Source organism: Pristiophorus japonicus, chromosome 17 (genome assembly GCF_044704955.1).
Source record: "Pristiophorus japonicus isolate sPriJap1 chromosome 17, sPriJap1.hap1, whole genome shotgun sequence".
Lineage (NCBI taxonomy): Eukaryota > Metazoa > Chordata > Chondrichthyes > Pristiophoridae > Pristiophorus > Pristiophorus japonicus.
This window is the reverse complement of record NC_091993.1, coordinates 125,680,038-125,745,609: the sequence shown is the minus strand read 5'-3', so window position 1 is coordinate 125,745,609 and position 65,572 is coordinate 125,680,038. Positions and strand designations below refer to the sequence as shown.

Below are 65,572 nucleotides of genomic sequence, written 5' to 3'. Positions count from 1 at the left end.
TCAGCTTCTACCCTGGCAAGCCCTCTAAGAATTGTGGAGGTGCACAGCATTTAACCATACTTGTCGAGACCAGTTTTGTCCAATAGAAATTGCTGACTATCCCCAGCTGTGACTACGACACCGTTTTAGACACATGCATTGCTAGCATGTGCTATACACTGTGGGAGTGCAAGCCCACATTTCTGAAACACTGCTTCGGCACAGTCTGGAGAAAGCAAAAGGCTTACAAGCTGAAGATTGAAGTTTGAATTAAAACAGAGGATGTTTGGATTGAAACAGGTTGCTAGACGATATGGAGCCATTTAGCCATTCAAATGTGTATCTGATCACCTGTGCATTTACAGTACTTCATGACGGGAGTCCGATTTATAGCAGTGAGACTTGTCATTAGGATAATGAGTAGCTGGTAATTTATCTGTATGTTAACTAGTTGTATACGAACCTAAGAAATAGGAGGAGTAGGCCGTACGGCCCCTCGAGCCTGCTCCGTCATTCAATACAATCATGACTGATCCGATCATGGACTCAGCTCCACTTCCCTGCCCGCTTCCCATAAGCCCTTATCGTTTAAGAAACTTTCTATTTCTGTCTTAAATTTTGTCATTGTCCACAGCTCTGAGGCAGTAAATTCCACAGATTTACAACCCTCAAGAAATTTCTCATCTCTGTTTTAAATGGGCGGCCCCTTATTCCAAGATCGTGCCCTCTAGTTCTAGTCTCCCCCATCAGTGGAAACATCCTCTCTGCATCCACCTTGTCAAGCCCCCTCAATCTTATACGTTTCGATAAGATCATCTCTCATCGATACACGAGACTCCCAAAGCAAACACTCTACTCGGAACTGCTTCACGGCAAACGAGCTAAAGGTGGGCAGCGGAAACGCTACAAGGATATCTTCAAAGCTTCCCTGATAAAGTGCGACATCCCCACCGACACCTAGGAGACCGTGGCCAAAGACCGCCCTAAGTGGAGGGCGTGCATCCGGGAGGGCGCTGAGCACCTCGAGTCTCATCGCCGAGCGCATGCAGAAACCAAGCGCAGGCAGCGGAAGGAGCGTGCAGCAAACCAGTCCCACCCACCCTTTCCTTCAACCACTGTCTGTCCCACCTGTGAGAGACTGTGGCTCTCCTTTTGGACTGTTCAGCCACCCTAAAAACTAATGGAAAGCAAGTCTTCCTTGATTCCGAGGGACTGCCTATGATGGTGTACTATGCAAGGAAACAAGAGTTCAAAGGCTTTTTAGGTATAAAAGATGGAACTAGTTTTTGCTAGACACACACACTAGACACTTGGAAGATGTGTGCCTCACAAGCAGCCACTGGAAATTGGAACAAGCAGAAAGCTGGCTCGTGAAGTGTTTGTGTCTCAGCAGCATTCAGACTGGGTTTGTGCAGTATGAATGTCTTAATAAAAGACCTAATTCTGCCATTACTACAACTGAGTGTGTGTATAATTCGACATTTAAAGCAACACGGAGAGAGCAAGAAAGCTGTACATCTACATATCAATTTAACATCCACACTATTCTGTAAAGCACACAATGATTAAATTGAGCAGCCTCTCTCCTGCAGGCCATCGGAGCAGGGTGGGGAGCGGAAGGAGCAGCATGGAGGAATACCACTCCAGGGAGCAGCACGTGCTGGAGCAGGAGAGCAACGGCAGCGAAAAGGGATGTCACCAAGATCCAGGTCGGTGATTGGAACGTGAGCAGGTACAGCAGGAGCGGCGAGGTCGGGGCAAAGGAGCGGAGAGAGATTGTAGAGGGACGTGATGGGGGTCCCAGGAGAGGCGCGAGTTCGGGGCCCAGGGGCAGGCCAGCCCACACCGATAGGTGTGCGCACGAGGTCGATGCAGCAGAGCTGGTCTCCAGTCGTCTTGGTTAACCCTTGCCACTGGACCAAGACCTAGCTGTCAAGCCCGTGGGGTGGCTGGTGTGTAACTGTCACTCCACATTAAAAAAAAAACACACACAGGCATCTTCCACCCTTCAGGATCTGGAATTTTAGGCCCTTCATTGAAACACCCGTGAACTTTTTGACGTGAAAGCAAGTCATCCTCGATTTGGGGGACCGCTTATGATGACGATGACAATGGTCAAAACACACACACACACACACACACTGCTTTTCATCTCACTTTTACCAACAGCGCACCCAAGGTTAAAGTTCACATGCACACGGTCTGTGAATGAGCAGCGAGATCACATGCTCTCGGCCGGTGTCTATTACTTTGTTTTTTTATTCACTAACTAGAAATGCAATTTGCCACATTGGGATTCCCAATTTGCCACATGTAGATAGTAGCTAATGAATTGGACATGGGCCCCAGTTGTGCAGCCTGGATAACCTGTAGCAGTGGGCCCACCTGGGATTTTTGATTCTAAAGGCTGAATATAGGGTAGAATTCCCTGGTGATTTGGGAACTACAGAATCCTTGGGAGTTAAAAATCTGTTCTTTCCTAGCGCAAGTGATACACTTCTCTCTGTCCTGATGTCAGACGAGATAGACAAAAGTAGTGACAACGCTGTTACCACTTCTGTAACTGGTCCAAGGCAGTCAGTGACTTGATGGAATCGACAAAAACCGCAAGGCCCACAATCAGCAGACCCCAGCTTTAGTGTCCCCGTTTGCCTCGTGTGAGTTGGACTTACCCAATCTGGGGAAGGAGCCGAGAAACTGACCGAGGGCACACTTGGACCAAAGCCCCAAATACACAAGCACATTGGCATTGGGCGACTTGCGGCCAATCTACTGGTTTCAGAACTCTGACCCTGCGTCCTCCAGATCGAATACAGATGACGTCTGGTAGTGTTGTGCAATTTCACACGGTCAGCCTTAAAACCTACCTCGGACCAATCTTTTGTTCACATGTGGCTCGGAGTCAAATTTTGTTTAACAAAACACGTGAAGAGTCGTGGAACCTTTTACTATGTTAAAAGGCGCTATATAAATGCAAATCGTTGTTTAGCCAGGAAAGGTAAACAAGTACAATGGTGGAGGAACAGGGATTGATAAGGAGGCCACATGTGGTACTATCTATGGTATAACACTTTTGTATCAATGGTTTCTCCATAAGTCATCAAGTTACAGCCAACGACTTTGAGTGGAAGATTCAAAGCAAAGAGAATAAACCAGAGCCAATGTTTTAGCCCGAGTGATAAACACAGTTATTCTCTTCTCTTCCCCATCTCTCGCTGCCAGTTCAAACATTTGGGCAAAGTTTCTTCCTCACCAAGTGTCGCCTTCTCCTGCTGTACAATAGGTGTGGGCCACGTTCACGTGGCCATTCCTCAAGGCAATAAGTTCCAGAGGCTACCCCTTGCCTCATGTTCATTCATGCAGCGTTGACAGCAGGTGCGATTTGGGAGCGGAGAGACACACTGGAGAGCACTCGAGGGGGAGGCCCGAGCTGTTCCTCCTCCCCCTCCACCCACCCACTCTCTGCAACCTAGACGGCTGAGAACAACTACCGGGCTTGAATTGTTGTCTCAGTGGAGGGCAATAGGCTTGGGGGTCCTTCCGATCAGCGTGGCTCAACAATAACTTGCATTTATGCAAGAACATAAGAAATAGGAACAGGAGTCGGCCATACAGCCCCTCGAGCCTGCTCCGCCATTCAATAAGATCATGGACTCAGCTCCACGTCCCTGCCCGCTCCCCATAACCCCATATCATTTAAGAAACTGTATCTCTGTCTTAAATTTATTCAATGTCCCAGCTTCCACAGCTCTCTGAGGCAGCAAATTCCAAAGATTTACAACTGTCTTAAGAAATTCCTCCTCATCGCAGTTTTAAATGGGCGGCCCCTAATTCTAAGATTATGCCCCTAGTTCTAGTCTCCCCTATCAGTGGAAACATCCTCTCTGCATCCACCTCGTCAAGCTCCCTCAATCTTGTACGTTTCGATAAGATTACCTCTTATTCTTCTGAATTCCAATGAGTAGAGGCTCAACCTACTCAACCTTTCCTCATAAGTCAACCCCCTCATCCCCAGAATCAACCTAGTGAACCTTCTCTGAACTGCATCCAAAGCAAGTATATCCTTTTGTAAATATGGAAACCAAAACTGCACGCAGTATTCCAGGTGTGGCCTCACCAATACCCTGTATAACTGTAGCAAGACTTCCCTGCTTTTATACTCCATCCCCTTTGCAATAAAGGCCAAGATTCCACTGGCCTTTGCTGTACCTGCATACTATCCTTTTGCATTTCAGGCACAAGTACCCCCAGGTCCCACTGTACTGCAGCACTTTGCAATCTTTCTCCATTTAAATAATAACTCGCTCTTTGATTTTTTTCTGCCAAAGTACATGACCTTACACTTTCCGACATTATACTCCATTAGCCTGTCTATGTCCTTTTGCAGATTTTGTGTCCCCTCCTCAGACATTGCTTCTCCTCCCATCTTTGTATCGTCAGCAAACTTGGCTACGTTACACTCAGTCCGTTCATCCAAGTCATTAATATAGATTGTAAATAGTTGGGGTCCCAGCACTGAGCCCTGCGGCACCCCACAAGTAATGGCGCCTTTAACGTAGCAAAACGTCCCAAGCAACATTCCCGCTAAGCTGCGTGGTCTGGAGGCCCCAGCGTTTACACGGATGAATCCGCACGTGTGAAAATGTGAATGGGCCTCTCGGCCAGTTAAAGGGATCGCGCACAGAAAAAAAAACGAGGGAACTTTGGCCCCAAGAGAATCATCAAAATTTGACACCGAGCCACAGGTGGTGATATCAGGACATTTGGTCAAAGAGGTAGGTTCTAAGGAGCTTCTCAAAGGAGGAGAGGTTGAGAGGTGGAGAGGTTTAGGGAGGGAATTCCAGAGCTTAGTGTCCCAGACAGCTGTAGGCACAGCCACTAATGGTGGAGTGATTAAAAATGGGGGATACTCAAGGTGCCACAATTGGAGGAGCACAGAGACCTTGAAGGTTTGTAGGGCTGGAGGTGGTTATGGAGATAGGGAGGGGACCTGTAGTCTTTTAAAACAATACTCAAACTCCATGCAAGCTTGCCCCCCCCACCCCCTCCGCTAGGGGTAAAGGGCTGCACACCAATCACACTTTAGATCACAGGTTATCATGGCATTAAGACAAGGAATAACATGCACAGGAACCGTCGCTGCGCAAAACGCTGGTGATGGAGAAATAAAATAGCTTGAGAATACGGCTAATGTAAGTCATTTTACTGGATTCAAAAATCAATTAAAAAATTGCTCCATTTTTTTTTTTTTTAACGACTGCAGTCACCCGCCAAGCAGGGAATCTGCTGATTACAGTTTAATTTCAGAGATCGATTATATAAATCGTCAAGCTCGCCCACCACCGTTTCATCTGAAGCGCGCTACACCCCTTGGAGCACGAAACAGCTAGCCTCGACTGGTTTTGGAATTTCACTGGCAGTGTACGACTAAAAAATAGCATTTCAAATTTAATAAAAGCAAAATACAGTACAAAACAATTCATTAAGAAAAAAAGCAAAGCTTTTGGAGATTTAGTTAGGGAGTTATATTACAACTTGTCTTTTTTTCCCCAAATGTTACCAGTACAGAGTTCTGTAAAAAATATTGGTATGGATAATACTAGCCTGCCACTTGTTTTGTCAACTTTGCTTTACATTTGTTCCTGTGCAAGTTAATACAGTAAAAAAACATCCATTAACCGCAATTTAACTTGCGGCGAGCTTTCTTCAGTTGTGTTCCGATATTACTGTTCCTCCCCATCCAGGGATTCAGACTGATCATAAAAAGGTTACAGCAACTGACCAGCGGACGTTGGATGCCAACAACTGAGCTACCCACCAGCCAGTCCAAGACGATAGGACGCAACTTCCCCAATCTCTTCCGGGCCCCCGGTACCAGTCAGCAGTGTACTGGTGGGTGTGTGTCTCTCGCTCGTCGGTAGTTTCAGGAGCGGAACAGAACTGGCTTCATCCGCACGGCACACATTGCTGCCAGGCCTGCGAGCACCCTGCGAATCGGGACCTTGGCGAGAAGGGTTGCGTGATGGAGCGAGACAAGTCGGTCTGCCGGGTTTGCTCAAGGTGATGGCCGCCTCGATACTCACTTCGACCGGGCTCTCGTCTCTCGATTTCTTTGCGTCTTCCTTCTTCAGCTGATCAGCGAGCGTCTGTGACCATCTCTGAACCGGCCCCAGCCTAAAACGAGCGAGTGGCCAAACCTGTCTGCTGGTGCACTATTTACGACATTGTTTAAAGGTCATTGTATATCAAAAAAAAATTGAGGTAAAACAAGTGTGGGGAGGAATAATATGTTGAATCGCCCAGATTTGCGTTTCCCACTCCAGCTCCACCCCAAACCCCCTCACCAGATGTAGTTCTCCAGTCTGACCCTCTAGTTCCTTGCTGTATACAACTGCAGTTAGCCAATACACAGAGTAAAAAAAAAAACAATGAGTTTGACACAACTCAGGTGTATTACCCAATGGAATGATTTACAAACAGGAACCCTTAACTGGACGGAAGAACGCACGACATTATCAATAAAGGTACAAATGATCGAGGTCATTCGGAGCCACTGGACGAGGGGAGGAGAGCAGAAGGGGAGGGGGAAAGAGACACACCAAATGCTGTTGCTTCAAGCTTTCTTCAGTCAAGCAGTACTTTAAAGCAGAGCCATCTCGCCTAGATTCTGGAATTTCTTTAAGGTGTTTAAACACCGTACCATCCTGCCTTGCCAACAGTGATGGGGACAAGGTGTGGCCTCACAAAAGGAGAAAAAAAAAAGGGAGCAAAAGAAGGGAAGGTGCGAGTTCAAGATAAAATTCTAAAGCTGAAACATCAAGGTTCATTAGTTACCTTTTCAAAAAGCTGTGCCGCTCAGCAAAAAAGTTACTATACAGTCTCGGGCTATTGGCCGCTGTGTTGGCTGCCCTCCCAGGAAGCAACTGCATTCAAGACTTAAAAATTACCACAAACCCTCCCACCCCCCAAAAAATGATTAGAATTTGACCCAACATATCAAAACAGCCTCATGCTGAAGCAATGCAGACAGCATCGAGACTGCACATCATCAGTTACTCACTCAATCAGGAGGCCAATCCCTTTACAAAACATTACTTGAATGACATCTTTGTAAAACGGCCAGACTGTAACGTGTAACAGCCTTGGGTCCATTGGGCAATATGGCAAGGTTTATAGGAGCCTGGAGGGGTGGTGGGGAGGGGGGCGGGGGAAGAGGGGGAAAAAGCGAGAGCTTGGCTGGAGAGTCAATCCTCACATTTTATGAGACCACACCTTTTGGTTTTTTTTTGCACATTGACATTAAGCCTCCTTGTACACGTTTGCTTTAAGCACTCTGCATCTCTTGGCCGATCCTGTAGCTCATGATCTTGTTCCAGTCGACCTTTGTGCGAGTGACTGGAAGGCTCCTGCGTAAGGCTTTGAAGGTGGTGTCAGACATGGCATTGTAATTCTCACAGATGGCAGTCTGAAACAAAAGGAGAGTGACCATCAATACACACCAGAGTAACGCCAACTGGAAACTGGGCCCAATTGAGGAAAATCAGAATATTTAAAAAGTCTGGGAAAAATCATTTCCTTTATTCTGGTCAGTCCTAAAAGTTCAACAAAATCCATTATACTCTTATGACTCAAGGAAGGATATACTTGCCTTAGAGGGAGTGCAACAAAGGCACACCACACGGATTCCTGGGATTGGGCAGGGGGGGGGAAATTGTCCAGAGGAGAAATTGAGCAGACTAGGCTGATATTCCTTTGTGTTAAGAAGAATGAGGTGTGATCTCATTGAAACATACAAAATTCTTACAGGATTTCTTACAGGGTAGATGCAGGGAGGATGTTTCCCCCTGGCTGGGGAGTCTAGAACCAGGGGTTATAGTCTCAGGATAAGGGGTCAGCCATTTAGGACCGAGATGTGGAGGCATTTTTTCACTCAGAGGGTGGTGAATCTTTGAAATTCTCTGCCCCAGAGGGCTGTGAATGCTCTGTCGTTGAGTATATTCAAGACAAACATCGATAAATTTTGGGATATTAAGGGAATCAAGGTATATGGGAATCGGGCGGGAAGGTGGAGTGGAGGAAGATCAGCCGTGATCTTATTGAATGGCGGAGCAGGCTCGAGGAGCCGAATGGCCTCCTCCTATTTCTTATAACATAAGAAATAGGAACAGGAGTAGGCCATACAGCCCCTCGAGCCTGCTCCACCATTCAATAAGATCACGGATGATCTGATCATGGACTCCGGCCCACTTCCCCGCCCGCTCCCCATAACCCTTTATTCCCTTATTGTTTAAGAAACACTATTTCTGTCTTAAATTTATTCAATGTCCCAGCTTCCACAACTCTGAGGCAGCGACTTCCACAGATTTACAACCAGAAGAAATTTCTCCTCATCTCAGTTTTAAATGGGTGGCCCCTTATTCTAAGATCATGCCCCCATCAGTGGAAACATCCTCTCTGCATCCACCTTGTCAAGCCCCCTCAATTTTATACATTTAGAAAAAGATCACCTCTCATTCTTCTGAACTCCAATGAGTAGAGGCCCAACCTACTCAACCTTTCCTCATAAGTCAACCCCCTCATCTCCGGAATCGACCGAGTGAACCTTCTCTGAACAGCCTCCAAAGCAAGTATATCCTTTCATAATATGGAAACCAAAACTGCACGCAGTATTTCAGGTGTTGTCTCACCAATACCTTATATAGCTGGAGTAAGACTTGCCTGCTTTTATACTCCATCCCCTTTGGAATAAAGGCCAAGGTACCATTGGCCTTCCTGATCACTTGCTGTACCTGCATACTATCCTTTTGTGTTTCATGCACAAGTACCCCCAGGTCCCACTGTACTGCGGCAATCTTTCTCCATTTAAATGATAACTTGCTCTGTTTTTTTTTGCCAATATATTTCTTATCCTCAATATAGTAAGGTGACCAGAACTGCCCACAGTGCTCCAAGTGATGCCAAACCAGTGCTATATATAAACTCACCAAGACACATCCTCTATCAGCACACCAAGATCTTGTCTGCCTTTATAGTTCGCTCTCGCTGTGCTGATTCAACTAGCTGGCCACCAATACTCCAGATGTTTCTCCCACGTTATGACCTGTGTGCTATCATTCATTGTGTATTCCCAGAGGTAAATCCCCTTCCCATATTCATCTCTTTGGATTTTTCCCCACAGTAAAACACCAGCTACCACCTGAAGGCCCAGTGCCACAGATCCCTCTGCTCCTGGGCTTCAGTTTGCAGCCACCTTCCAGTTTTGCTGGGTCAGCTGTGGTGCAGTGGTTAGCAGCCTCGCCCGAGAGTCAGACGCCCGTGAGTTCAAGTTCCAATCCGGGGACTGGAGCACAAAAATCCAAGCTGGCACTCCCAGTGCAGAGCTGAGGGAGTGCAGGACTGTCGGAGGTGCCATCTTTGTTAAACCGAGGCCCCGTCTGCTCTCTCAGATGGATGAAAAAGATCCCATGGCACTATTTTGAAGAGCAGGGGCCAGTATTTATCCCTCAATCAACATCACAAACAGATTATTCTCGTCATTATCACATTGCTGTTTGTGGGAGCTTGCTGTGCGTAAATTGGCTGCCGCATTTCCCACATTACAACAGTGACTACACGCAAAGTACTTCATTGGCTGTAAAGCACGTAGGGACATCTGGAGGTTGTGAAAAGCGCTTTATAAATGCAAGTCTTTCTTTTCTTTGTTTGATAGCGTTGCCAGCTTGCTGATGTACACCAACAATGACCCTCGCTGACCCGAGACATGCACTAACCACCGGCCATCCATTTTGAACGCAGCTATACGTTCGACCAATGTTCCCTTTAAGCTGCGCAACCGCACAGCGCTCTGGACCTCCCGCGCAGCCAGCTTTGCAATAGGAAAAACTGCGCACACGTGGTATTTTGAATGGGCCACGTTTCCCCTTTAAACGGGGCCATGCAGCCAAAAAATTAATTTAACAGGAGCATGACTTTCGACTACCTTTTGATTCAGGCAAGTTCCCCCTTCCCCACAGCAACATACGGCATGAGCCGAATCAGCAATATGTTTTTCATTTTTAATTCTCAAGTGCAGTGGCCTCGACAGTGACTGAAAAGCAGCTATCTTGGCACAGCACTGAAGCTTTAAGCCGCTGAGAGATTTCTTTGCACTAGCGAAGGGAAAGGAACAATTGGCTTTTTTCCAGTACCGTCGCAGAGTCCAGTCACATACCTGGTAACTACACTCTGCTGTTTCAATCAGTTTCACAAATTCCTTCGCGGTCTGGGTTTCGTTCTGAAATGAGGTGGAAAAAGAAATTAACAAGTAGGAGGAATTAAGTAATACAGACAGACCAATTCCAAACTTGAATGCAGTAATACATACACAGATACCAGCCTGCGCACAGACCCAATGGGAGAACACAAGAATTAGGAGCAGGAGTAGGCCATACGGCCCCTCGAGCCTGCTCCACCATTCAAGATCATGACTGATCTTCAACCTCCACTCCACTTTCCCGCTAAATCCCCATATCCCTTGATTCCCCTAAAGACCAAAATTCTAGCGAACTCAGCCTTGACTATATTCAGAGACTCAGCATCCACAGCCCTCTGGGACAGAGAATTCCAAAGATTCACAACCCCCTGAAGAAATTCCTCCTCACCTCAGTCTTAAACCCTTATCCCGAGACTCTCCAGCCAGGGGAAACAGCCTCTCAGCATCTACCTTGTCAAGACTCCTCAGAGTCATACATGTTTCAACGAGATAAACTCTCATTCTTCTAAACTCCAGAGTGTATAGGCCCAATCTACTCTCCCATCACACAGCTACTTGGATAGTTACACAGGTTCAGCTGATGGCTCAGTTTATCCAGTCACTAGCCCTCTTGAAGTGGCCATTCAGTTCCATCAAAAACTGGTTCAGGAAGGCTTCCCAATACCTTCTCAAGGGCCGACCAGGGATGGGCAATAAATGCCAGCAATGACCATATTCAGAGAAAAATATACACATATATAAATATACACACACACAGATATATATATATATGTACACATATAATATATAAATATATATATATATATATATATTTAAAACAGGGATACAGCCTCGCCACTTGCGCCAGCCCAATAAGGCTGTGACACTGAAGGACCCACTTGCTTACCCTCCCACCGAATGAAGGAAGAGGCCAGACTTCCTGTTCAGTGCAAGCAGGAAGGAACAACGCCCTCTTAGAGATGCACAAGATAGAAGAGGTAGTGGGCTGTCTTAGAACCCGTTGTACGGCTACTTCAGTCTGTGTGCGTCAAAAACATTCGAGTCCAGGTGGACAGATATCATAGGCAAGCTTCTGCACGGCATCTGACCGACCGTACTGGATGCAAAGGTGAATGCAGCACTGGCTCACTTCACACCACAAAACAGAAGCAGTATATTGCCATATTTTCAATTGTTCCTCTTTTTCTGCAGGAACTGAACGAATGATCAATACGCTCCAAACAAAGTACATTGTCAGTGAAATAGCCAAGCTCCTGTTCCCCGGTACGGCAGGATCGATTTCCCTTAACAGAGGGGTCAATAACCAGGGGGCATAGATTTAAAGTAGTTGGTAGGAGGTTTAGAAGAGAGTTTAGGAAACATTTTTTCACCCAGAGGGTGGTGGGGGTCTAGAACTCCTGAAAGGGTGGTAGAAGGCAGAAACCCTCACCACATTTAAAAAGTACTTAGATGTACACCTAAAGTGCCGTAACCTACAGGGCTATGGACCTAGTGCTGGAAAGTGGGATTAGGCTGGATAGCTCTTTTTTAAAACTGGCACAGACACGACAGGTCGAATGGCCTCATTCCGTGTTGTAATTTTTCTATGATTCTGTGACTACTCCAGGACAGGGTCCAAAGAAACATTCATTTGGTAGAATCACCTAGCTTCTGACTGCTTGCCGTCATTCACCCTTGTCCCTCTTAGCGATAACAATTTTTTGCACCATCTAATCTCCAACCACCGAGCGTCTTACATGATCTTTCTCTTCAGTGTGTTAAAAGTCAAAAACCAGCAAACCATCCCGTGGCCCACTTCATTAATTCTCGGTCCTCAAAACCGGAACCTGCTCACCTCCCTCCACTTCCCCTTCCTCTTACAATCTCCAGGTTCTTAAAACTAAAGCTTGAGGTGCCATTACTTAATTTTACTTCACCTTCTCTTGAAACTTGGTGGCGTCAACTGGCTTTCTTAACGACCAGGCACTTACAAGATTTCCCGACACATTGGTGCCAGTCTCGGGAGAGCGAATTGCTCGTAATGATTTCCCACCAGGTGCTGATCTCTGTTGGGCCTCTACTCAGTGACGCGGAGACCCAGTTGTAAAACTCAGCGTCTCCCCACGTCTTACTTCATGTGTCATGCATCAGCTGTGGCTCAGTGGGTAGCTGAGGGAGCACTGCACTGCCTGAGGTGCCTTCTTTCAGACGAGATGTTATCTGTGCTCAAGTGGGGACGTGAAAGATCCCATGGCACTATTTCGAAGAGGAGCTGGGGAGTTATCCCCCGTGTCCCGGCCAATATTTATCATAGTCCTCGGAATCAAGGAAGATTTGCTTCCACTCTAAAAAAATTATACCTCAACCAACATTACAAAAAAAAATTATCTAGTCATTATCACATTGCCCTTTGTTGGAGCTTGCTGTGCGCAAATTGGCTGCTGCATTTCCTACATTACAACAGTGAATACATTTCAAAAGTACTTCATTGGCTGTAAAGCACTCAGATGTCCAGTGGACATGAAAGGCACTATATAAATCCAAGTCTTTCTTACTTTGCTGGATCAAGGAGGGGAGGCTTAAGCCAGATGTCGGATTCTACCACCTGTGTTTTCAAGGGTCAATGACGCTGTTGGTTCCCCACAGGTTTCGCTGTTTATAGTTCAGAGCACAGCATGAACTGAATGCCTGCCCGACTCTGCCGCAACAGCGCTATTTACTTGTACTTAAAACCAGTGACTGCTTCACATTGCCACGTCAATGCCCGACAACATTGAGAACACCAGTGGACAGTTAAATCGGTTTTTGCATCAATTCAGACTTACTGTAATTTGCAATGATTCCTGGATGTCCTTATGACTCATCAGCTGAACATTACCATCTTCATAATAATGGACCTTGAAAGACATCACAAGACGTTTAATGTAGCTCATGCCTTAGTGCTTTATACAATGGAATTGGTACAGAATTAAGCGAAGAAGCGCGACGTACTTGGATCTTGAGAACTCCTGTGAGCTGAACGGACGGCGGAGCAATGGTGAATTTCCACTCCGATCTCCAGCGCCCATTCCTTCAAAACGCAAGTGATTTTTTTTTAAATAAAGAAAGGCAGATACATCAACTTGTGTTTATAACAGAAAATACTTGGAATGGACACTCACTCCCTCCAAACCGGAACTTTGAAACGCTGAACAGTTTTCGTTCTGGTTGGCCTGCACCTTTTCCATCGGCGTGACCCTCCCAGACAATCTACCCCCCCCCCCAAGCCTCCCTTCCACAAACGAGTTACAGTTAAATGGTGCATCACAACAGGGACTACACTTCAAGAGTACTTCGTTGGCTGTAAAGCACTTGGGAACGTCCGGAGGTTGTGAAAGGCGCTATATAAATGCAAGTTCTTTCTTGCAGTTGAGATTAAGGTTACAGGTACTGTGCCACACAAAGATAATGGTCTGAAGCAACACTTCTGCTAAGCTGTGCAGCTGGCTGGAGGTCCTGTGTGGGCCGCTCACCGGCTTTTACACGGAAGAAACTGCCTGCACGTAAGTTTGAGTGGGCCGCTCAGCCAGTTAAAGGGACTGTGCACAACATTTTTTTTAAAAAAGGAACATTGATCTCAAGGCAATTATGGGAGGTTTTAAAAGCACTCGGTTACTTATCCAGTAGGGTTGTATTTATTCTTCGAAATATGTGCCTCTTCCACGTGCAGAGCACACACAAAAACATCTCCATTCGAAAGTTGTTTCTTTCTACAAACCACTTCTTGCGATAAAGCTAGACCCTGAAACCGTGCCATTTGATTGTTGTGGGTGGTCCCAGAAGCAGGAGCAACATAGTTGGTGCAGGAAATTCTAACTAGAGGGCTGAGGGCCAAGAAACAGTGCAGCACTCCCTCAGCACTGCACTGGAGTGTCAGCCTAGTTTTCTGTGCTCAAGTCTCTGGAGTGGGACTTGAACCCACAACATTCAGACTCAAGAGGCGAGAGTGCTACCCACTGAGCCAAGGCTGCCACACAATTTCCTCCCTTCCTCTCGGCACGAACACCCTCACTGGTGCACCAGTCTACCAGTATCTCACCCAATGCCTATTCACTCTCAGGCTTTCAGCGGGCCATCCAACCACGGTTCTGACAAAAGATCATAGACGTGAAACGTTAACTCTGTTTCTCTCTCCACAGATGCTGCCCGTCTTGCTGAGTATTTCCAGCATTTTCTGTTTTATTACAGCCTAGTCCGATTGCATCAACCACTGTCCTGCAGCAAGGGTCACTGGACAGTGATCAGGAACAGGAACGCTGGCTGATTTCCCCCCACTCTAACTCAAGACACGGAAATCAAAACATCCCATTACTGGTGGATCAGTGAGATGCGCAGAGCAAGGATCGAGTGTCAAACTTGATGCGGTCTTCGGTTTGTGCGGCTCAGGAGTTGCCCTCAGCCAACAAAACCAACTAGATGCACATCCCTGTCTAGTGTAAAAATAAAAAAGGGAAGGTGACTCAACCGTGGCTATCAAGGGAAATCAGGGATAGTATTAAAGCCAAGGAAGTGGCATACAAATTGTCCAGAAATAGCAGTGAACCCGGGGACTGGGAGAAATTTAGAACTCAGCAGAGGAGGACAAAGGGTTTGATTGGGGCAGGGAAAATAGAGTATGAGAGGAACTTGCAGGGAACATTAAGACGGATTGCAAAAGTTTCTATAGATATGCAAAGAGAAAAAGGTTAGTAACGACAAACGCAGGTCCTCTGCAGTCAGAATCAGGGGAAGTCATAATGGGGAACAAAGAAATGGCAGACCAATTGAACAAGTATTTTGGTTCGGTATTCACTAAGGCGGACACAAACAACCTTCCGGATATAAAAGGGGTCAGAGGGTCTAGTAAGAAGAGGAACGGAGGGAAATCCTTATTAGTCGGGAAATTGTGTTGGGGAAATTGATGGGATTGAAGGCCGATAAATCCCCAGGGCCTGATGGACTGCATCCCAGAGTACTTAAGGAGGTGGCCTTTGAAATAGCGGATGCATTGACAGTCATTTTCCAACATTCCATTGACTCTGGATCAGTTCCTATGGAGTGGAGGGTAGCCAATGTAACCCCACTTTTTAAAAAAAGGAGGGAGAGAGAAAACAGGCAATTATAGACCGGTCAGCCTGACATCAGTAGTTGGTAAAAGGATGTCATAGCAACGCATTTGGAAAGAGGTGACATGATAGGTCCAAGTCAGCATGGATTTGTGAAAGGGAAATCATGCTTGACAAATCTTCTGGAATTTTTTGAGGATGTTTCCAGTAGAGTGGACAAGGGAGAACCAGTTGATGTGGTGTATTTGAACTTTCAGAAGGCTTTCGACAGGGTCCCACACAAGAGATTAATGTGCAAAGTTAAAGCACATGGGATTGGGGGGTAGTGTGCTGACATGGATTGAGAACTGGTTGGCAGATAGGAAGCAAAGAGTAGGAGTAATTGGGTACTTTTCAGAATGGCAGTGACTAGTGGGGTACCACAAGGTTCTGTGCTGGGGCACCAGCTGTTTACACTGTACATTAATGATTTAGACGAGGGGATTAAATGTAGCATCTCCAAATTTGCAGATGACACAAAGTTGGGTGGCAGTGTGAGCTGCGAGGAGGATGCTATGAGGCTGCAGAGTGACTTGGATAGGTTAGGTGAGTGGGCAAATGCATGGCAGATGAAATATAATGTGGATAAATGTGAGGTTATCCACTTTGGTGGTAAAAACTGAGAAACAGACTATTATCTGAATGGTGACAGATTAGGAAAAGGGGAGGTGCAACGAGACCTGGGTGTCATGGTACATCAGTCATTGAAGGTTGGTATGCAGGTACAGCAGGCGGTTAAGAAAGCAAATGGCATGTTGGCCTTCATAGCGAGGGGATTTGAGTACAGGGGCAGGGAGGTGTTACTACAGTTGTACAGGGCCTTGGTGAGGCCACACCTGGAGTATTGTGTACAGTTTTGGTCTCCTAGATTGAGGAAGGAAATTCTTGCTATTGAGGGAGTGCAGTGAAGGTTCACCAGACTGATTCCCGGATGGCGGGACTGACATATCAAGAAAGACTGGATTAACTGGGCTTGTATTCACTGGAGTTCAGAAGAATGAGAGGGGATCTCATAGAAATGTTTAAAATTCTGACGGGTTTAGACAGGTTAGATGGAGGAAGAATGTTCCCAATGTTAGGGAAGTCCAGAACCAGGGATCACAGTCTAAGGATAAGGGGTAAGCCATTTAGGACCGAGATGAGGATAAACTTCTTCACCCAGAGAGTGGTGAACCTGTGGAATTCTCTACCACAGAAAGTTGTTGAGGCCAATTCACTAAATATATTCAAAGGAGTTAGATGAAGTCCTTACTACTAGGGGCATCAAGGGGTACGGCGAGAAAGCAGGAATGGGGTACTGAAGTTGTATGTTCAGCCATGAATTCATTGAATGGTGGTGCAGGCTCGAAGGGCCGAATGGCCTACTCCTGCACCTACTTTCTAGGTTTCTATGAAAGGGGATCATTAAAAAAGCTCGATATTGGAATGTCTGTTCACCAGAGTGTGGCTAGACTGAGGCCAGACACTAGTCGTTCTGCTCTGGTAGCTAAGATTATACTTAAATCACCAGTAAATCATAGAATCAAATCACAGAAATCTACAGCACAGGAAGCCACCATTTCGGCCCATTGTGTCCGCGCCGGCCGACAAAAAGCTACCCAGCCTAATCCCACTTTTCAGCTCTTGGTCCGTAACCCTGTAGATTACGGCACCTCAAGTGCACATCCAAGTACTTTTTAAAATGTGGTGAGGGTTTCTGCCTCTACCACCCTTTCAGGCAGTGAGTTCCAGACCCCCGCCACCCTCTCTCTGGGTGAAAACATTGTTCAATTCCTCTCTAACTCAAGTACCAATTACTTTAAATCTGTGCCCCCGGTTATTGACCCCTCTGCTAAGGGAAATAGGTCCTTCCTATCCATTATCTAGGCCCCTCATAATTTTATACACCTCAATTAAATCTCCCCTCAACCTCCTGGGTTCCAAAGAAAACAACCCTGGCCTATCCAATCTTCCCTCGTAGTTAAAATTCTCCAGTCCTGGCAACATCCTTGTAAATCACCTCTGTACTCTCTCAAGTTCAATCAATCACAAATATTCGCATTAAAGAAAACACTTACCAGAAATTATGCGGCTGAAACTGATGGTTTTCAATGCAAGCTATAATAGTTTGCTGGCCATCGATGGTCTTACCATAGACCTAAAAAAACAGAAGTGCCCACAAAGCATGTCAGAAAAAAAAAAAGCAATTTTTCATTACAACAGCGCCTGCCTTTTGGTCTTGCCGACAAGCTTGCAACGCAATGAACTAGCGATCAAGCCTGGCAAAAACCGGCTACAAGTTGCATGTATATTAAACAATATTAAAAATTGGGCAATGGTAGTGCAGGAATGAGAAGAAATAATTTTGGAAATATGCAGGTCACGTTAGCATCTGTAAGGGAGAGAGAGAGAGAGAGTTATGTTTGGGTATGTGCCCATTATTAGAAGGGTCCCCATTTCAGATGCCAACTTGACTTGCATTGCGTTCTCAATCATTAATACTTCTATCTGTTTTCACGGTAGAAGACAAAAAAAATTCCGTAAATAGTTGGGATCCAAGGGTCTAGCGAGAATGAGGAACTTAAAGAAATTAGTATTAGTACTGGAGAAATTAATGGGACTAAAAGCTGACAAATCCCCTGGACCTGATGGACGAAGAGGTGGCTGCAGAGATAGTGGATGCATTACTTTTGATCGGCCAGAATTCCCGAGGTTCTATTTTTGCATGTAAAAAGGAAGAGATTGGCGAAAGTAAACGTGGGTCCCTTAGAGGCAGTGACAGGAGAAATTATAATGGGGAGTAAGGAAATGCAGAAACATTGAAGACAGATACAGTAGAAGACATGAAAAACATTGAAAATTGTGGGGAACCAAGGGTCGAAAGAGTGAGGAACTTGAAGTAATTATTAGGAAAGAAAAAGTACGAGAGAAATTAACAGGACTAAAAGCCAACAAATCCCCTGGACCTGATGGCTCACATCCTAGGGTTTTAAAAAGAGATGGCTGTAGAGATAGTGAAACATTGGTTTTGATCTTTCAGAATTCCTGAGATTCTAGGACGGTCCCTGTGGATTGAAAAGGTAGCAAATGTAACTTCGCTATTCAAGGAAGAAGGGAGAGAAATAACAGGGATGTATAACCCAGTTAGCCTAACATCAGTCGTAGGGAAAATGCTAGAATCTATTATTAGGGACATGATCATAGATTTTTGGATACTAAGAGAGTGAAGGGATGCAAGTGTAGAAAGGTGGAGTTGAGGTAGAAGATCAGCTATGATCTTATTGAATGGCAAAGCAGGCTCGAGGGGCCGAATCCTGCTCCTATTTCTTATGTTCTCATTTGCAGTTTAAAAAAAAAAATTGGCGATGTAGGAATGTATGATGATTAGAGAGATGAGGTGCTCCCATACAGTGCTGGGGAACAGCATGGTTTGGGGCTATACCATGTGGGAACAGGAGAGATGGGACTGCTTCTAAATAATGCAGGCTCAGGGCAGACTAGCGGAGGTGGAAAAAAGGAGGGGGGGGGGGGGGTAAGACTTTAAATTATATAGATAGCCTGCACGTAAACTAACTGGAAACATATGCACATACACCTAAACCGAAAGCTAGAGTGGACCATCAACAAACTAACAGCTGCTGAAACAATCCTGCTCTCTCTCCCGTCTCTCCTGACCGTGTCCCCCTCCCAGTCCTTCTAATTAGATAGATCTTTCAAAGAGCCAGCACACGCTCGATGGGTCGAATGGCCTCCTTTGGTGCTATATCATTCTATAATTGACAGTTCTCACGGCCTTAGAAGTGTTGCGCTTACCACCCTCCTTAAATAAATCTTTGACTGTGAATCCCCTCGTTAATTAGGGGACAATTTCTAACCTCCCTCCCAGCTTCTCCAAAGTTCTCTATTTAGTTACTGCCCCTCATCTCCAATTCCCGAGTTTGAATTCTGGCTGGCTGGCAATTTACAACCTGGTGAAACTATTCATCAATATCCTGCTTGATTTGTGAAAGCTTCCCCCACCACCCCCCCGATTAATCCTCGTTCTCCTCGGCCTCCATTGCACGTGATGCTCGAGCCCAAACACTGCAAGTCAGCCAGCTTTTCAATCGAGGGACTAATTACAATCAAGCCAATTCTTAATCTCACCAAACGTACGCATGAACGCACAGAGCAGGAACTCTGGTCAATTATCGTCCTTCCTTCATGCGTCTACCCAGTGAGCCATTTCGCTAACTGTCTCAAACTTTGTTCTTTTTACAACTTTGGATTTTCACAATACTTAACCGTGCAGATGCCATAGGGATAGTGGTTCTTCATGTACGCTCGCAAGGCAGTGTCACAGGCGCTCCTCCACGACTCTATCGCAGGCTCACCCTCCTGAGGGTGGACATCACTGCCCTCTTTCCTCACGTGGTCAAATTTGAAGGAGATTTTATTCTTTGGGTCTGCAAACCTTCCGTTACCCAGACTGCCATGCTCTGTAACCAGGACCTGAGCAAGAATTCCATAGGTTAACTCTTACAACTTTTAAGCAACGGAGAACGTATATATACACATACACACACAAAAATCTGAAATTTGCAATCACTTCCTGCCAACATTTTCCATTAAAAATTCCTGCATCCAGGTATAGTGTGAACTGCCACTGAAGTACTTCCCGCAAGTACACCCTCCCTCAGCGGAGGTGCTGTAGAGTGTAAGTGAGGGTTAAAGGTGAGGTGGATGACAGCACAAGGGGACAGCAGAATACAGGGGTTCAGCAGGTAGTTCAAAGCAGAAGTAGGCAATGTTCCCTCTAATGTTTTTTTGGGGTGTATAGCCCCTTTAATGGGATGCGCGGCCCATTCAAATTTCCACTCGTGCGACTTTTCCATTTAAAAGCGGGTGAGCCAGCTGCCTGGGACCACCAGACCACAGTGCGACCAAGTGGTTTAACATTGGCGTTGGGGTGATAAGGTGATTGGGTAGCAAGATGATAAAGGGATGCAATGAGAGCCTTTGAGGGTCATATTCTTCCCATGACCCCCAACCTGGTCACTCACTTTCCCACCCAGACGGAAAGAAAGACACGAGAGAGAAGCAATTTGTGCGCAATGCCTTTATGTATTTTCACCAAAAGTTACATTTAAATGCGGTGGTGTTTAAAAACAGGGTACATTTGCCCAAAGCCTTTTTTGCTAATTATTGTGGAACATTAGGCACAGAGGTACAAGAATTAACATTTTTGTGGTGACTTGGGAGGGGAATTTGGAGGTATAGGTTGCAAGAATGCATTGCTGCCATCCTCACTACTGTAGCATGGGCACACACCATACCCACTGAACAGGATACGATGCCTCCATAATCTCCCCTCCTCTCCTGATGGCACCATCGATTGCTGGGTTACAGTTTCACTGACAACAGTGGCTCTCCACTACCTTAGCTTCTGATTCACAACTGCAACATCTTTATATACCTCCCCACACCCCCACCTTACCCCAACAGTTACCAAGTTTCCTCTTTACCTGTTCCTCGCAACCTTCTATTTTCACAGGAGTGAACTGGTCCATATTGTACTGGGCAAATGCACTGCGGGAAGAAACAAGGTGGTTAGTGTACGCAGTATGCACATTAACTGTTGCATTCTGCTTTTATCAGAGTACACTTGAGAAATTTATGATGAACCTGTATAAAACAGGTTCGGTCCCAGCTGGAGCAGTGTGTCCAATTCTGGGCAGCACACTTTAGGAAGGACGAGAAGGCCTTAGAGAAGGTGCAGAAAAGAGTTACGAGAATGGTTCCAGGGCTGAGGGACCCGGTTATGTAGATAGACCGGAGGAGAAGCTGGGGTTGTTCTCCTTGGAGCAGAGAGGTTGTAAGGAGATTTGATAGAGGTGTTCAATATCACGAAGGATCGAGAGAGAGAGAGAGAGAGAGAGAGAGAGAGAGAGAGAGAGAGAGAGAGAGAGAGAGAGAGAGAGAGAGAGAGAGAGATAGAGAGAGAGAGAGGGAGACTGTTCCCATTGGCAGAAGGGTCAAGAACCAGAGGACACAGATGCAAGGTAATTGATAGAACAACCAAAGGCAACGCAAGAAAAACTTATACAAAAATAAACACAGCGACCGATTAAGATCTGGAATGCACGGTTTGAGAGTGTGGTGGAGGCAGACTTAATTTTATCTTTCAAAAAGGGAATTGGATAATTATCTGAAGGAACAAGAATTGCAGGGCTACGGGGAATGGGCGGGGCAGTGGGACGAGCCGAGAGTTGGCACGGGCTCGATGGGCCGAATGGTGGTCCTCCGTGCTGTGACCAATGATTCTACATCTTTGTCATTAACCCTGGTGTATCACTACCCTTTACTGTTCAGCATAATACCACGCAACTTTCTGAGCAAGTTCACTGTATTCATGGCTGACTGTGTACAGTATTCACAGTAACTAACTGGCTTTCTCCAGAAACTTCAATGCCTGCACATTGTCCGAACCCTTCAAAGGCAGAGAATCTAGGCGGTCACTGAAAAGCGAAGAAAGAAAAACCAAAATTGCTCAGAGTTTCAAAGTACCCAATGTCAGTATATCGTTTGACAAAAGAATCAGAGGGAAAACTAGGTGAAATGTTTTCCATCACAGACGGTTAAGATCAGGAACGCACGACCTGAAAGGGTGGTGGAATTGGATTCCATAGGAACTTTTGAAAAGCAGTTGGACATGTACTTGGAGAGGATTAATTTGCAAGGTTATACAGAATAAGCAGGGAGTGTGGGGCTAAATTGGACAGCTCTTTCAAAGAGCAGCACAGGCTCGATGAGCCAAATGGGTCCGTGCGGTAAGATTCTATGATTTGATTTAATAACTATTTGGTTCTCAATCCACAAAGACTCATTTTATGTCTCCATACGAGTTGACAAAAAAGTGGCTGTTTCTATAAGTGTCCCACAAAGAAAAAAAACCCAGCAAATTTAAAAATGTCCCAAAATTACTTCAGGGGTATTCAGCAGTTCTGTTACAGGCACCAGGGTCAGGGACTGGGATCCCAGGCAAGTAAAGCCCTGCTTCGTAACATACAGGAGAGACTGTCGGACCGGCAGGTCTAAAAGCAGCCTTGGTCGTGGCACACTGGTCAGGTAATTAGAGGTTTGTTTGCAGAGTGCATGCAAAGGCCGACAAGGCCGAGAGCGAAAGGCTGGGGCAACGTTTCAGTGTTGGCGGGTTTGTAACCACCCCCAATGCGCTACAGCTGGACATGGCTGCTTTTCCTCGGGGAATATCCGAGGCAAAATTCTGTACTTGGCACTGATATTATCCCTCCCACTAGTCAACGGCGGGAAAAGCTTCAGTCAATTTCGCGCCCCATCGTGTGAACCAATTTGTGCAGAATAGATAAATGGGCCAAACACTAAAGAACAGACGCACTTGATGGCATTCTAGCTCAGCTGGTTTTTAAATATCTTCGTAGAGGTGGGGGAATTCAAAATGGGGAGCCATAAGTACATGAGAGTCACTAAATTAATCCAATAAGGAATTCAGGAGAAACTTCTTTACCCAGAGAGTGGCGAGAATGTGGAACTCGCTGCCACAGGGAGTATTGGAGTGAATATATGCATGTATAGATGCATTTAAGGGGAAGCTAGATAAATGCAAGGGAGAAAGGAATAGAAGATATCCTGATCGGGTGAGCTGAAGTCATGTGGGAAGGGGCTCGTTTGGAACACTGACCAGTTGGGCTGAATGGCCTGTTTCTGTGCTGTAAATACAGTGTAATAGAAAGCAGTGAATGCTGGAACAACAAGCCTCTTCTTTGTACCGAAACTTGTGGATGTGCCGTTTTATTTCCAGCTTCTACATTTTATTTAAAACCCTTTCTTCCATCAGTTCTGAGGTCACATGCCTTGTATGTAGCAAATATTGAAGCAGCAAGGACATCATCTTGTTCCAAATCTGCACGTTCTTTCAAGGCCTTGTGCCCCTTTCACAAAGCCGGTCTAGATTTAAAAGTAGTTCCATTGTCTGCAATAGTGTTTCACTGCGGATACTGTCTGACACTGAACAAGTCAGCATGGGTACAAATATGACCGCGCTATATATGGCAGAGTGCGAGCTACTGCACTGCACTCTCAGCCTGGCATCACAGCCCTTCGAGCTGCAACATGGCCCAGACCAGGGAACTAAATGTACAACACTTTTTTTTGACAGACATGTGTCTATCAAGTCTCCCCCCTACCGCATTCTTTTTTTGTCAGACATTAGAAAAGCCCCCCCCCACCCCGCCCCTCAACCCGAATCATTCTATCCACGTGGTGCTGAGAAGCAAGACCTGAGGCTCAGAGTCTCTTCACACCGCGAGAGGAAGAGCGAAGAGTGAAGAGACACGTGTGGGGGTGGGAAAGAGAGGGAACTCAGGGAAGACAGATCACGTTTACAACCCCGTACAAGGGACATCGTTGGAGTGGATGATATCCAGAAGTCACGACACTGTCACTATTCACTTCATACCCAATAAGCCAGTTAAGAATCCGTACACAATGGTGGGGTGGGAAAGGATGCACTTGCACTGGGGTAAGGTATTTTGGCTAGGGGAGGCAGCACTTGGACTGGGGTAAGGCACTTTGGCTGGTCCTTGCTGTATTGTGGGAAGCTCTGTCGTCTGTCGCTTCAGGAAGTCAAAGTGGATCGAGTTACAATTTGCAAAGTCAGTGAGACCTTGGGGATGGGCAGTTCCAGTTACACATTCCTGTGAAACTTCAGGGTGTGGCTTATCCTCCAAGGGGACCAATCATAGACAAAGGGTGGAGCAGGCAGCCATTTTGGCAGTACAAATAAGCATGTCCTTAAATGTAGGCCAGTAAATACCTGGCAGCAAATTACAAGGTCCAATGTCAAACCAGAAATCCTATGTTCCATTACCAGAACCTGCAAAACTCAATAACCTTAAGCTCACTGCTGGGCTTTGATATTGATAGAATATGTTGAGTGACATCAGGTGGTGAAAAGATGACAAGACTGTAACGAGTGGAGCGAAAGACTTGCATTTATATACCGCCTTTCATGCCGTTAGGATGTTGCAAAGTGTCTAACAGCCAAGGAAGTACTTTTGAAGTGTAGTCACTAGCTGTACTTAAAGTAGATAAGTCACCAGGACCAGATGGGAAGCATCGTAGGGCACGGAGGGAAGAGAAGGACAAAGTCGCGGAATACGGACCATAATCTTCCAATCCTCCTTAGAAACTGGGGTGGTGCCAGCAGACTGGATAACTGCAAATGTTACACCCTTGTTCAAAAAAGGCTGCAAGGATAAACCCAGCAACTACAGGCCAGTCAGTTTAACCTCGGTAGTGGGGAAGCTTTTAGAAACAATAATCAGGGGCAAAAGAATGAATTAATTAAGGAAAGCCAGCACGGATGTTAAAGGCAAATCGTGTTTAATCAACTTGGATCGAGTTTTTTGATGCAGTAAGAGAGGGTTGATGAGGGCAATGCGGTGTACATGGATTTCCAAGAGGCGTTTGATAAAGTGACACATAATAGGCTTACCAGCAAAGTTGAAGCCCATTGAATAGAAGAGACAGTGGCAGCATGGATACAAATTTGGCTAAGTGACAGGAAACAGTAGTGATGAATGGTAATTTTTCAGAAAATGGTGTCCCCCAGAGGTCATTAGCAGAACCACTGCTTTTCTTGATATATATTAAATGACTTGGATGTGGGTGTAACATAGAATATAGGTGCAGGAGCAGGCCATTCAGCCCTTCGAGCCTGCACCACCATTCAATATCATGGCTGATCATGCAACTTCAGTACCTCATTCCTGCTTTCTCTCCATACCCCTTGATCACTTTAGCCGTAAGGGCCACATCTAACTCCCTTTTGAGTATATCTAACGAACTGGCCTCAACAACTCTCTGTGGTAGAGAATGCCACAGGTTCATAATTCTCCGAGTGACGAAGTTTCTCCTCATCTTGGTCCTAAATGGCTTACCCCTTATCCTTAGTACAGGGCACAATTTCAAAATTTGCAGATGAAGTATCGTGAACAGTGAGGAGGGGAGTGATAAGACTTCAAGACAGACTGTCTTGAATGGGCGGACACGTGGCAGATGAAATTTAAAGCAGAAAAGTGTGAAATGATTCATTTATATTTCCTCTCCTCAACCAAAATGTAAGGGTGCAATTCTAAAGGGGTGCATGAACAGAGACACCTAGGGGTATATGTGCACAAATCGTTGAATGTGGCAAGGTAGGTTGAGAAAGCAGTTTAAAAAAAGCTTAAAAGGATCCTGGGCTTCATGGAGAGGTATAGAGTACAAAAATGTGGAAATGATGAAGAACCTGTATAAAACATTGGTTTGTCCTCAACTGGAGTATTGTGTCCAATTTTGGGCACCGCACTTTAGGAAGGATGTGAAGGCCTTAGAGAGGGTGCAGAAAAGATTTCCGAGAATGGTTCCAGAGATGAGGGACTTCAGTTACGTGGATAGACTGGAGAAGCTGGGGTTGTTCTCCTTAGAGCAGAGAAGGTTGAGAGGAGATTTGATCGAGGTGTTTAATCCTGAGGGGTCTGGACAGAATAGATCGAGAGAAACTGTTCCCATTGGCGGAAGGGTCGAGAACCAGAGGACACAGATTTAAGGTGGTGATTGGCAAAAGAACCAAAAGGCAACATAAGGAAAAAAAAAATTTACACAGCGAGTGGTTAGGATCTGGAATGCGCTGCCTGAGAGGGTGGTGGAGGCAGACTCAATCACGGCTTTCAAAAGGGAGTTGGATAAATACCTGAAAGAATAAAATTAGCAGGGCTACAGGGAAAGGGCAGGAGTGGGACTGGCTAAAGTGCTCTTGCAGAGAGCCGGCACGGGCTCGACGGGCCGAGTGGCCTCCTGCTGTGCTGTAACCATTCTACAATTCCATGACTTGTAATGTTGGAAATGTGGCAACCAACTTGTGCACAGCAAGGTCCCACAAACAGCAATGTGATAATGACCAGATGATCTGTTTGAGAGATGTTGGTTGAGGGATAAATATTGGCCAGGACAGCGGGGATAACTCCCCTACTATTCTTTAAAATAATGCTACGGGATCTTTTACGCCAACTCATCCGAAAGACGGCATCTCCAAGAGGGCAGAGTTTCCTCAGCGCTGCACTGGAGTGTCGGCCTAGATTTTTGTGCGCTCAAGTCCCTAAAGTGGGACTTGAACCCACAACCTTCTGGAAACATAGAAACATAGAAAATAGGTGCAGGAGTAGGCCATTCGGCCCTTCTAGCCTGCACCGCCATTCAATGAGTTCATGGCTGAACATGCAACTTCAGTACCCCATTCCTGCTTTCTCTCCATACCCCTTGATCCCCCCTAGTAGTAAGGACTTCATCTAACTCCCTTTTGAATATATTTAGTGAATTGGCCTCAACAACTTTCTGTGGTAGAGAATTCCACAGGTTCACCACTCTCTGGGTGAAGAAGTTTCTCCTCATCTCGGTCCTAAATGGCTTACCCCTTATCCTTAGACTCTTCTGACTCAGTACAACACAGATTCACCACAATACTTGGGCTTAAAGTGCTAAATGAGGATGTTGTATAAATTTGGCTTTTATTGACTCGAGTTTCAAAGGTTGAGGGGTGATCTAATTGTCGTTTTAAAATGATGGTGATTTGGTAGAACTGTTACAGAAACTATTGCATCTGGTGGGGGAATCCAGAACAAGAGCGAGTTATCTTAAAATTACTCACTTCCTCAAAACGCTGTGGATGCTGGGTCAATTGAGATTTAAGATTTTTTTTTCCAGTAAGAGTACCAAAAAAATGTAAATGGAGTGAAGATAAAAATCAGTCATTGTCTAAATGAATGGCAGAACGGGCTCCAATGATTAAATGTTTCGATGTTTCTATGCTCTTGCAGTTTAATTTAAATTTCTAGATTAACCTTTTCCATACGGTTTACGATCTTGTGCACCTTTATGGGTCACCTCTCCGACAGCCAAAGTTTCTCATCGTTAACTTAAGACCTCCGACACAAGGGGCCAACATGATGACTTTTCTCTGCACTGCTTCAAATGCTTGAATGTGTCTCTCATGTCTCAGTGACCAGAAGTGGACACAGTATTCAAAGATCTCTATACAGTTTGATCATTACTGCCCCCAACACAAATCTGTTCCGGGGGAGGGGGTACAAAATTTGAAAAGAAAAGATTTCATGCCAAAATAAAAATGATGGTATTTTTATGTGGAAGTTTTAACATTTAAAAAACCTCCCCCTCCCATAGTTTGCACTGCGATCAAACTCAGTCCAAACACACACACCCGGGTCTCTAGGTTCTTAAACATAAATAGGAAATTAAACGTAAATAATGGGAATTTGAGATAAAGTCAGAAAATGCTGGAAATACATTGCATCAGTCAGCATTTGAAAGAGGAAAGAAATGACACCTTTCTTTCACGTCGACTGACCTGCCCTGCATCGCTCATTGCTTTTTTCAAGGTTTTTTGTTGGAAGAGTTTGATTGGATCTTATTTTCTCAGTCATAAGTCCCAAATGTTCACTGATCAACAGAGTTAAACTGTTCAGCATTGAATCAAACCAATGACTACGACAGTGAATCCCGAGTATAGATCTTCTGATTTCACAATTATCCGACTTGAAATGTGTCTCCAGCACATCGCCTAGAGACCTCCAAATCAGCAATTGAATTAAAAACATTGTTCTTGATCAACAGGTAACGCAGTGATTTAGGCCACTCTTGACACAAAGTTCTTACCTAGCCCAGACTTTGAAAGACTCCTCAGCAAGAATATTCTAAAGCATTTTCAAATGTTTCAAGTGGCCACAAATCCAGAGAATAATAATAATAAAAATACTGGGAGCTTGCTGTGCACAAATTGGCTGCCGCATTTCCCACATTGACGACACTCCAAAAGTGGTCACTGGCTCGAAAACGCTTTGAGACATCAGGTGGTTATGAAAGGCGCTGTAGAAATGCAAGTTTTTCTTTTAGTCATAAATTAGCACTCGGACAAATGCTCATGCAACCTGCAGAATGAGACACACTGGTGAGGTAAATGGAAAGGTCACTGGTGCAGTGGGAATGCTCGAGATTGGGGCAGTGTAAAGTGGTTTGTACCCTGCATGCGCCTAATGTTGAGGGCAGTGAGTGACAACACCACCAATACCATCTCACACCTCGTCAGGCACACGTCACTTGGGAAAAAAAACATGAAAAAGCATCTTGAGCTTAAAGGAAACTTACTGAACAGTTGCTTCCTTGAGAAGACCATCATTATTCATTAGTAAACGCACATCTGGAAATCAAAAACATTTTAAAAAAAAGAATATAACAGATGATCATTTAAACCTGTAATTGGAAAAAATAAAGATACTCAAAATTAAAGTTAGTCAAAAATATTTACTGATGACTAAATTAATTCACAAATCGTAGTGGGCAGTGCCCATTAATTTAAAGTTGTTTAATTTAAAATTACTAATTTTTTTTTAAATTGCCAATAAATTTGAACTAACAGGAGTGGATTCTGGTGACACCATCTTAGGAATCCTGGGCCTGTAGCAACTTGCTGTAAAACTGCCGAAAAAATTGGAACATATCCAACGTTTCCAATCATCGCTACCCAAACTACTCATGGGGTGTCCAGACAGAGGATCTGCCAACTGAACATTGCCAGATTCACAGCAAGATTGCTGCACAAGAGGCTTGGTAACATTAAACATCAAGTTAAAATAATCAACAATGCAGTGGTTATCAGATATGCAGTGGTGCACAAGTTCCGTTTGTAAAAGGAAGTTCACATCTACAAAAAATTATCCAGTATTTTTTTTAAAACTAATTGTATTAAAATTTGTACAGAAGCCCTTTTAAGCATAATTAAAATTAGAATTAATCAAAATAAGCAACGTTAAGTCTACAGGAGTAGACTCTAGGAGCATGCAGAAATCATGCGGAAAGAGCGTGTGGCGAACCAGTCCCACCCACCCTTACCCTCAACGACTGTCTGTCCCACCTGTGACAGAGTCTGTGGCTCTCGTATTGGACTGTTCAGCAACCAAACAACTCACTTTAGAAGTGGAAGCAAGTCTTCCTCGATTCCGAGGGACCGATGATGAGACTCTAGCGTCTCGTCGCATCCTCAGGAAATTTCCCAAAGGCCTTCAGAGCCAACAGATTACTTTTGAAGTGCAGTCACTTTGTAGGCAAACACCGCAGACAATATGCACACAGCAAGACCCCAAAAACAGCAAGGTGAATGAGTAAGCTTTTTCTGGTGGCATTGGTCGAGAAGGGAACAGTGGCGAGAACTCCCCCTGCTCTCCTCCAACAGCGGCATGGGCTCTTTACATCAGCCTGAGATGGCAGATCAGGGCCTCGGTTTGATGCCTCACCTGAAAGGCAGCACCACCCTCAGTGCTGCACCAAGTTCTGGAGTGGGGCTTGAATCCACAACTCCTGACTGACTGACCAAGTTATACTACTTGGATAGATGCTGACTGACATGTTGTGCATTTCCTGCATTTGTTTTTAATTTCAGCTACAGTTTTGTACATATTAAATATTGTATGCATTATATTCTGCAGCTTTTTCCACTTGGGTAACGAAACAATACACTATTAGCTTTGGTTGGCTAATTCAATTGCCCTCAAGACAACTTGACTGAGGCTAAGGTCATCGGACAGCACAAACCTCCAGCTGAGCAGCTAATTACTAGACTTCCGACGAGATTTAAGCTCATTAGTACTACAGTGTCACAGTAAATAAAACGAGCCTTTGGCTATGACCGGATAGACAAGAGTGGAACCAGGCAAGGGCAATCCCACTCAACTGGACAACGGAGTGTCATTGCTAAGAATGTAAGAATTAGGAGCAGGAATAGGCCGTACGGCCCCCTCGAGCCTGCTCCGCCATTCAATAAAAGCAAGGAAAAACTGGCATTTATCTAGTGCCAAGGTGCTTTACAGCCAATTAAGTATTTTTGAAGTGAAGTCACTGTTGTAATGTAGGAATACATGGCTTAATCTTCTACCTCAACTCTACTTTCCCATAATTGCTAGATTCTCTTCGTCCAAAAATCAAGAATTCCAAAGATTCACAACTTTGAATGAAGAAATTCCTCCTCAGCTCAGTCCTAAATGGCCAACCCCTTATCCTGAGACTGTGACCCCTGGTTCTAGACTCTCCAGCCCGGGGGAGGGGGGGGGGGGGGGGGGGAAAGGCTCTCCACATCCACCCCAGCAAGCTCCCTCAATCTTTGGGAGAGGATGGTGCATGCAACGGTGTCAAAGGCTGCAGACTGGTCGAGAAGGATGATGAGAGATTAAGTACCATGGTCACAGTCGCAGAGGACGTCATTTGTGACTTCGATTAGGGCCATTTCAGTGCCAACGGCAGGACTGAAACCCGATTGAGGAGCTACAAACAGATTTGGGGAAAGGATGGGCACGGATTTGGGAGGTGACAACACATTCAAGGACTGCAGAGGAAAGGGTGGTTGGAGATTCGTTTACAAAGACAGAGGAGTCAAGTGAGTTTTTTTTTTGTTGAGAAAGGCAGCGATGACAACAGATTTCAAAGTGAGGGGGGACAGTACCAGAGGAGAGGGGACAGTTTACAATATCAGCGAGCATGGAGGCCAAGAAGGGAAGTTGTGTGGTCAGCAGTTTATTGGAATAGGGTCCAGAGAGCAGGAGGTGGGTCTTATGGACAAGATGAGCTCGAAGAGGACACGAAGGGAGATAGAAGAGAAATTAGTGTCAGGGCTAGGGCAGGAGAAGTGCAGAGGCAGCTGACCGCAGGATTTCAATCTTAGTGACAGAAGTGCGTGAGTTCGTTGTTGGAGGTGAGAAGGGATGGGGCAGGGGAAGAGGGGTTTAAGGAGACAATTGGCTTGGAGACTCAGAGGGATTTTAGTACTGCTCCCTCATTGATGGATTAAGTCCTAAATTGCAGCACCAATATCTGTTAGTGTCTGCAGACTGAACCATATAAAACATTAATGGGAACATTATTGGAGGAGAAAAGCCAGAGATTATCTTTGCATTCCAGGATGACCCTGGAGTATTGAACAGATTTGGCAGAAGAGAGGAGTGCCTGATGATTCAATAGAAACATTCAAGAGTAAATTGGATTAAATACTTGAAAGGAACATTTTTTTTAATAGAGGTATGGGGAAAGAGCAGGGTAGTGTGATTCATTGGACAGATCTACCAAATAGCCTCCTTATGTGCGGTATCAGTCTTTGATTCATAGATGGCCTAGTCTGTGATTGAGGCGAGGGGGAGAGAGATGTGATTTAACAGCACGAATGCAGCTCCCGGACTCTTAATTAAAAGACAAAAAAAAACAGCTTAAAATCGCACTATAGGAGAAATGAGGAGCCAGTCATTTTTGAAATTTTTTTTTTATAGCAAGTCATTTTATTAAAGGAAGTGCTCATTTATCAATATCCTAGTCTGGGCCATTACTGCTGCCTCAGATACACTAACTCAGCACAGACCACAGATTAATCTTGGGACCGCTTGATAGTTGATATATACTGGTGCATTTAGGGTGGTCCACACCATATCCCATGGGCTATAGGCAATCCAAGCCCTGGTAATCCAAGCAATTCAGACCAGTTTCTCATTCTGGTTGCCATATTAATAAAAAAAGGATAGAGGCGCACTGGAGAGTTTTGAAAAAAAGATTTACAAGGATGAAACCAGACATGTGAGGTTATATCCATCAGGAAAGGTTGGGTCTCTCTTCTCCTAAAAAGAGAAGGCTAAGAGGGTGAAAAATTAAGATTGATAGATTAGACAGTGTTTCCACTTGTGTGGGGAAGAGCATAACTAGAAGCCATCAATACAAGATAGTCACCAAGAAATCAAATAGGGAATTCAGAAAAATCATCTTTATCCAGAGAGTGGTGAGAATGTGGAACTTACTACCACAGGAAGCGGTTGAAGCGAATAGTATCGATGCAGTTAAGGGGTGGCTAGACAAGATCAGAGTTAGATGAGGAAGTACGGGAGGAGGCTTGAATGCAGCATTACCAGCAGAGACTGGTTGGGCCAAATGGCCGTATATGCCATGTAATTCTATGTAATTCTGTGTCTTATTTGGCCTGGAGACTTAAGAGGGCTTTTAGTACTGCTCCCTCATTGATGGATTAATCCTAAATTGCAGCACCAATATCTGTTAGTATCTGCAGATTGAACCATGTAAACATGAATGGGAACACTATTTCTAGGTTGCACCAAGCCAGTGGAAGAGCCATTATAATACTTCACATTGCCACAGAACATATAGACACAGGTGTGAAAACAGTGGCCTGGTGATCACAATCAACGATTCGGAGGTAACCGAGGCCAGGAAAAGGCTGACCACTTTTATTCACTTACCATTAAATACTTCATTGAACTCCCCTGGCGGTGCATGCATGATGAAGTTGGTGGCTATGTTCACCTAGAATCAAAACAGAAATTCACATGTTTAGCGATGCGAGGCTTTCCCCCCCACAGTACACAAGATGGCAGCAAGGAGAGCCGATCCCCCCTGCTTCCCCCACCCCCCCACTCCACCCCGAGCTTGTCATTTTTTTGTTTTGTTTCCCATGGCAACTGGTAATTATCCCTCCATTCACACCCTATCTAGACTAACCTTTTTCTAACTTCTGCCATTACTGCCTCAAGTCGGCCCATCATCCCTTGCGTCTCTAACCTCTCCTGCCTTCCACTCTATCACAGACCTTCCCTTTTGTTCTTTCCTCTCCTCCCCTCCCCCCTTCAGTGCTCCTTAAGAATCTGTTCATTTCGAACACTTTCCAGTTCTGATGAAGGGTCATCGACCTGAAACGTTAACTCTGTTTCTCTCTCCACAGATGTGGAGATGTCTAACATTTTCTGCTTTTATTTCCGATTCCAGCATCCGTGGTATTTTGCTTTTATTGAGCCAGCTCAAAGTGGTTTAAGGACCACACTGAGGACCTTCTGCCCAAGCACTCCTTTCTCCAAGTTACAACTCGGCAGAAGTCCCAGGATACAGTCCTGCAACATGGAGCACTGTGCACAGTTTTGGTATCCTTATCTGAAGAACGATATAAGGTGTCTTAGAGGGGGTGCAACAAAGGTTCATTAGATTGATTCCTGGGATGAGAGGGCTGTCCAGGAGTCGACTGGGCCGATACTCTGGAGTCAAGAATAATGAGAGGTGATCTCACTGAAACAGAAGACTGAGGGGGAATGACCGGTTGGATGCCGAGAGGTTGTTTTGCCCTGGCTAGAGAGTGTCGAGAACCAGGGGGCATCATTGCAGGATATGGGTTTGCCATTTAAGACTGAGAGGATGAGGAATTTCTTCACTCAGAGGGTTGTGAATCTTTGGAATTCTCTACCCTAAAAGTGGATGCTCAGTTGTTGAGTAAATTTAAGGCTGAGAGAGATTTTGACTCGAGGAATCCAGGTTGGGAAAGTGGGGCTGAGGTCAAAGATCGGCGATGATCTTATTGAACGGCTCAAGGGGCCGTATGACCTACCTCTGCTCCTATTTCTCATGTTATGTAATGTTTTTGTGCGACTCACCGTTGCTCTCAGATGCTGATTCTGCTCGTTAGAACATAATTCCAAACTCAAACCGGCCTCCCCGCCATGTGATTATCCTCCCTGCAGGTGTCCAATGCCCGAACCAACGGGAACCTGTTCAACCTGCGGTGTCTCCAGGCCAGGTCCAAGACCACCCCAACCCGTCATCAAGCTACAGTACGCGGACGATGGCTGTGTCTGCGCACATCGAGGCTGCACTCCAGGACATAGTCGCCCTATTTACTGAGGCCTTATACTAAACATCCATAAGACAAAGGTCCTCCATTAGCCTGTCCTCACTGCACAGCACTGACCCCCAGTCATCAAGAACCACGGCACGGCCGTGGACCACTTCCCATATCTTGGGAGCCTCTATCAACAAAAGCAGGCGTCAACGACGAGATCCAACACCGTCTCCAATGCAGCCTTCGGCCGCCTGAGGAAAAGTGTGTTTGAAGACCAGGCCCTCAAAACTGCCACCAAGCTCATGGTCTACAGGGCTGTAGTAATACCTGCCCTCCTGTAGGGCTCAGAGACGTGGACCATGTACAGTAGACACCTCAAGTCGCTGGAGAAAGATCACCGACGTCTCCGCAAGATCCTACAAATCCCCTGGGAGGAGAGGCGCACCAACATCAGCGTCCTCATTCAGGCTAACATCCCCAGCATTGAAGCACTGACCGCACTCGATCAGCTCCGCTGGGCAGACCACATCGTCCGCATGCCAGACACGAGACTCCCAAAGCAAGTGCTTTACTCTGAACTCCTACACGGCAAGTGAGCCCCAGGTGGGCAGAGGAAATGTTTCAAGGACACTCTCAAAGCCTCCCTGATAAAGTGCAACATCCCCACCGACACCTGGGAATCCCTGGCCCAAGACAGCCCCAAGTGGAGGAAGTGCATCCGAGAGGACGCTGAACACCTCGAGTCAACGCTGAGAGCATGCAGAAACCAAGCGCAGGCAGCGGAAAGAGCGTGCGGCAAACCAGTCCCACCCACCCCTTCCCTCAATGACCATCTGTCCCACCCGAGAGTCTGTGGCTCTCGTATTGGACTGTACAGCCACCTGAGAACGCACTTCATGAATGGAAGCAAGTCTTCGTCGATTCCGAGGGACTGCCTATGATGATGATGATGATGATGATGATGATGATGATGGAGACAGCAAGCGGCCTCATGAAGAGGCATCAAGGCCAGGTTTATCCTAGCTGCAGTTCCCATCCATGGACGGCAATCAGAGGCATTTATACAGCACCTTGCACGTCCTTAGAACATCACAAAACACTTCACAACCAATTACTTACTTTGGAAATGCACCCTGTTGTTTGTTAGACTAACGTACTGCGACATTAACAGAAAAATACACAGAATCCAAGATGCTGGTCACAGCAGCAGACCAAAGTCTGATGGCCTTGCAGATCTCAGTCTCATGTTCTATGGCAGAAGAAGTCTGTGACACTCCATTAGGGAAGTGTGATTAGAAGATGCAGTGTTTCCAAATGGTTCGAGGAAGCATGTTCTGGTCATTTCCACTCAATTCGCTAGAGAATATATCCACTGGTCATACGTAGCAAACAGGACTAAAGGTCCTGGATTGAGTCTGTTAATTTGAGCTGAGACGATGAGGGATGGAGGGGGGGGGGGGGGGATACAACCCCTCTCGATCTGTGGACTGGGGAAGGGGAAAATTAATTGGCAAGGATTTCTATAAAATGGAAAAATGACAAATGCTGCTATAAGTGGAAGTGCTGCAAATACACAGAGCAGTCAGTGTGTGTGAGAGAAGTCAGGTATTGCTGATTTTGCTCTTTGCCTTCAGTCTAATGAAAGGCACACTCAAATAGCAAGGCTCCTGCTTCTGAGCTGTCACCATCAGAAAAAAAAGAATTGCACTTAAACAATACCTTTCGTGACCACCGGATGTCCCAAAGCCCTTCATAGCCAATGAAGGATTTTGTGAATTGTAGTCACTGTTGCAATGTAGGAAAAGTGGAAGACAATTTGCGCACAGCAAGCTCCCACAAACAGCAATACAATCATGACCAGATAATCTGTTTTAGTGATGTTGGTTGAGGGATAAATATTGGCCTCAGTACACCAGGGAGAACTCCCCTGCTCCTCCTCTTCAAAGAGGGAGAGAATATGGAGACGATCCAAATAATGTATTTTCTAGATTTGGTGCCAGCTTGGCTCAGGTGGTTGGCACTCTCACCAGAGTCCAAAGGCTGTCGACTCCAGCCCCATCCGAGACTTCATCACAAAAGCCAGGCTGACACTCCCGCGCTGCACTGTCAGAGGTTCCGTCGTTCCGATGCTGTGTACTGACCAATAGGTTGCATTATTTCTCACCCTACTCTGAACAAAAAGGGTTTCCATCAATCAAGCAACCTGGTAACAAATAGACAGCTCAGCCCACTGCAGCAGTCATTGGACTACAGCTGGGACGTACAAGTCTTGGATTCCCAAAGAATGCATTTTTCCCATCAATGGAGCAGAAAGCAATTGGCTCCAACGCAGGGAATGCCCCCAATTAAAGGCCAGAACCTCTGACAGCCAAATGAATCAGCTCTTAAACCACTTGCCTCAAGAAAAACACTCCCCCTCTTTTCCCAGCATAATACTGGTCAACATCCAACCACATTCAACTTGGCAGCTACAAAGGTCAACTAAAGACCTCAGGCATTGACTGGGATTCTTTACCCATTAAACAAGGGGAAAACAACCACCATGACTTGGCATGCTCAGAAGCTGAAAGCTGCGGCCATTATGTGGTACTCAGGCGCAAGAAGCTTAGGACAATATAAGCTTGTGTCAGGATCCAAGGGATCTGCTGCTCGTTCTTCTGTGTTGGCTATGACACCACTTTTCAGATGTTCACACTATTTCCAAATGATAAGAAGGGTTACAAAAATTGCTTATGATGTACAGCCATCTGACCAGTTGAGAGGTGCAGTGAGAGATCACGGCGGAGGTGCAGTAAATGTCTTTTGGCGGAGGAGCGGCGAGAGATCGTGGCAGCGAATGAGGGCACGGTGCCCAGAAGAGCCAGCCCACACTGCGATGTGCGCGCACTCAGTCCGTGCAGCAGAGCAGGTCTCCAGTCGTCCTGGTTAACCCTTGCCACTGGATAAAGGCCTAGCTCTGTCAAGCCCGTGTGGTGGCTGGTGCGCAATGGACACCAAGTGTTTAAAAAAAAATCCATGCACAGGCATCTTCACACACACACAAAATTGGACAGCAAAGCAGAGCAGAATGAGTAGAAAACTACGAATTAAATACGGCCACAATATCCAGACCACTCCTGGAGGTCCTGTACAGGCCACTCGCTGGCTTTTAAATGGAAAAAAAAATACGCATGTGCGCTAATTTTTAATGGGCCGTGCAGCACTTTAAAAGGGCCGGGCACCCCCAAAAAATTAGCAGGAACACTGGCTACCAGTGCACTTTCAAATCAGAAAATGGTGTTTAGCGATGGGGAACTTTGGGAAAACAGCTTGAAGTACAACTTTAAAAAAGATTTCCCGGGATGCGGGCGTTTTGCCATTTATTGCTCACCCCTGACACGGTGATGGGTTGTCTTCTGCTAATGGTTTGATACAATGGAGTGTCTTGCTAGGCCACTTCAGAGGGGCAGTTAAAAGTCAGTGTTAGTGTGGAACTGGAGACACTTATGTCCTTACCCGGTCTGGGCCTATCAGAAATAGGAGCAGGAGTCGGCCATTTGGCCCCTCGAGCCTGCTCCGCCATTCAATGAGATCACAGCTGATCTGATCTTGGCCTCAACTCTATTTCCCTGCCCGCTCCCCATAACCCTCGACTCCCCTATAGTTCAAAAATCTGTATCTCCACCTTAAATATATTCAGCTCACTGGGGTAGAGAATTCCAAAGATTCACAACCCGCAGAGAAACAAATTCCTTTTCTCAGTTTTAAATGGGCGACACCTTATTCTGAAACTAGTTCTAGATTCCACCGTGAGGGGAAACATTCTTTCTGCATCTATCCTGCCAAGCTACTCTGTTAAGGATGACAGGTTTCCTTGCCTTAAGGACATTAGTGAACGAGGAGTTGTTTTTTTTTAAAAAACGACGAACCGACAGCTTCGTGGTCACGTTTACGGAGACCAGCCTGATTTTATTTACAGCTTTTTGTTAAACTATAAAATTGAATGCAAATTCTTGAACTGCCATGGTGCAGATTTGAACTTGTGTTCTCTGGATTACTCCTGCTCCTATTTCTTGTGTTCAATGTTCTTAACAGTCCAGGCCTCTGGATTACTCAGCCAATAAGCTAACCACGACAGTACATTACCCACAATTTGCACAACTGCAATTCTTAAAATGCTGAATTCAATTACATAGCAGGTTTCCTGACAGCTACACTTTTACTTCCCCAAATGGCGGGTTTCATAATGGTCAGGTTCTTGGTGGAAGGCAATCCCACCCAAACACCTCGTCCTTCTGATGAAAAGCTGGCGTGGAGGCAGCATTCTGTTGCAATCATGGGGTGTAGGCTGGGGGGGGGGCGGGCAGCCTTGGCTTAGCTTCATGTCGAGTGATAAGATTGAAAGCAGCAAGGGTGCCACATTCCACTGCCGCTGTACACACCCTGTATTCGACTCCCACACAGGAAGTTTCATGCACAGGCTGATTATAAACCGCCTGCAGACAACCGAGTATTCACTGAGCTTTGCGCTCACACAGTCCCTGATCCTGTCTGGACATGGCTTTCTGTAGCCTCAAACTCCCGAGCCTAACAGCTAATCAGATGGTGGGAGAGTTCGAGCTTGTTGTAAGCTCACTGGTACAATGACGAACCTCACAATTCTGCACTCAACTCACTCAGAGTAGGCCAAGAAAGTCTTGCATTTCTATAGCGCCATTCATGACCTCAGACCATCCCAAAGCACTTTACAGACAATGAAGTACTTTTGAAGTGTAGTCACTGTTGTAATGTAGGATACACCAATTTGCGCACGGCAAGCTCCCACCAATAGGAATGTAATTAAGATCAGATCATCAATCTGTCCTTGTGATGTTGATTGAGGGATAAATATTGGCCCCAGGACACCGGGGATAACTCCCCTACTCTTCGCTCAAATAGTGTCATGGGATCTTTTACATCCACCTGAGCGCGCAGAATCTGTTTAAATTCTCATCCGAAAGATGGCACCTCCGATTGTGCAACGCTCCCTCAGCACTGCACTGCGGGTGTCGGCCTAGATTTTGTGTTCAAGTCTATGGAGTGGAACTTCAATCCACAACCTTCTGACTCAAAAGCACTACCACTGAGCCCTGGCAAACACATGGATAGCAGACAGGGCAGGTAGGGGCAGTGACCAAAGGGAACAGATGGAATTCCCACTCCTGATCTCGATCCAATGCTGGAAAGTCACATGTGGACATTGGGCTCGCCTGTGATGCCTCTGGTGCTAAATATCCCATCAACGCTGCCTAGCTTATGAAGAATGATCCCATAGGTGAGGGTATTGCTGGAGAACATCCCAGGTGCCCTGAAAGAGCTAGCATCTGGAGGAGAGAGAGAGAGAGAGAGAGAGAGAGAGAGAGAGAGAGAGAGAGAGAGAGAGAGAGAGAGAGCGGAATAAAAAGTGCACTTATGAGCAATGGAATACCAATCCTGCACGCCTTTCAACACAAGTGCCGATATCTCAAATGGCATCTCTATTCTTGTCAGACTGATCAGTTTCTGAACAGGACAAACCCCGGTGCTGGAGTAGAGAGGAAGTTCCAGGATTTTGACCCAGCGACGGTGAAGGAATGGCGATATATTTCCAAGTCAGGATGGTGTGTGACTTGGAGGGGGAACGTGGAGGTGGCGGTGTTCCCATGCACCTGCTGCCCTTGCCCTTCTAGGGGGTAGAGGTTGTGGGTTTTGGAGGTGCTGTCGAAGAAGCCTTGGCAAGTTGCTGCAGTGCATCTTGTAGATAGTGCACACTGCAGCCACAGTGCGCCGGTGGTAGAGGGAGTGAATGTTGAAGGTGGTGGTTGGGGGGCCAATCTGTGACTAATTAAAGATATCACTTTGAAGAATCTGATCAAATCCAACACAAAATCAGAAGCTTATCTACCAGGCAGCCTGGCAAAGACTGCTGTTTGTAAAATCTATTTTGCTATGTTTTTTCTGACCCGGAATTCTCACCGCAATGTGACCGTATCCTGTTCTGTAGATATTGCGCCCTTCATGGTCACACCGTGACAAGGGTGCTCAAGAGTTTCCCCTTCCAGTGAGCATCTGTTCTCTGCTCGAAACAGGTGGATAGGAAGGACTTATTTTGCTTAGCAGAGGGGTCAATAACCAGAGGGCATAGATTTAAAGTACTTGGTAGAAGGATGAGGGGAGTCGAGAACCTTTTTGTGGTGGTGGGGGTCTGGAACTCACTGCCTGAAAGGGTGGTAGAGGCAGAAACCTTCAACCACATTTAAAAAGTACCTGGATATGCACTTGAAGTGCTGTAACCTGCAAGGCTACGGACCAAAAAATGGAAAGTGGGATTAAGCTGGATAGCTCTACCAAAGACACGATGGACCGAATGGCATCCTTCTGTGCCATAAATGTCTGATTCTTTTCTGCACAGCATGGAAGGAAGAAATTTGGAATTTACTAAAAGGGGAATCTTATTAGAAACCACACAGCCCTCCGCCCCGCGACACGATGCTTCAGCAGTTGGGAAACCCACACACTGCACTACTGGAGATGAATCCATTACAGGATTTCTGCTCAAGCCTCTCCAACGCAACTTGTCTTTTAGGTATTCCCTACCTATTGAAAAGTGCCTTATGTATGTTGTTCACCCCCCAACAAAGGCGGCAACTCCGCTAAATCAAAATGACGAGCACAAAGCCAGGCTGTTGCGGTGATAGGGATGCTTTCCCGGAAAGCCCATCATTTGCCGATTTCCTCCCCTCCCCTCTCGCAGTCACCAACTCCTTGCTCCACAATCACAAGCATCCCTCTGGTAAAGCTCTTTGGGATGTCCCACGGTCGCGAAAGATACAAGGGCTCCTTTTGCCTTTATCATCATGTCCACATTCCAGAGGGACAACTAAAAGCACACACTAATTTTCAACTTTTAAAATCCCAGCACAAAATTCCTCATCTACACCAATCCCAGCTACGATGGCCATAGGTCATACGACAGAGCAGAGGACATTTGATTCTATCAGGCTGAAAATGACTTGCACTGCGGAATAACATGACAGTGTACAACAACCAGACTCCACGGCAGAGTCTTCATCGGCAGTCCCTCAAAATCGAGGAAGACTTGCTTCCACTCAAAATGAGTTCTCAGGTGACTGAACAGTCCATTATGGGAATTACAGTCTCTGTCACAGGTGGGGCAGACAGTGGTTGAAGGAAAGGGTGGGTGGGTAGTCTGGTTTGCCACACGCTCCTTCCACTGCTGCATGCTCTCGGCGACAAGACTCGCGGTGCTCAGCGGCCTCCCGGATGCTCTTAATCCACTTAGGGCGGTCTTTGGCCAGAGACTCCCAGGTGTCAGGGGTGATGTTAGACTTGATCAAGGAGGCTTTGAGGGTGTCCTTGAATCATTTCCTCTGCCCACCTGGGGCTTGCTTGCCGTGAAGGAGTTCCAAGTAGAGCGCTTCCTTTGGAAGTCGTGTGTCGGGCATGCGGACAATGTAGCCCGCCCAACGGAGCTGGTCAAGTGTGGTCAGCGCTCCAATGCTGGCGATGTTGGTCTGGGCAAGGACACTGATGTTGGTGCATCTGTCCTCCTAGTGGATCTGCTGGTGGTACTTCCCCAGGAGCTTTGATGTGTCTGCTGTATATGGTCCTCGTCTCTGAGCCACATAGGAGGGCGGGTATCACTACTGCACTGTAGACCATAAGCTTGGTGCCAAATTTGAGGTCCTGGTCTTCAAACACTATCAGGCGACCAAAGGCTGCGCTGGCGCACTGGAGGCAGTGTTGGACCTCATCGTCAATGTCTGCCCTTGCTGATAGTAAGCTCCCGAGGTATGGGAAATGGTCCACATTGTCCAGGGCCGCACCGTGGATTTTGATGATGGGGGCAGTGCTGTGTGGTGGGGGTCAGATTGGTGGAGGACGTTTGTCTTACGGATGTTTAGCGCAAGGCCCCTGCTTTCGTACGCCTCCATGAAGTTGTTGATGATGCAGAATAACAACAGTGTACACGACTGCAGAATAATATCAGTGTATAACATAGAAAATAGGTGCAGGAGCAGGCCATTCAATAGGATCATGGCTGATCATTCAACCTCAGTACCCCACCCCAGCCTTCTCTCCATACCTCCTGATCCCTTTAACCGTAAGAGCCACATCTAACTCCCTTTTGAATATGTCCAACGAACTGGACTCAACAACTTTCTGTGGCAGAGAATGCACAGGTTCACAACTCTCTGGGTGGAAAAGTTTCTCCTCATCTCGGTCCTAAATGGCTTACCCCTTATCCTTAGACTGTGTCCCCTGGTTCTGGACTTCCCCAACATCGGGAACATTCTTCCTGCATCTAACCTGTCCAGTCCCATCAGAATTTTATACGTTTCTATGACAACCCCTCTCATTCTTCTAAATTCCAGTGAGTAAACGCCTAGCCGATCCAGTCTTTCCCTCATAGGTCAGTCCTGCCATCCCAGGAATCAGTCTGGTGAACCTTCACTGTATTCCCTCAGTAGCAAGCACATCCTTCCTCAGATTAGGAGACCAAAACTGCACACAATACTCAAGGTGTGGTCTCACCAAGGTCCTGTACAACTGCAGCAAGACCTCCCTGCTCCTATACACAAATCCCTTCGCTATGAAGGCCAGCATGCCATTTTCTTTCTTTACTGCCTGCTGTACTTGCATGCCTACCTTCGATGACTGATGTACCATGACACCCAGGTCTCGTTGCACCTCCCCTTTTACTAATCTGTCACCAGATAATAATCTGCCTACCTGTTTTTGCTACCAAAGTGGATAACCTCTCATTTATCCACATTATACTGCATTGGCCATGCATTTGCCCACTCACCTAACCTGTCCAAGTCACCCTGCAGCCTCTTAGCATCCTCCTCGCAGCTCGCACTGCCACCCAGTTTAGTATCATCTGCAAACTTGGAGACATTACATTCAATTCCTAAATAGCTGGGGTCCCAGCACTGAACACCGCTGCACCCCACTAGTCACTGCCTGCCATTCTGAAATGGACCCGTTTATTCCCACTCTTTGCTTCCCGTCTGCCAACCATTTCTCTATCCACGTCAATACATTACCCCCAATACCATGTGCCTTAATTTTGCACACTAGTCTCTTGTGTGGGACCTTGTCAAAAGCCTTTTGAAAGTCCAAATACACCACATCCACTTATCCACTCTACTAGTTACATCTTCAAAAAACTCTAGATTTGTCGAGCATGATTTCCCTTCCATAAATCCATGCTGACTTGGACAGATCCTGTCACTGCTTTCCAAATGCGCTGCTATTACATCTTTATTAACTCCATAATGTTCCCCACCACCAATGTCAGGCTAACCGGTCTATAATTCAGTTTTCTCTCTCCCTCCTTTTTTTAAAAAAGTGGGGGTACATTATCTACCCTCCAATCCATAGGAACTGTTCCCAAGTCCTTGGAATGTTGGAAAATGATCAATGCATCCACTATTTCTAGGGCCACTTCCTTAAGTACTCTGGGATGCAGACTATCAGGCCTTGGGGATTTATCGGCTTTCAGTCCCTTCAATTTCCCTAACACCATTTCCTGACTAATAAGGAATTCCCTCAGTTCTCCTTTTTGCTAGACTCTCGGTCCCCTAGTTTTTCGGGAGGTTATTCGTGTCTTCCTTAGGTGAAGACAGAACCAAAGTACTTATTCAATTGGTCTGCCATTTCCTTGTTCCCCATTATGAATTCACCTGATTCTGACTGCAAGGGACCTACATTAGTCTTCACTAATCTTTTTCTCTTGACATATCTGTCGAAGCTTTTGCAGTCAGTTTTTATGTTCCCTGCAAGCTTACTCTCATACTCTATTTTCCCCCTCCTAATTAAACCCTTTGTCCTCCTCTGAATTCTAAATTTCTCAGTCCTCAAGCTTGCTGCTTTTTCTGGCCAATTTATATATCTCTTGCTTGGATTTAACACTTTCCCTAATTTCCCTTGTTAGCCAGTTGAGTCACCTTTTTTATTTTTACACCACACAGGGATGTACAATTGTTGAAGTTCATCCATGTGATCTTTAAAAATGTCTGCCATTGCCTATCCACCGTCAATCCTTTTAAGTATCATTCGCCCCACTCCACTGCAGAGTCACACCGCAGTGTACAACAACCCGCTGTACTGCAGAGCAACACCAGTGCACAACAACCTAGTTTCACTGCAGAGAATCACACGACATATCAGAAGATCGCCGCCCCACTAGAGCCAACGATGGTATAAAACAGCCCGCTCCGCTGCAGAGTGTAAGTTTGTGACACCATTCTAATACATCAAACATAGAAAATAGCTGCAGGAGTCGGCCATTCGGCCCTTCGAGGCTGCACCATTCAATAAAATCATGGCTGATCATTCCCTCGCTACCCCTTTCCTGCTTTCTCTCCACACCCCTTGATCCTTTAGCCGTCCGGGCCATATCTAACTCCCTCTTGAATATATCCAACGAACCGGCAACAACAACTCTCTACGGCAGAGAATTCCACAGGTTAACAACTCCGAGTGAAGAAGTTTCTCCTCATCTCAGTCCCAAGAATAAGCACTTTATGGGGAGGAAGTGGAAAGTGCTCCCGCCCCAAAAAAGGTAAACAGCATCATTAGGGATGTGTGTGTGTGGAGTTCGTCGAGTGGAACAGAGGCCACTTCTTTGAGGACAATTTGCTCCCCACCTCCCCTGAAGCCACCGACACCTGCTGGGGTTTTACTAGGCCCCACCCCCTCCAGTGCCACATGAGAGTCCAAACATCCGTGGCTCAGTGGACAGCACTCTTAAGAGTCAGAAGGTCCTGAGTTCAAGTTGCCCTCCAGAGCACGTAATCCAGGCCGACACTCCCAGTGCCAGTACTGAGGGAGTGCTGCACTGTCAGAAGTGCCGTCTTTTGGATGAGAAGTTAAAGCGAGGCCCTTTCTGCCCTCTCGAGTGAATGTAAAAAAAATCCCACTATTTCAAAAGAGCAGGGGAGTTCTCAAGGGTGCCCTGGGGCCAATATTTATCCTTCAACTAACATCACTAAAATAGATTATCTAGTCATTATCACATAGCTGTTTGTGGGAGCTTGCTGTGCGAAATTTCCATGTTTCTTATATTACAACAGCAACTATACTTCAAAAAAATGACTTAATTGGCTGTAAAGCACTTTGGGATGCCGAGGTCATGAAATGAAACTCTGTTGGGAGGCTGATGTAGTTTAGCCTGATCCCACCTTCACATGTTCTAGGAGTCACTGAATCAGCAGAGCTACTGTAGGCTTATACCCTTCTAGCGCACCAGCATATCAGATGCCACCCGGCTGAGTTTGATTGACACGGATCCCGGGCAAGGGGCGGGGGCATCCTTAAGTCCCCCATAGGATGAGACTGGGGAATTAATAATGGAGGACAGGGTAGTTTATATTAAAAATAGACTAGAGCAATACGAATTTCACATGTACAAAGCTAGAACATCAAGCTACTATACTTGTCATTTTTAAAATAGAACAGAGCTGTGTGATCAGTTGGTGTATTTTTCCAAACCCTTCTGCAAAATGCGCAATACAGTAATGTTGAAAGTGATTTGCAGCATTTTTACTAGTTAACATTGTGACTTTGCGGAGTCCAATTCTGCAGTTACCCTGGGCTTTTGGTACTGCACGATAGAAGTCAAGTTTATTCATTGTGACAGTAAGAATGATTCTTTTGTCCCCATGCACTAGTCCAAGTCCCACAAACTTCAACCTTCACTGCCAGCTGGCTGATAAGTGCACAACGTAAGAATTAGGAGCAGGAGTAGGGCATTTGGCTCCTTGATTCAATAACAATCATGGCTTATCTTCGACCTTAACTCCACTTTCCTGCCTATCCCCATATCCCTTGATTCCCTTAATATCCAAAAATCTATCGATCTCGGTCTTGAATAGACTCAACGACTGAGCCTCCACAGCCCTCTGGGGCAGAGAATTCCAAAGATTTACAATCCTCTGAGTGAAGAAGTTTCTCCTCATCTCAGTCCTAAATGACCGACCCCTTATCCTGAGACTGTGACCCCTGGTTCTAGACTCCCCAGCCCAGGGGAAACATCCTCCCTGCATCTACCCTGTCAAGCCCTGTAAGAATTTTGTACATTTCAATGAAATCACCTCTCATTCTTCTAAACGCCAGGGAACATAGGCCTAGTCTGCTCAATCTGATATTTGACCAGCCCAGACACCTTAGCAATGGGGGCAGTAGATGGTAACTGGCATTCCTTCCGTGTCACACAAAGGTGGGCATTTTCTCCTCTGCTACTGCTGCGAAAGTTGCTTGCGGCTCTCGAGCACCACGTGACCCTTCATCCTGTGCGCGCATGGACAACAGGTTTTGAGCAATCTGGCAGTGGGCAGCAGAATCAAGGCTGCCCAGGACTTCACCTAATGACAAACACACTAGCCGAGAGTTCCTGCTATTTTTCGATGGTTCTACCAGCACAATTCGCCCCAAACCGTCCAAACCAGCGCAACGGATCAAGCAATTCTAAGCGGCAGTTAGGTCCAGCACAAATTGGGTTTCTGCAGTCTTTTGCGCTGATTTATAAACATCGTGTTGGAATGCAGCTCCAGCTACCCAGAAAACTGGGCACACACCCAGATCGAATTAATCACCACGGCACATTTCCGTTAATGGCACCTGTTTGCGGCTCTTCGAGGAGGCCAACATTAAGCTGGGTTCTTTGGCAGGCAGTAGGCACGTTTTGAAAATTTTTAAATACTAAAATATTTAATTTATGAACAAACTGCCGAGTGTGCATCAATGAAACTAGATCTGTATAATTTTAAGTCATTTTGAGGCGGCAGTCTTTGCGGCGGAAAGCATTTGTGCCCAGGCAGCCAGCTTCCAGTGCCCCGACACGACATTCGGTACCGGTATCGACTGGGGGGCCGAGGGGCACGGAGCATTACCGCCCAGGAGAGGCGAGCCGGTGTGCAACGCCCCTGGTTGCGACACTGGCTCGATTTTTGGATCACGCCCGACCCGTAGTGCCCCGTAACATGCCCTGGTGGGACCGCCTCTGAAGTTTGGCGTTCCGAGCTGTAGCAAGGTAAGTAAGATTGTTTAAAAAATTTTTTTGGGGGCGATTTATGGTGTGGTGACATGAGTCATGTATTGGGAATATTTTTGGTGTCATCCTGTCCGCCCCAGGCCTCGGTTATGGCGCTCCGAGGCCGGGTGTTTAGCTCTGGATTTTCCCTTGTTCAGCCGGCCTAGCGCCCTTAAAGAGGCGCTTCCCGATTGCGCTAGTCCGTGGAAAATTTTACTTTTGAGATTATGAGAGTTTGAGTGGAAATTTCACTTCGGAAAACTAGCGTAATTTGCGCCTGGATTGCCGATTGCGTGCATGGTGGAAACTCTAACCCAACTGTTCTAGCTGGGGTCACTGACTAGCAGACAGGAGTGGGAGCACTGGTCTATATTCTGTTCCCCAAACCCAGGGTCCTCAAGGGCGAGAGCAGCTGTTCAGCACAGATCCAAAAACTCAAACCTGTTGCTTGCGTGGCATAGCGTTCAGCAAGAGGATGCTATACCACATCAGTGTTAAGGTCACTGCACAGAACTGGTTCTTCCAGATCCCCTGTGCCAGCAGTTACGAAACAGGGTAGCAAGAGGGTCACAGGCTTACTGGGAAATGCAGAGCTCTCTTCATAAAAAGTATTACGAGGCAAAAATTCAGCTGAAATAATATTGAGAACTTTTATTGGGCACATGCAGTGCACTCTCTCGGACATCTGCACAAGGAAGTGAATGATGCATCTTTTCAAAATCACCAGGACAAACCCCCTCAAAAAACCCACCCATGACTAATGCTTCCTGTATCTGCACGTGCGCAGCAAATGGGAAAGGTCCCGCACAGGCAGCTTAGAGGCTTCTCCTTGGTAAATACCATGCAGGCATGGACATTTAAAGTGACCGCACACTTAAGAAACAGGCTGCACAGAACAAAGCGCAGCTCACAGGGAACATTGCCCACAACCCCATAGTCTTTGCCAACTACCATTTCACCAATTTCTTTTTCCATCTCCTTTCCTTCAACCCCACGTTTGAACCTCTCCAATCAGGTTTCTGCCATAGCCCTGAAACTGAACCAAAGTGACAAGTTATATTTTCTGTGACTGGGAAACAGTTAAAGGTTCTCAAAATTACTTGAGCAGGTTTCTGTGAATAACCAATCTCACCATTGACAACCTCCATTATAAGATCAGACATGGGGACGTCCACTGATGATTCCATTCGTAATTGCTCAGATAATGAAGCAGCCCCTGCCCGCATGCAGCAAGATCTGGACAACATCCAGGCTTGGGCTGATAGTAACATTCATGCCACAAGTGCCAGGCAATGACCATCTCCAACAAGAGAGTCTAATCACCTCCCGTTGACATTCAATGACATTACCATTGTCAAATCCCCCATCAATATCCTGGAGATCACCATTGACCAGAAACTTAACTGGACCAGCCACAAAACTGACAAGAGGTCGGAGGCTGTGTATTCTGCAGGCGAGTGACTTCCCAAAGCCTCTACACCACCTACAATGCACAAGTCAAGAGCGTGGAATACTCTCTTGCCTGGAGGAGTGCAGCTCCAACCTCTCCAATGCAATCTCCTTAAAACCCATACCTTTAACCAAGCTTTCGATCACGCCTCTAGTATCACCTTTGGCTTGGTGTCCATTTTTATCTGATTGTAGCTCTGAAGCACGGTGCAATGTTTTAGGAAGATAGGAACAGGAGGCGGCCATTCACCCACTCGAGCCTGTTTCGCCATTCAATTAGATCATTGCTGATCTACCCACCTCGATTCCGTAACCCCGAACACACTTGCCTAAAAAAATTGATGTGTCTCAGTTTTGACATTTTCAATTGACCCCCAGCCTCAACAACTTTTTGGGGGACTGAGTTCCAGATTTGCATTACCCTGTGTGTGAAGAAATGCTTCATTGACATCACCCCTGATCAGCCTAGCTCTAATTTTAAGGTTATGCCATGTTGTCTATCTATCCTATTAAATCCTTTAATCATCTTAAACACCGCAGTGATACCACTGCTTAATCTTCCTGTACTGGTGAGTTTTGCCATGTTAAAGGCGTTATATAAAATCAAATTGTTGTGAACGCATGGCCAGCCATGAGGAAGCAGTAACCACAAGCCTCCTTCTGCAGACCAGCTTAGAGTGGCACTGACGGAAATACGGGTCCATAGAAAAAGGGAGGGGATGATCTCAAACGAGACAATTTGAAAAAGACAACTATAATTTTTTTTCTTAAGTGGAATAAGTACATTTGAAGTAAACTTTGCTCACTGGAGTATGTCTCACAATCTTTAACGCTTTTGGCGGTACTGAACTTCCTGCTAGCTCCAGCGAAGCATTTGAATATTACCATTTCAGGTAAAAATGCTGCGCCCAGCAGAACCCAACTTCCTCTTGCTCACTGGTGCAACATGTTAGCAGCAATAGATCTGCATTACTTGACTGCAATTCGCAGAACCAACCAACAATACAAAAAACCCACATCTAGCAACGGTCACAATGAATCAGAGAATGATACAGAACATGAAGTGGCCATTCGGCCCACCGTGCCTGTGCTGGCTCTGTGACAGAGCAATCCAATTAGTCCCACTCCCACCGCTCTTTCCCCACAACCCTGCAATTCTTTATTTATGCTATCAAAACCCTTCATTTTGAATACCTATTAAATCTCCCCATAACCTTCTCTGCTCTGAGAACAATAATCTTTATGTACAACATTACTTTAAAACCTCCCCATTTAAAAAATCACCTTCTTCCAAGAGATACTAATCACAAGCCATTTCCAATATTTGCACCTAATTGGGAAACTTAAACTCAACTGGGTGTTTATCAAAATATTGGATAGGCTGGGGTTATTTTCGTTGGAACAGGAGGAGGCTGAGGGGTGGTTTAATTGTGTATACAATCTCTCGCAGGTCAGGGTCATAAAAGGAGCGGTGAGCGGCGGCCAGGGAGCAGCACGGAGGCCCCGACCTGCGAGAGGCCATCATCGGCAGGTCGGGGCCATAAAAGGAGTGGCGTGCGGCCCAGGGAGCAGCGTAGTGGCGTACCACGGCAAGGTACAGCGCGAGCTGGTGCAGGAGGGCGACGGCAGCGAAGAGGGACGTCAGCAAGGTCCAGGTCGGTGATTGGAGCGTGGGCAAATACAGTAGGCACTGCGAGGTCAGGGCGAAGGAGCCGAGAGGCTGTGGAGGGATGTGATCAGGGCCCAGGGGAGGGTTGAGTTCAGAGCCAGGGACCCAGGGGGGGCAGCACGGGCCAGCCCACACTGCGATGTACGCACACACTAGGTCCGTGCAGCAGAGCAGGTCTCCGGTTGTCTTGGTTAACCCTTGCCACTGGACCAAGACCTAGCTTTGACAAGCCCGTGTGGTGGCTGGTGTGCAATGGCCACCACACGTTAAAAAAAATCCACTCACAAGCATCTTCCACCCTTCAGGATGTAGTTCGGGTTCTTCATTCGAAACACATGTGAACTCATCCTTTTTTTTGGCGTGGAAGCAAGTCATTCTCGTTTCGAGGGACTGCCAATGAAACAATTATGAGGGGCCGAGATAGAGTGGATAGGACGGACCTATTTCCCTTAGTAGAGGGGTCAACAACCAGGGGGCATAGATTTAAAGTAGTTGGTAGGTTAGAGGGGAGAATGAGGAAACATTTCACCCAGGAGGGTGGGGGGAGTCTGGAACTCACTGGCTGAAAGGACAGGATAGAAACCCTCATCATCTTTAAAAAGGAACTTGGATGTCATTTAAAGAGCTGTAACCGACAGGGCGACATACCTGGTGCTGGAAGGTGGGATTAAACTGGATAGCACTTTTTCGACCGGCACGGGCATGATGGGCCGAATGGCCTTCTTCTGTGTCGTAATTTTCTATGATTCTACATGTGCAGTTTCAAATTACCACTCTGCTTGCAATCTGCAAAGCACAGTCTATGCAACCTTCATCTCTTTCCACCCACATAACAGTTTTGTACATTTATGCCTGCTCATAATCGGAACAGAAGTACAAGCAAACCTGTTGCGGACTAAGGCACCAATCTCTGAAAACATTGGTGGGCGTGTAGAGGAATGCAACCTTCCTGAAAGATGGTGCAAGTAAGTTAATGCCCTGGTTTATATAGCACAGGAATAGGAAGCATACCAACGTCTTTATACCCCAATTAAAGCAGGAAAGGAGCAATTTTATTTCGATCTTCTCATCTCCAAAATCTCTCTCAAAACTTTGCAGTGCACGGATCTACAATGAGCTGCACATTCACTACAATTCGTGTGTGTAAAACTTCCTTTTCAGGGGAGTTATCCCCGGTGTCCTGGGGCCAATATTTATCCCTCAATTTCAACATCACAAAAACAGATTATCTGGTCATTATCACATTGCTGTTTGTGGGAGCTTGCTGTGCATGAGTTGGCAGCCACATTTCAATAGAGACTACACTCCAAAAGTAATTAATTTGCTGTAAAGCACTTGAAACGTCTGGTGGTCGTGAAAGGCACTATATAAATGCAAGTCTTTTTTCATTTGTTTGAGCTGAATGGCCTTGCTTCCAAAGACAAGAGAAAACACATCATGATTACGGGCATGTCGTTGACACCACCGAGAAGACCATGTCTCTCCCACAGAAAGTTGTTGAGGTCAGTTCGTTAGATATATTCAAAAGGGAGTTAGATGTGGCCCTAACGGCTAAAGGGATCAAGGGGTATGAAGAGAAAGCAGGAATGGGGTGCTAAAGTTGCAAAAATGATCAGCCATAATCATATTGAATGGTGGTGCAGGCTTGAAGGACTGAATGGCCTACTCCTGCACCTAGTTTCTATGTTTCAATGTGTCGGCTGGGGGTGCAGGATGGTGGGGAAGGACGATACGAGAACAGGCATTAGGCCAGCTCCTTACTAACCCCAACACTTCCCTCTAAAGAGGATGTTCAGTTGAAGATTAATAAAGCAGCAATTCCAGTCACCCATCCAATGTAACATGACAACCAAGCTCCTCCTTTAATACCTCCATACCACATTTTTATGATAAAACAGGCTTACAACAGATCACAAGTCGGAGTAAATTCTCAAGTAGCAATAGAAATTCAGATATGGGTCAGATTTGGTCATCAGCCGTGGCTCAGTGGGTAGCACTCTCGCCTGAGTCAGAAGCTCGCGGGTTCAAGCCCCACTCTGGAGATTTGAGTATAAAAATCTAAGCTGACACTCCCAGTGCAGTGCTGCACTGTTGGAGGTTCTGCCTTTTGGATGGGACGTTAAACCAAGGCCCTGTCTGGGAAGTAAAAGATCCCATAACATTATTTGAGAACGAGCAGGGGAGTTCTCCCCGGTGTCCTGGGGCCAACAACCAACATCACAAACAGATTCTCTGATCATTATCTCAGCTGTGCTTGCATGCAAACTGGCTATGGCATTTTCTACTTTACAATAGTCAGGAAGTCCTGCACTGGCCGTTCACCGGCTTTTATGTGGGGAAGACCTTGCTTACGGGAAAATTTGAATGGGCCGCGCAATCAGTTGAAGGGAACGCTCACTGAACAAAACGAGAAAGAGAGGAGAGTTCATTAACAATAACTACTCTTCAAAAGTGTATTAGCTGTAAAGACCTTTGGGACGTCCTGAGGTCGTGGAAGGTGTGCAAGTCCCCTTATTTAAGGAGGGATATACTTGTATTGACTGCAGTTCAGAGGAGGTTCACGAGATTGATGCCCAAGATGAAGAGGTTGTCTTATGAGGAAAGGTTGAGCAGGTTGGGTCTGTATTCATTGGAGTTTAGAAGAATGAGAGGGGATCTTATTGAAACTTGTAGGATTCTGAGGGGGCTTGACAGGGTAGATGCAGAGAGAATGTTTCCCCTCGTGGGGGGAATCTAGAATTAGGGGACATAGTTTCAGAATAAGGGGTTGCCCATTTGAAACAGAAATGAGGAGGAATTTTCTTCTCAGAGGGTGGTGAATCTTTGGAATTCTCTGCCCCAGAGAGCTGTGGAGGCTGGGTCATTGCATATATTCAAGCTGGAGAGAGACAGAATTTTGATAAGGGAGTCGAGGGTTATGGGGAGCGGGCAGGGAAGTGGAGTTGAGGCCAAGATCAGATCGGCCATGATCTTATTGAATGATGGAGCAGACTCGAGGGACCAAATGGCCGACTCCTGTCCCTAGTTCTTATGTTTTTATGCAAGTGCTTGGTTTAAGTATCATGGAAACACTGTTCCATCAACGATCATCTGAACCCACATGTGCACGAGGCCTTTCTACATAGCTTTTAGGCAAACCATTTTTTGCTGGCAGGTGCTGTGACCGACTACCTCCAGGATCCACAACTGAATCACATGATTTAATTGCAATATGGCAGAACAGGGGACCCCGGACATACTGCCATCTCGTTAGCTGAAAATACAGATGCTACAGACGAACTGTAACACCCCTTTTGCCAGTACAATATTTGGCTGCTCCAGTAAGGTGGTCACTGATACTCCACAGATATCCATTCATGTGTCAAGTGACGATACCAGGGGAAACAAGAATCTATGATTGGGAAGTGTGCAACGAGAAATTCACACCCTGCCTCTGTCTTCAACTATCCTGCTTCGGTAACATAATTTCTCTCGCAACTTTTGAGAAATGTAACAAGCATTTCCTCAGAAAAGTGTTTTTTTTTAAATTCATATTTACTGACTTGTTTCGCAAGGACTCAGTGGGTTTCCCACTCCAGGGACTTGCATAACATAATAGAAGTCGGCCATTTGGCCCCTTGAGCCTGCTCCGCCATTCAATATCATGGCTGATCTGATCATGGACTCCGCTCCACTTCCCTATCCGTTCCCCATAACCCTTTACTCCCTTATCACTCAAAAATCTGTCTATCTCTGCATTAAATATATTCAATGACCCAGCCTCCACAGCTCTCTGGGGCAGAGAATTCCACAGATTTACAACCCTCAGAAGAAATTCCTCCTTATCTCAGTTTTAAATGGGCGACCCCATATTCTGAGACTATGTGCCCTAGTTTTGTTTCCCCTATGAGTGGAAATATCCGCTCTGCATCCACTTTGTCGAATCCCTTCATTATCTTACGTTTCGGTAAGATCACACCTCATTCTTCTGAACTCCAATGCGTATAGGCCCAACCTACCCTCATAAGTCAACACCCTCATCTCCGGAATCAACCTAGTGAACCTTCTCTGAACAGCCTCCAATGCAAGTATATCCTTTCTTAAATACAGAGACCAAAACTGTACGCAGTACTCCAGGTGTGGCCTCACCAATACCCTGTACAGTTGTTGCAAGACTTCTCTGCTTTTATGCTCTATCCCCCTTGCAATAAAGGCCAACATTCCATTTGCCTTCCTGATTACGTGCTGATCTGACTTGATCATAAATCTAGGCTGACACTCCAGTGCAGTGCTGAGGGAGTGCTGCACTATCAGAGGTGCCGTTTTTCAGATGAGGCGTTAAACCGAAGCCCAGTCTGCTCTCTCCGAGGTGGACGTAAAAGATCCCATGTCACCATTTCGAAGATCAGGGGAGTTATCCCCGGTGTCCTGGGGCCAATATTTATCCCTCAATCAACATAACAAACACAGATTATCTGGTCATCATCACATTGCTGTTTGTGGCAGCTTGCTGTGCGCAAATTAGCTGCCGCGTTTCCCACATTAGGTACCAAAAGTATTTAATTGGCTGTAAAGTGCTTTGAGACCGTCCGGTGGTTGTGAAAGGCGCTATATAAATCCCAAGTCTTTCTTTAAATAAAATTAAAAATAAACTTGAGATTTCTAGAGAGCAAGATTCTCTCTTTTTAAAAATGCATTTTTAAAAAAAATCCATGTGCTTTCTTGGGCGACCAACCATCGGAGTTCTCCGAATAGTGGCACCGTGACCTTCATTCACTCCCCCAGACATGCAACGCATCATGTAAAGGCATCGCCTCACTAACACACAGTGCAACAGATTGTATCATTTTCAGATAAACATTCGAAGGAGCCACTCCCTCACTGAAATAAAGACTTGTATTTCTATAGCGCCTTTCACTACCCAAGGACGTCCAAAGTGCTTTAGCCAATGAAGTGCTTTTGGAGCGCAGTCACTGTTGTAATGCAAGAAACACGGTAGCCAATTTGCGCACAGCAAGCTCCCACTAACAGCAACGTGATAACGACCAGATAATCTGTTTTAGCGACGTTGGCTAAATAATGGCCAGGACTCCAGACCCTGTTCTTCAAATTGTGCCATGGGATCTTTTACATCCACCCGAGGGCAGATGGGGCCTCGGTTTAATGTCTCATCTGAAGGATGGCACTCCCTCAGTACTGCATGTAGTGTCAGCCTTGATTTTTATACTCAAGTCTTGAGTGGGGCTTGAACCCACAACCTTTTGACTCAGAGGAGAGAGTTCTACCCACTGAGCCACGGCTGACACTGGACATTGCAGTGAGTAACAGTCATACGGACCACGAAGGTCGCAGGTTCAATGCCTGGTGGACCAGGGTTGACCGAGATAGGCAGGCATACATCTGGTAAGGTAATGATAGGGGGCTGGCTGTGATAACCTTGCAGTTGAATAGTCTACTGACCCTTGCTGTTGAAGCTCACATGAACAATGGTCACCTAGGCAACAGAGGGTAGCTTGTGACTGCAGCAATAAGTCAAAACCTTCAGGAAAGGAGGGGAGTGAATGGGCATGGTTATAACGAGCCAAAGGTGGGCAGAGGAAACGTTACAAGGACACCTTCAAAGCCTCCCTGATAAAGTGCAACATCCCCACCGACACCTGGGAGTCCCTGGCCAAAGACCGCCCTAAGTGGAGGAAGTGCATCCAGGAGGGCGCTGAGCACTTCGAATCTCGTCACCGAGAGCATGCAGAAACCAAGCGCAGGCAGCGGAAAGAGCGTGTGGCAAACCTGTCCCACCCTCCTTTACCCTCAATGACTATCTGTCCCACCTGTGACAGGGACTGTGGTTCTCGTATTGGACTGTTCAGCCACCTAAGGACTCATTTTAACAGTGGAAGCAAGTCTTCCTGGATTCCAAGGGACTGCCTATGATGATGAATATTTTTTTTAAGTTAATACTCAGCTTCTGTGTAACACAGGGCTTTGTATCTACTCGAGGAGCAAAGTATTGGTTGAAAGGCAATGGAAGATTAAAGAGTTGTTGGCCTAGAAGTGGGGTCAGGTTTCTCATTTTCTTTGGACTTCGAGCACAAGACTGTAGAACTGCCCCATTTGCAACTTGCATTGATATCGCCCATTTGGCATATGAAAACATCGCAAGGCGCTTCACAGGAGCAGAATCGAACATAAACTGACTCAGCTAAAGATGGAAATAGGAGGAGGGGTGACGAAAAACTTGGGTCAAAAGTGTCGGTTTTAAGGAGGCCTTTAAAGAGGAAGAGAGGTGCAGGGGTTTGAGAAGGGTATTCCCAACTAGTTTCCTCAAATGCAATTTACTGTAAACATCTTATCGCCAGCATTTACTGTGCATACAACCTAATCTTACCGCAAAGAACTGTTGAATAGCCCTCGGGATCTAAGGCTGTAATATGGCCAGCTTTAATATGTACATGACTGCCAGGCTGTGTGAGCAGCAAACGGTGGGCAAAAATATTTTCAACAAATTGTATTTGTGATGGAACAGAAGGGTGCATGTGATATCAATGAGTGTGCAGTGATTACACAATACTCAAGGAGGTTAACAGATGGAGACCATGGAGATATCCTTCCCGAATCACAACCGACTAGAGCAACACCTATCTACTTAAATAGCATGGCAGGCAGTCTCGGTTAGAAGCGGTCAATTATACTAAACAACTTGCATTTATATAGCGCCTTTAACATTGTAAAACGCCCCAAGGCGCTTCACAGGAGCGTTATCAAACAAAATTTGACAGAGCCACTTAAGGAGACAGGTGAGCTAAAGCGTTGGGCGAGGTAGGTAGGTTTTACGGAGAGTCTTGGAGAGGCGGAGGGGTTTAAGGAAGTAAATCCAAGCTCAGAGCCAAGGCAGCTGAAGGCTACCAACGGAGGGGGATGATTTAAATCGGAGATACACAAGGCCAGAATTGGAGGGGTGCAGTGATCTCGGCGGGGGTTGTGGGGCAGGAGGAGAATAGAGAGATAGGGAGGGGCGAGGGCCATATACAGAGATTTGAAAACAAGGATGAGAATTTTTTAAATCAAGGCATTGCTGGACTGGGAGCCAAAGTAGGCCAGCGAGCACAGGGGCGATGGGTGAACGAGACTTGGTGTGAGTTAGGACATGGGCAGCAGAGTTTCAGATAAGCTCATGCTTATGGAGGCTGCAAGGTAGGAGGATGGTCAGGAGAGCGTTGGTATAGTCTGATCAATTATCCCTTTAAGACACAAAGGTTCTGGGCCACACAATTGAAACCACTTCCTTTTAACAGTAATTTCTTCAGTAATGACAATCACTGTAAAAAGCTCCAGATTTTGACAGCAACGACATTGCTGACGCATCTCACCACAATACGATGTACAACTGTGGCTCCATTTCATTTTTCACACGGTTTCTACTACAATTGCTAACAATTCAACATAGTATTCAGCAGTTTACTCAAAAGCACACTGGACGGAAAACAGTTTCACTCAATGTTTTGGAGTTAGCAACAGTTGGAAGGCAAGCACACGTCTGGGGCACTGGCACTGGGAGATTACACTTTGCACTTTGAGGGAACCAAAGTTAACTTTCAAACCCTTTGCTGCTCACTGCCAGAAGCAGAAGTAATTGGATCTGTCCACTTCCCCAACACACACACACACACACCCTTGTTTGCAACTTTCACATTGTCACCATTCTATTTTACAAGATAAGGAAGTAACCAAGTGCTAGGATTTGAGAAATCCATAAAAAGAACTGAAGGCACCACCCTGTGAGTGCGTGAAGACTCCAGTTAATCTCCGACTGTACAGAGTTCAGTGAATTCAACCGGGGCAGCTCCAACCTCCTGAATTGCAGCCCATCAGAAGAGTGGGGAAATTACAAGTAGACCGAAATAAAAGGCTTTGTGCCATCTTCACTCGTATACATTTTCCCACTAAACTCCACATTTATTCAACAACATTGCATTTATATAGCACCTTTAATGTAATAAAACATCGAGGCACTTCACAGTAATTTTTTGGGTGACACTTGAAAACCCAAGAAACCTTCCAGGTAATAAAATCTGTCAAACTTGGCATCTACAAATCTGAGCTTGTACAGAAAGACAGAAATAGTTTACAAGCAAAGATGATGATTGCATGGAACGATTTGGTTGCCACACAGGAAATGCACCTCGACAAGCAACTTTGGGTTATTCCCAGCCTCACGTGGTTGAGGCAGTGAGTGATTGATACAAGAACCAACAGAACTCGCTCAAACAGATTTGAACAAACATAAAAGAATAGGAGCAGGAGTAGGCCATTTGGCCCCTTGAGCCTGCTCCGCCATTCAATAAGATCATGGCTGATCTGATCTTGGTCAGAACTCCACTTCACTGCCCACTCCCCATAACCCTGGACTCCCTTATCATTCAAAAATCTGTCTATCTCCACCTTAAATATATTCAATGACCCAGCCTGCAGAACTTTCTGGGACAGAGTATTCCAAAGATTCACAACCCTCAAAGAAATTCTTCCTCCTCTCAGTTTTAAATGGGCGACCCCTTATTCTGAAACAATGCCCCCTACTTCTAGATTCCTCCACGAGGGGAAAACAGCCTCTCTGCATCTACCCTGTCAAGCCTGCTCAGAATCTTATACCTTTCACCTCTCATTCTTCTAAACTCCAATGAATACAAACCCAACCTGCAGAACCTTTCTTCATAAGACAACCCCTTCATCTCAGGAATCAACCTCATGAACCTTCTCTGAACTGTCTGTAATGCAAGTATATCCCTCCTTAAATAAAGACGACCAAAAAAATGCGCAATAAAAAAAAAGAGGTTTGAGAATTAGAACTCATCACAACTACCACTAAAATTAAAGTCAAATTTAAGTTACTGTTAAAATGAGATTGCAACCAAACTTCACTTGACACAAACAGCAGGTGAGCACATCAGTACAAACAAGCACTACTACTACTGCCAACAAGAACCAGTATCCAGGGCCATGTACAATGCATCTACCAGGCACACTAAACCATTGCAGCCGTGGCTCAGTGGGTAGCATCCTTGCCTCCGAGTCAGAAGGTTGTGGGTTTCAAGTTCCACTCCTTGAGCTGCACTGTTGGAGGGACAGTTCTGAGGAAGCGCCGCACTGTCGGAGGGGTGCCCTGTCGGAGGTGCCCTTTTTCGGATGAGACGTTAAACCGAGGCCCCGTCTGCTCCCTCAGGTGGATGGAAAAAGATTCCATTACACTATTTCGAAGAAGAGCAGGAGAGTTATCCCCGGTGTCCTGGGGCCAATATTTATCCTCAATCAACATCACAAAAACAGATTATCTGGTCATTATCATGCTGCTGTTTGTGGGAGCTTGCTGTGCATAAGTTGGCTGCCGCGTTTCCCTCATTACAACACTGCCTGCACTTCAAAAGTACTTCATTGGTTGGAAGGTACTTTGGGACATCCAGAGGTTGTGAAAGACGCTATAGAAATGCAAGTCTTTCTTTCTTGATGTACATTGTGTGGCATTAACATATATACCAGACATCCCAAACCATGTAAATTTGGTGCATGCTTTTCTTGGCGGTATCTGTGTGGCCAAGCAGGACACCGCCACCTTGCTCGTATGCCTCCTCCCCACCCCCGAAACATGTCAGTATCGAAGTAGGACGAGCTCAAGCCTGCAGGCTGGTTACTCAGTTTTTCAACAGCACAAGGGGGAAAAAAAGTTAACTTCAAAAAGTTCATACCACAAAAATAAAGCCTATGGCTTTATATGAAGACCGGTTCAACAGGGACACGTCACTTTTGAGCTCCACCCTTTCCAGTTAAGTTTGACAGATTAGTATGGCTAGGGGTAAAGAACAGGACAAATATGCCCTTAAACCCTAATCATTTCACAGTCCTTCCCCCACCCCTGTCCCCTGAATGCTTTTGGAATTCAGCGAGCTGCAAAAGATTAGGGATTTGACAGACACAAACCGAATCACAAGAGCTACAGGACAAATATTTTAGACATTAATGTTCAGAAGTTAAAAACACAAGTGCTGGAATTTTGAAACATTTTCTGTTCTTGTAGTTTTATCACAAAAACAGGGCATGTCCGATAGGTTTGCTAGCAGTGAAAGGCTGCTTTAAGTTAAAAGATTTTCCAGTGAGCGCAGCCTCAATGTGTGAACAGAACAGAGGTGAGTGAGACATAAATGTGCAAAGCCTCCCCCAGTACGAGTGCAGGCACAGATCCCCAGTGAATGGACACAGCTCCTGCCCAGTGAGAGAACAGTCAGTGTGTACTGACTCCCAGTGAATGGACACAGCCCCTCAGTGAGAGTAGTGTGCTCAGACACCTGGTGAGCATGCATGGACCCCCTCCCCCCTCCAGTGAGTGTACACAACCTCCACACCAGTGTGAGCAGTCAGTATGCATTATATCCTGGTGATTGTGTGCAGACCCCAGTGTGAGCACCCCCCGGGCTGGGTGAGTGTGAGCAGTGAGTGTGAGCACCCCCCGGGCTGGGTGAGTGTGAGCACCCCCCGGGCTGGGTGAGTGTGAGCAGTGAGTGTGAGCAGTGAGTGTGAGCACCCCCCGGGCTGGGTGAGTGTGAGCAGGTTGGGGGAAGTGCGGCGGGTTACGGGGCAGGAAGTTGTGCGAAGGGCCTGAAGTTGAAGGCGGGAAGCCCCGGGGAGCGGGAGTGCGACGGGGCCGGGAGCAGCGTCCCTCATCCGGCCCCGGCCCTCACCACAGCCCGGCCCAGCCCTCACCTCACCCCAGCCCGGCCGCAGCCCGAGTGACAGGCGGCGGCTCGCGGGCCCAGATCCCCGGGCTAGCAGAGCTCCCGCGGGCGGACCCTTCCTCCCGCCCGGGCGGCGGGTCGGGAGCCTCGGGCGGGTGTCCCGGGCCGGCCTCCCTCTATCTCTCTCTCTCTCTCTCTCTTTCTTTCTCTTTCTCACCTTCTCGCGGTCCGTCAACTGCTCCTCCGCGTCCGCCATCTTGATCCAGCCCGCCGCCCCGGTCCCGCCGCATCATGGCAGCGCCCGCCGCTCATTGGCCGGGCCGGAGTCCCAACCCGCCGCTCATTGGATACCCGGAGCCCCAACCCGCCGCTCATTGGATACCCGGAGCCCCAACCCGCCGCTCATTGGATACCCGGAGCCCCAACCCGCCGCTCATTGGCCAGGCCGGAGCCCCAACCCGCCGCTCATTGGCCGGGCCGGAGCCCCAGTGCGCTGCGGGGGTACTGCAGGGCATGGCCCAGCATTGACCCAGAGCCAGAGTGGGTCAGTCCCACTCCAGGAAACCTCAGCACAGAGGCTTGGACTCCAGGGCATTCCTGGGGGAGGGGTTCGGTCGGGTAGTGCTGTACTTTAGGGTTTAGCAAGATAAAGAAAAAAACTACTATGAAAAAAAAAGAGAGACTTGCATTTGTGTAGCGCCTTTGGGACCTCCCAAAGTGCTTTCCCAGTGAAGTCACTGCCACAATGTGAGGAGGGACTGGGGGGCATCATCACCCCTGGCAACCAGATTTTAATTTGATATAAAGTTATGTTAAAAGTTTAAAATGTTAATTTTTGGGTTCAGTGCCCTTGCCAAAAGGGCGCATTTGATTTACGTTTCAATTAAATTGTTGTAATGAGAGAAAGGCGGCAGCCAACTTGCGCACAGCAAGCTCCCACAAACAGCAACGTGATAATGACCAGATAATCTGTTTTAGTGATTTTGGGATCCTGAGGTCCTGAAAGACGCGACAGAAATGCAAGCCTTTCTTTTTTCATAGTAGTTTTTTCATGACCTTACTCAACTCTAAAGTACAGCACTAGCCGACCAAACGACATAGTGCAGTCGACCGTAACCTGTTAAAAAGCAAAGTGCGACCATACCCAGTTACACATTTTTTACGCAGCGAGTTGTTGTGATCTGGAATGCGCTGCCTGGAAGGGCGGTGGAAACGGATTCAAAAGGGGAAGAGATAAATATTCGAAGGGAATACATTTTTGGGTCTATGGGGAAAGAACAGGAGAGTGGAAGTACGAAAGAGCCTGCACAGGCATGATGGCCTGATTGTCCTCCTCTGCTGTATCCTTCTATGATACACAGCTCAATCAAGACAAAATGTACTGCATCTCAACAACACAGCCTAGTCCAGCCTTACTCTAACAACATAGCACAGCAGAACCCAACTACACAGCTCATTACAGTCCAATTACATGAACCAGACCCACCCAAACCCTAATAACCCAAACGACACACCACAACCCAACCCAACTACATGGCTCAGCCCAGACCAAAAATCATCCTGCATCAACTCCCAGACATAAAGCGTCACTGAACTGAACTATCCAGCACAACCCAATCCGATCCCAACTACACATCATCGTCATAGGCAAACCCTCAAAATCGAGGAAGACTTGCTTCCACTCTAAAAGTAAGTTCTCAGTCCAATACAGGAATTACAGTCTCTGCCACAGGTGGGACAGACAGTGGTTGGAGGAAAGGGTGGGTGGGGAGTCTGGTTTGCCGCACGCTCCTTCCGCTGCCTGCGCTTGTTTTCTGCATGCTCTCGGTGATGAGACTCGAGGTGCTCAGCGCCCTCCCGGATACTCTTCCTCCACTTAGGGCGGTCTTGGACCAGGGACTCCCAGGTGTCGGTGGGGATGTTGCATTTTATCAAGGAGGCCTTGAAATGGTTCCTCTGACCACCTGGGGCTCACTTGCTGTGTAGGAGTTCCGAACAGAGCGTTTGCTTTGGGAGTCTTGTGTCAGGCATGCGGACAATGTGGCCTGCCCAACGGAGCTGGGTCGAGTGTGGTCAGTGCTTCAATACTGGGGATGTTGGCCTCATCGCGGCGCTAACGTTGGTGCATCTGTCCTCCCAGGGGATTTGCAGGATCTTGCAGAGACATCGTTGGTGGTATTTCTCCAGCGACTTGAGGTGTCTACTGTACATGGTCCATGTCTGTGAGCCATAGAAACATAGAAAAAGGTGCAGGAGCAGGCCATTCGGCCCTTCTAGCCTGCACCGCCATTCAATGAATTCATGGCTGAACATGCAACTTCATTACCCCATTCCTGCTTTCTTACCATACCCCTTGATTCCCCTAGTAGTAAGGACTTCATCGAACTCCTTTTTGAATATATTTAGTGAATTGGCCTCAACAACTTTCTGTGGTAGAGAATTCCACAGGTTCACCATTCGCTGGGTGAAGAAATTCCTCCTCATCACGGTCCTAAATGGCTTACCCCTTATCCTTAGACTGTGTCCCCTGGTTCTGGACTTCCCCAACATTGGGAACATTCTTCCTGCATCTAACCTGTCTAACCCCGTCAGAATTTTAAACGTTTCTATGAGGTCCCCTCTCATTCTTCTGAACTCCAGTGAATACAAGCCAAGTTGATCCAGTCTTTCTTGATAGGTCAGTCCCGCCATCCCGGGAATCAGTCTGGTGAACCTTCGCTGCACTCCCTCAATAGCAAGAATGTCCTTCCTCAGGTTAGGAGACCAAAACTGTACACAATACTCCAGGTGTGGCCTCACCAAGGCCCTGTACAACTGTAGCAACACCTCCCTGCCCCTGTACTCAAATCCTCTCGCTATGAAGGCCAACATGCCATTTGCTTTCTTAACCGCCTGCTGTACCTGCATGCCAACCTTCAATGACTGATGTACCATGACACCCAGGTCTCGTTGCACCTCCCCTTTTCCTAATCTGTCACCATTCAGATAATAGTCTGTCTCTCTGTTTTTACCACCAAAGTGGATAACCTCACATTTATCCACATTATACTTTATCTGCCATGCATTTGCCCACTCACCTAACCTATCCAAGTCGCTCTGCAGCCTCATAGCATCCTCCTCGCAGCTCACACTGCCACCCAACTTAGTGTCATCCGCAAATTTGGAGATACTACATTTAATCCCCTCGTCTAAATCATTAATATACAGTGTAAACAGCTGGGGCCCCAGCACAGAACCTTGCGGTACCCCACTAGTCACTGCCTGCCATTCTGAAAAGTCCCCATTTACTCCTACTCTTTGCTTCCTGTCTGACAACCAGTTCTCAATCCATGTCAGCACACTACCCCCAATCCCATGTGCTTTAACTTTGCACATTAATCTCTTGTGTGGGACCTTGTCGAAAGCCTTCTGAAAGTCCAAATATACCACTTCAACTGGTTCTCCCTTGTCCACTCTACTGGAAACATCCTCAAAAAATTCCAGAAGATTAGTCAAGCATGATTTCCCTTTCACAAATCCATGCTGACTTGGACCTATCATATCACCTCTTTCCAAATGCACTGCTATGACATCCTTAATAATTGATTCCATCATTTTACACACTACCGATGTCAGGCTGACCGGTCTATAATTCCCTGTTATCTCTCTCCCTCCTTTTTTAAAAAGTGGGGTTACATTGGCTACCCTCCACTCCATAGGAACTGATCCAGAGTCAATGGAATGTTGGAAAATGACTGTCAATGCATCCGCTATTTCCAAGGCCACCTCCTTAAGTACTCTGGGATACAGTCCATCAGGCCCTGGGGATTTATCGGCCTTCAATCCCATCAATTTCCCCAACACAATTTCCCGACTAATAAGGATTTCCCTCAGTTCCTCCTCCTTACTAGACTCTCCGACCCCTTTTATATCCGGAAGGTTGTTTGTGTCCTCCTCAGTGAATACCGAACCAAAGTACTTGTTCAATTGGTCCGCCATTTCTTTGTTCCCCGTTATGACTTCCCCTGATTCTGACTGCAGGGGACCTACGTTTGTCTTTACTAACCTTTTTCTCTTTACATATCTATAGAAACCTTTGCAATCCGTCTTAATGTTCCCTGCAAGCTTCTTCTCGTACTCCATTTTCCCTGCCCTAATCAAACCCTTTGTCCTCCTCTGCTGAGTTCTAAATTTCTCCCAGTCCCCGGGTTCGCTGCTATTTCTGGCCAATTTATATGCCACTTCCTTGGCTTTAATACTATCCCTGATTTCCCTTGATAGCCACGGTTGAGCCACCTTCCCTTTTTTATTTTTACACCAGACAGGAATGTACAATTGTTGTAGTTCATCCATGCGGTCTCTAAATGTCTGCCATTGCCCATCCACAGTCAACCCCTTCAGTATCATTCGCCAATCTATCCTAGCCAATTCACGCCTCATACCTTCAAAGTTACCCTTCTTTAAGTTCTGGACCATGGTCTCTGAATTAACTGTTTCATTCTCCATCCTAATGCAGAATTCCACCATATTATGGTCACTCTTCCCCAAGGGGTCTCGCACAATGAGATTGCTAATTAATCCTCTCTCATTATACAACACCCAGTCTAAGATGGCCTCCCCCCTAGTTGGTTCCTCGACATATTGGTCTAAAAAACCATCCCTTATGCACTCCAGGAAATCCT

General features: G+C 46.3%; 1 protein-coding gene across 1 annotated transcript; it reads right to left on the bottom strand.

Annotated features, from left to right (window-relative positions):
• Positions 1-5,167: 5,167 nt before the first annotated feature.
• capza1b (capping actin protein of muscle Z-line subunit alpha 1b) lies at positions 5,168-61,213 on the bottom strand. The gene is made up of 10 exons (XM_070859251.1): positions 61,129-61,213; positions 32,673-32,736; positions 28,534-28,585; positions 20,817-20,880; positions 19,597-19,803; positions 17,391-17,470; positions 13,202-13,280; positions 13,036-13,107; positions 10,190-10,252; positions 5,168-7,444 (listed from the first exon to the last, which is right to left on the bottom strand). The coding sequence occupies exons 1-10, from the start codon at positions 61,165-61,167 to the stop codon at positions 7,304-7,306; spliced, it is 861 nt and encodes a 286-aa protein (XP_070715352.1). The 5' UTR covers positions 61,168-61,213; the 3' UTR covers positions 5,168-7,303.
• Positions 61,214-65,572: the final 4,359 nt, after the last annotated feature.

Bases quoted from the DNA above. Each gene is read 5' to 3' on its own strand.
- capza1b (XM_070859251.1), bottom strand. From the start codon at position 61,167: ATGGCGGACGCGGAGGAGCAGTTGACGGACCGCGAGAAG. The intron at 32,737-61,128 runs GTGAGAAAGAGA...TTTTGATTCTAG, and splicing joins AGTTGACGGACCGCGAGAAG to GTGAACATAGCCACCAACTT. The intron at 7,445-10,189 runs GTATGTGACTGG...CTTTTGTTTCAG, and splicing joins CAGCAGAGTGTAGTTACCAG to ACTGCCATCTGTGAGAATTA.